At 42.4% G+C, this 72,089-nt stretch overlaps 2 protein-coding genes across 3 annotated transcripts; one reads left to right on the top strand and one right to left on the bottom strand.

The window, feature by feature from the left end:
* Positions 1-15,739: 15,739 nt before the first annotated feature.
* Positions 15,740-21,828, bottom strand: HDDC2 (HD domain containing 2). Its single transcript, XM_078603435.1, has 6 exons — positions 21,550-21,828; positions 18,241-18,362; positions 17,681-17,783; positions 17,236-17,304; positions 16,896-17,034; positions 15,740-16,364 (listed from the first exon to the last, which is right to left on the bottom strand). Exons 1-6 carry the CDS (start codon positions 21,613-21,615, stop codon positions 16,156-16,158), a joined length of 708 nt encoding a protein of 235 aa, XP_078459561.1. The 5' UTR covers positions 21,616-21,828; the 3' UTR covers positions 15,740-16,155.
* Positions 21,829-23,174: 1,346 nt separating this feature from the next.
* LOC144724363 (chloride intracellular channel protein 5-like) lies at positions 23,175-67,602 on the top strand. 2 transcript variants are annotated; one of them, XM_078603434.1, is made up of 6 exons: positions 23,175-23,196; positions 38,889-38,998; positions 45,870-45,995; positions 62,490-62,605; positions 62,810-62,976; positions 66,384-67,602. In XM_078603434.1, the coding sequence occupies exons 2-6, from the start codon at positions 38,943-38,945 to the stop codon at positions 66,540-66,542; spliced, it is 624 nt and encodes a 207-aa protein (XP_078459560.1). In that variant the 5' UTR covers positions 23,175-23,196; positions 38,889-38,942; the 3' UTR covers positions 66,543-67,602. The 2 variants fall into 2 exon arrangements, with proteins under 2 accessions (XP_078459560.1, XP_078459559.1); XM_078603433.1 differs by lacking the exon at positions 23,175-23,196 and adding an exon at positions 31,179-31,464.
* The last annotated feature ends 4,487 nt before the right edge of the window (positions 67,603-72,089 follow it).

Genomic DNA, 72,089 nt, shown 5'->3' with positions numbered 1-72,089 from the left:
TTCTCTGCAGTAATAAAAAAAAAACTCTCTTCCATAATGGCCCACTGGAGCGCTGTGTATTTGGAACATAATAATATCGGCCTTGAGCAGGAAATTTAAGCTGGGATCGCATCTTGCCTTAATTAAATGGGCTGAATTGGTTCAGGAAGTCATTTGAGGTTTGGAAAATTTACAGTCTAATAACTTAGTGGAATATAATGAGGGTAGATTTCCCAAGTAATCAGTGCTGGGGGACGTCTGTGCGAGACAGATTGCCCCGGAACTGCAGATTAATAGCGGGAGATTGGGTTTCTCCGTAAAGGCTCATGCACAATGCAAGAATGGCCTACTCTTCACGTAACTGGAGGGACCGTTCCAAGCTCCATTCTTTACCCCCGAAAAAAAGAAGATATGCGCACTTAACACGTATAATACAAAAAAAAATCAACAATTCTTCACACGGGCAATTCGTGTGATTTACACAGCATTATTGGCTTATGCATCCAGCGGCCACGAGAGGTAGGCATGTCTCTGCGTACGGCCGAAGTGTGGGAGTGTAAATTGGACTGAACGGTTGCGCCCAAGCGCAAGAGCGCAAATCCGATAGGGTTGATGTATGTGTGTGTTTCTGCGGGAGAGTAAACACACTGCATTATACAACTGCGCCTCCGGTACGCACGCTGGCTCAACGAGAATTGCACCGGGGTACGACCGACTCGCAAGCCAAGCGCGTTCCGAGCGAGCCGCGTGAACAACGCCTCGCTGCCGACGACTCCCCATCATCATCATCAGCCGCCGCCGCTGCTGCTTCTGCTAATTATTTTGGCGTCTTCCCCAGTCACCACAAAGCTCTGTGATTTTTTTTTGGGGGGGGGGGGGGTTGAACATAACTGCTTGTATTCTTGGTTATTAAATATGTTTATTTTATTTTATTATTTTAATAAAATAAAATAAACATATTTTTTATTTTATTATGTTACATTTTTATGATTTTATTATTTCCCTTCTACGTGACTTTACCGAAAGAACCAATGATATGAATTCCTGCAGTCACGAAAGCTTTAAATCGAAATATAACTGCTTGTGTTTTGTGTATATATTGGTGTGTGTTGGAATATAATATACGGAGCGGTGGCTCAGTGGTTCACACAGTGCGCTCTGCGCGGAGTTTGTGGATGTTTACCCCCCCCCCTCCCTGTTCTGCACGGTTTCTTCCGGATTCTCCGGTTTCCTGCTGTGGCTAAACAACACACAATGTCAACGGTGTCGACCAAACATCCCAACGCAGGAATGTCCTGATCAAAAGGTGTCTTCAGACTAAGTAATTATTATTGTTCTATAATATGAAGAAGCTAATTGTATTCCTGGGCATGGCTAACATCAGTTCTAAGTGGTATTTAAACCAGTCCAGCCCCTTCACACAGCCCGCACTGACCAGCGTGGTGAAGTATGATCAAATAACTCCCAAGACCTGCATAGAGAGGGATGGCGTTCATCCAGCAGTAGCTTAATAAAGGGCTTTAAGTTATAATTTTTAAACGTTATATATGATGTTGATATTGTGTCTATGTTCAAACTGTATATAAAGTATGAATCTCATGTACCTACAATATGCAACTTCTGAATAAACACACGTGAATAAGTATATTGTAAATGAATAACCTGTAAGTAGTCAAAATATATTGCAGATATTTTCCACTTCTTTTTTTCGTGGTGCACTGCACTCTTAACTGGCACGCTCTATCTGTGGTGCATACATTCCAGACGCTATTAAAAATAAAAACTCTTGAAATACGTACGTGTATTTCTAAACAATAATTATCGCTGTGAACATACACAAACTCAAATGCTTTATCCGCATTGCACAGTGCAACGTTTAGCAATGAAACTTAAGCCTTATTGATGATGAAGAGCTCACGATGCACACGACGAATAAGGGCTAAGCACAAACTGACCACCGTGCCTGGGGGGGGGGGGTAACAAAAAAGACAAAAATATTTATCCTCGCTTGAGCAGTCAAGTAAAGCAATACAGCTGTTCATAAAACTTTCAGTAAACCACTGACATTTGTGGTAAGTCGTACACCATCGTGGCAGCGGTGTGATGTTAAAAAGCGGCGTTTTGAATTTGCAATGTGGCACACATACAAAAAAACTGGCAGTGCGGTAGCAGCTCAATACTTTTAAAATATGTTTTTTTACTAAGTGCATAATGAGACTTGTCATTCAAAGTGTGAGCATAACGATCAGCGCAGTCACAGCAAATTGTTTGCAACTTTCTAATAAGGTGCAGCAAATATGTCCTTGCTGGAATCCATCCATATGAAGGTAAAATGTGGACAGATGGCCAACTGGGGCAAGGGGGTCTTGCCAAGAAGCTGAAACTTGAGCGGCATGAAGTGCAAAGCCCACAAGAGCCTCTCTGTTCACCCTCAACCACCCCCCCCCCCCCCGTGAAGCCACTGACACATCGGGAGAGGCATAAAGTACCAAGCGCGTGGGATGGACCCATCTTCGAACCGGCCACCACTCTTCCTGTGCACATTCAGTCCTCTCTTCTCGACCGACGACGATATGCCCTTTTGGCAAAAAGTGTTTGGAAATATGAAAAAATGGAATGCCAACCAAGCGAGCAAAATATCTGCGTGTGAGCTATTACAGAAAAGTGAACATCAGACCAGTAAACTATCGTAATTAAACGGCATAGTCGTTGTCTCGCAAAACCCAAAATTTGAGATACAACAACCAAAAAAATTGGCCACAACCAAATTTAGAGAGAAAAAAATATGATGACCCCTTCCTTCTGAGGTTCAGTTCATAAAAGTGGATTGCGATGAAGTCACACCTGGCCAAAATTATTAGCACATCAAACTGCTTGAAATAGCATTGCAGTACTTTCCCCTGCTGGCAACGTTCGTGCATACACGAAAGTTACAGACGTCAACAAAATCAAACCGAGAATGGTAATGCATTACGCTCTTAGGGTTTAAAGGACTCTATCTTTGGATTTCATTGTTGGAACGAGCTCAACTGTCCACACCAGATCTTGGTCCATTCATTACCCTATGTACGTTAACAGCTTATTCAAGGAATGTAAATTCCATATCCAGAAAAATCTTATTTTGCAGTGCTGTAGATTTTTTTTAAATGTAGCAGGCGTGCTATTCAAACACCATTTTCATTATTGGTGTCACCTGTATACGCTCTAAAGACATTTAAATTGAGTTTCCCGAGTGAAATATTAGTTCTATGTTACGGCTAAAAAGGAAAAAAAAAGTCTGCGATTCTGGCTTATGTAAATTTAATTGGAAATGACAAGACAAAAAGGAAAATGGTCCTTAGAATTCTAACATTCAATTAATAATGTACTATTACAATCTTTATAATAGAAATAAGATTAAGTTAAATTTATGAAAAGCTTTACCATTGGAACTCAGTTGTGATGGCAGCTGTATAGGTGTTATTCTGGCTCAGAGCTCATCTAGCTTGAGGAAAATTGTGGTCGAGTCAAGGGAATACTCACAGTTGCTCAGCCTTGATCACAAAGCAAGACTTTGCAATACCATAACCATAGACATATGAAAACGGTGATGGTTTTTTTCACCATAAAACCTACAACGACCAACCAGCCAGCGCTTTGAAGGAGGGACTGTTTCTTGTTAAATATATTTGCTGTGAGGAGTGTGTTCTCTTAGAGAGGGCTTTGCCAGGCGTTGGTGCAAATTAAAGCCAGTGACAGATCTGGGGCTATGGGAAATAGAGAAGAACACTTAAGCTCAAGAAATGAGTAAAATATGTCTGGCGGAGCCCACCCCCGCTGCATATGTGTAAATGCGTTATTAGCCGTAGTGGGTGGTAATAAACAACGCCGTAATATGTTGCTTAACTAGTTCACGCTTGGAATTTTTTAATATGAAACTCAAGCCTGATTGACGATCGTTCTCTGCTGGCATTTTGATTTGCATCACACTTTTCTATCACCATGAAAGCCCATTGTTTATTCAAATGCAAAATGCTCGAAAATTGAAATAAGATGGTGTCTGTAAACAGAACTCAACTTCAGATCAGATTCACTTGCATCATGTCTCCTCCATAATGAAATATGAGAGTCTTTCAAAATTGTGTAAACTGCTAGAGTTGCAGGCTTACTTTTTTCCTCTAATGAAACAAAAACATATAAAACATTTCTGAGAAGTATCCGTGGCTGTTGCAAATCCAAATCGTCAATATACCGCTACCTTTTTAACCGAACTTTTGACAAACTCCTCTCCGCACGAATAGACTAAACGCTGCAGTCCACGTACAGTATACGTCTTTAAAACGTAGCCATTATACCGACATTTGCAGGTTACTTTCAATTTAATTTGGAAGGCAATATCCAGTGCATACCACTCTTGGCTTTTCACCTCTCCAACAGAAACTTCGGTAAAACAATCCGAGCGACATTGTTTCAGGGCGCACGAGAATTGGGAGAGTGCAACAGCAGTACAAAGGAAGTGTATCAGCGGAGCAGGGATCTGCAGATGGCCAGAGCCCCCCTGAGACAAAAGGATAATAACAAAGCCCTAACAATGAGTGCAGTGTGTGCGTGCATGCATGGTTGGTGGCAGAATCTCAGCTGGACTGCAGATCTGTGAATATTTTATCAGTCACAGTGGGTGGCAGTAAAAAAAAAACAACTGACATGCAGGAAATGAAATTTTTATTTTGAAAGCACCAGGTGATTTATGGCAAAGATGTTGAATTGGAACCAGAATTGCCCCCAAAACTAATATTGTGAGATTTTCTAAAGGGTATTAAGCAAACTCTTCTGTAATTAAATTCACATTCAGGAGATTATTATGTTTAGGCTTAACTTCTATTCACTTCTATACCACTGTCACATACACTGACTGTAGCTCGCAATGACACGGGTGTCATCAGAGAAAATTACTTCAGTGAATGTAGAAAAAAAAAATTGTTCTGCAAAAACATCAACAAGAGTACGTTTGGCAATATTCGAGGATAGAAGCAAGGCTGCTGCAGTTATTGTTTCTACTCTGGTGCATTGTAACAGAATCAGCACACATTCTGGGCGATTTTATACAACCATTCTTTGTTACTTTAGCTCTGCACATTGCCAAAAATGTGCTCTGCTACTGATACATCACTTATATGTCTTTGAAAAACGCACTCATACAAATATGCAGTAAAACATATGCTGTTCATTTATATGTTCTTTCTTGATAGCTATCAGAATGTATTTCTTTGGACTGACATTTACAATATGCACAGGTGTTACAAAAACGCAACCACGTTCAACCTTTTGTCAATACACTCCCCACACTTTGTCGATTATGGGGTTGTTTGACCATACTTCACCCACGTGGGTCGGTGCGGGCTGGAATAAGAGGTGGCCCAGTATCGGTTTTACGTATCACTCATCACTGCTATTAGCCGTTGCCGGAAATCGAACTCAGGTCACCAGATTAATAGTCCAGTGCACTGACCACTATACCACTGCCCTCAAACACAAAAGTAATACTCATGTACATTATTATTTACATTAATTTCCAATGTTCACCAAAACAGTTGAAAGCTCAGTCGTAATTGCAAGCGGAAAATACAGGTGGTCGCATGGTCATTAGAATGTTAACAAGCTTTACGTGAATGCATTTCAAATGCATGTCTACAAAGTTAGTCCTGTATGTATTATTATTATTAAATATGTGAATTATTATAGGTTCATGTAATCTCAGGAACGTTCAAACATTTAACATTTATTTAAAATTTAAGGAGGAATACAACACTGCATCCTGGGAAGCGTTTAAATGTACCTTTATCTGTACATTTATGAGTATAACTGACGTTTAAATGATTCTGCCTTTCGTACTAAACATTGAAGACATGCATTACAAGTTTTCTGATGTTTATAATAAACAATGCAAATTGCTGTCTGTGAAGATGTGTGTGTGCGTGCGTACATGTTTTGTATACAGAAGCATAACTTAAGACTGCACAACATAAATGCACTTTATTGGGTGCAGTGACATATACTATCACCAATTTTGCTTGCTGAAATAGTTGTGTACGTACATCTCTCATCGTGACTGCACTCACAATTACAACCAATGTATGTCTCAGTTCGCCTTCGCTTGACGCAAGCGGTTTGTTTTCTCACAAAAACATACGATTTATTGAAACCACGAGAAGGCTTATTTATTGAATTGGCTTTGCTGAGCTTGATGAAAACTTGAATTTCCATGGAAAGGGTTATTCCTTATGTTGACGGAGTTGCTAAGCAAGTAGAAAAAATTAAAGGCCACTGCTTGCTGCCTTCAATCCACACAACGGTCTCTTCTACTGTGGGTGTTATGAAACAGAAGGGGAAACCTTAGATCAGGTGCTAAACTTGCAATGCCACACTATAAGCCAGCTGGCCCTTGTTGATACCAAGCACCTGAGGGGACTTCATCTTCACCCGACAAAAAGGCGATGTTTAAAACTCAAAATCCGCCGATGTTGCTGCTATCAGTTTATGAGAAAAAAAATACATTGTTTTAAACGTATCCGGTACTGGAATTGTAATTATTATTTTAACAGATGTAAACATTTAAAAGTGCTTTTTTCTGACATAGATAAGGAATGTCCTCTGTATTTTTTATGCATTTGGAAAAAATCAAGAGGTCAAAGGTTTAATGGTTAGTTAAATAAGAGGAAAATTAAATGTTAATTGTTTAGTCCTAATCTAAACACTGCCTCCTTGCCCCTAACATTTAACCTTCATTACTATGTAATTGCAGTAAGATACCATCCATTATTTACTCTGCCGGAATTAATTACGCGACAAAACCAAGTTCAATTTTCGAGCAAGTTGGACTAGCCATGGGTAAAAGATTGTTGCCTATCCACAGATAACGACGTGCGTTTGTTTACAAATTCAAGTATAATCTGCTCAGTTATCTTGAAAAACATTTTAACAAATGAGCTGGGGCGTTACCAGTTAATGACCTTGAAAGAGCAGTCAACTTCCCTTGTAACTGTACAGGTGGTATCTTTTTTTATTATTGGAACATTAAGCAATCAGCTGAAAATGACACCGTACATTCTGCTCCTGTTAACTAATAGTACTGCATTACCAAAATCATCACAAAGGACTCTGATCAGGAACCACAAGGGGATCCTGATAACCCTCCAGTTAATGTTGTTTTAAATTCGCACATTACACAAATGAAAAGGCAATTATTCTGCACAATATGAATTTTTTAAAGTGCTTTTAAATTGAAGTATTTAAACGTTTTTCTTGGTGGTGGAAAGAAAAACATTATAATCACGTAACTTTGTTTTACATACCATTATTTGGCAGTGTACACTGATGAATTATTGATGATTTAATAAACATATGGTGCTGATTATAATACATGGCACCATGCAAAGGGTAGAATTACTTATGTTCCGACAGAAAGAACAGCAGTGCCCTCAAGTGGATAAAACGGTATTGACTAATCAATCATATACCCAGTGGTCCTCAAAATCCTTGGAATTGTTTCCCCCCTCAATCAAAACCACTGGCCCCTTTGCCCCCCCCCACCTCAATTTCTATGGGCTACAATACAGAGTGATCGCATGTCCACATCTCTAGCCCATGCGCTGTTAGTAAGGCATTTACTTGATCCTGTGTATCGAGTGGTTGTTTTGTCGTCACCGCTACGCGGCTCTGACATTTGACATGCACAGCGGTTTTGAACCTGGGATGCAGACATAATGGTGGCTTTCGCGACCAATACTATCCACAACAGGATGATTCCTCCACAACTCTGGCTGTCGCCTCATGAGGCTGGTTGTTATAATTACCGCTGAAACGTCGTACTCGAATTGAAAATGTTGCAGTGGGTTTACCCTCCAACATACCGGTGTGCTGAACTAGTAACAAATCACCATTGGTACCTCATTTGCCAGTAAAAAATATAATTGTTTTTTTTACCCTTTTATCTGGCAACAAAACTGCTTACCCCGAGCTCTCATACTCTGATGGTGCATTGTCTTTGAGTTGTGCGCCTTTTGGCGTCATCTGGTCCAACCCATGTGAGACTAGGCTCTAAGGAAAGCTGTCTAGGGTGTGGACCAATCAACTTCAAGGACAGTGCACACATTATCAGAGTTATGTTTTTTGTTTGCATTATGACTGCAGGTATTGTGGTCTATGCAAACATGACTCCTCGTAAAAAAAGGTGTCAGTTTTGTTGCCAGATAAAAGGGTAAAAAAACAATTATCATATTTTTTACTGGCAAATGAGGTTCCCATAGTGTAGATGCTTTACCCGAGCTCTCATACTCTGATGGTGCATTGTCTTTGAGTTGTGCGCTTTTTGGCGTCATCTGGTCCAACACCATGTGAGACTAGGTTCTAAGGAAAGCTGTCTCGGGTGTGGACCAATCAACTTCAAGGACAGTGCACACATTATCAGAGTTATTTCTAGATTTGAAGCTTTCGTGACTGCAATGATTCATATTCTCAGGTTTTTTCGGTAAAGTCACGTAGGTAAAACATTAAAAGTAATGAAAGTAAAATAAAACAAAACAAAAATAAAATTCACGACGTTTCGGAGGCAACACAAGTCTCCGTCATCAGGTGGGACCGTCACAGGCTGTGTTGCCTCCGAAACGTCGTGAATTTTATTTTTGTTTTGTTTTATTTTACTTTCATTACTTTTAATGTTTTACCTACGTGACTTTACCGAAAAAACCTGAGAATATCAGAGTTATGTTTTTGTTTGCATTATGACTGCAGGTATTGTGGTCTATGCAAACATGACTCCTCGTAAAAAAGGTGTCAGTTTTGTTGCCAGATAGAAGGGTAAAACAACAATTATTATATTAACAAATCGCCATGTTTTGTGTACGTGACGAAACTTACTAATTGGCTATGTCGGGTGGTGGCGGGTTTAACGACACATTTATATTTACACGATCTAACCCCCCCCCCCCCCGCTATTGTGTACTTATCCTGTAGAACGAGTTAAACATTTAAGGACGGTACAGGCGTGATCACAGCAATCGCTGCTGGTGCTGCAAGCAACATCGGGATACGCTGCACAACAAGAGACCGTCTGATCTGCCCACTGTCCCCTCGAAAACCACGGTGCTTCTCAAAGCTGGAGGAACGATGAAATTGGATTTGGGTAGCGATAGCATCCCGACTGCGAGCGGCCCCCATGGGTTTCCTGGTACGAGTAAGGGGATCTTGTAGTACGTTAAACATTCATCTTGCAGACATCATTGTTCCACGGCTTGTTCTGTTATCCTTAGCCAAGGCTTACAAAGCAATCATTTTTAAAAGCCAAGAATAATAATCCTGCATATATATTTTTAATGAAATGCATTTTTTTTTACACTCTTAACAACGGAAATTAACGTGCTCGTAGTGTACACACGGCGGTGTGGCGTTACATCTTCCTGTGCGTATTGGATCAGAGCGGCGCTACGATACCTTTGGGAAATCGACAAACGCTAATTCTGCTCAAAAATAGACTCTCTCTCTCTCTCTCCCCGGCGTAGCTCGCCCCTGCGTGTGTTGGGACTGCATCTCAACATTGACATTTATACCCGACCGCCAAACCTCTGGTGCCCACTTTGTGCCAATGGAAGGGTCCATCAGGATGGAGTCCCCAGCAGAAGCGGTGTCTGTGATGTTCGTGATCTACCTCTCAGCTGGATGGCGTATCTACGTGTACTGGGCAGTCCTTTCGTGGATCCGCTGTTGGATGAGGCCCTCGTCACACCGGTGAAAAAGAGCATTGCAGCTCATCGGATTCCTCCGGTATAAATATTCTGATTCCGATATTGACCATTCTGCTGTCCACGACATAGGCACGTCACCTATAACACCTGGTATTCATGACGCCCATCCAAGCACTGTCCAGGTTCAACAGTACTGCATGGTGTACATTCGTTCAGAATTATATATGGGAAAATATACTGTATGCATTAAAGTGTAAATCAAAGACCTCTTCATTGTATTATTGTAACGGTATTCTTATAAAGTATCCATCCAAAACTTTAAAAATATTCCACATCTGCCAAAACGCAGCAAGTTAATAACTGGTATCACTGTAAATGTTTTCTGCATAGCTATGATGCGGAAAAACACTCTTTAAAACGCTCAAACACTCCGTGTGCTCCACTGCACGAACAATGCTGAACTCCATACCCTGATCAATAATCGATAGGAATTCTCTCCACACTCTACAGGGTGGTCCAGACGTCCTGTGACCCACATTTAATTCTCTAAAACGTCGTGTTTTTTTAAGTAAGGTTTATTTAAAACAGAAATTAATATGCAAAGGAAAAAATTGTTAGGGGTTAATTAATTGGAGCTCAAGACATCTGGACCACCCTGTAGACCAGTGTCATGTTATTGTGTTGCTAAAGTTGCGTTGGGACACATTTGCATTTTCATTTCGAAATTAGACTTGGAACGTTTTTGCACAATATATTGCAGATTGGTTTGATGCTGTATGATAACAGCGTATAACTCCTTGTGTATTATAATCTTCCGATGAACCAAATACAAAAATAAAAGTTAACAATGTTTTAAAACCACTGCTGGATGGCCCTTCCACACCATGTTCGGTCGGATTACCACCTGTTCCGGTTTTCCGAGGGATCATCCTCTCGAGACAGCTGGGGAAATCTTCTTCCTGTATTTTGAGATATTATTCTTCCCATGCACTTCAGTTGGCAACCCAGCATATCAAGACACAAGGGTTGTTTGACCATACTTTACCACGTTGGTCAGTGCAGGTTGGCGAAGGTGGTGTGGTGGGGAAACAGACTTCAGTTCAGATATCACCACTAATCGCAGGCATGGCCAGACATCGAACTCAGGCGGCCAAAGTGCAGTGGGGGCAACCATTGGACCACGCTGCTCCACTTACAAAATACAACTGTTTAGCGTTGTCCTTCGCCTGCACCTCCGATTAGCAAGGTTGGCTACGTACGGTGCGAAAGAAGTCCAAGATACAACTTGCAGTGGACAGTCAGCTTCGTAAAAAGATGTCAATGCACGAGGTACACGTGTGCAATATTAACGAAACGAAACAATTATACCACACCACGACAATACAACCATGCATGTTTATTCGCAAGCTTTTACAACATGAGAAACCCAACCACATATATTCGCACAACCACTGTTACAAAATCTTAAAAGTTATTTGTCTTTTTAAGATACATCATTGGGCGACGTGTGCGTGCAACACACACTTGAGCCAAGTCTTTACTTAAGAGGAGAACATGCTTGTGCGGTTAAGCAGTTGTACATTTTCTAAAGAAATCAATACAAAGGCACCTTGTTAATAATCATAAGGAGATCCAAGTGATACAATTATACCACAAAGTAGCCTTTTCCCGGTCTGCACAAGATCGATGCAATACCGAACATCACTAACGTTTTAGCCAAAGCAATGCATGCTCTTTTGCACTACCCAGTGGTTATTCGGCTGATTACCATATAATCCATTAACCAACGCTGTTTATTCAAGGGCACACACCCGGGGCAAACCTTCCAAGAGTGAATCACATGCAAATTGCATGCAAATCAGCAGAGAATTGTAAGCAAAAGGAGTTAATTATTTAAATGTTGAAAATCAAGTACAGGACATTTTTTAAAACCTATATTTTCACTTAGAAGTAACTTCGGCAGTTCATGCAGTCCCAATTGTCAACTATAATCAGAACAAGGTTTTACATTTGCTTATTCTCTATTGTACGAACTGTGCATTGAACTTCTTTCGCACCGTACGAAGCCAACCATGCTAATCGGAGGTGTTGATTACCTGGCTTGGCTGACAGTAGCAGCAAGAGGTCAAATCAGGCCTGAATGCTAATACCTGCCAAGTTAAAATGTTGGAAAAACTAAAAATATATCGCCATTCACAGATGAGTTGAGTTTCTACGTTGCCACTGCATGAACTAAAGCTAAACATGTTCTCACATTGTGACCAATCACATCACTGTGAACGAACTGCATATCCCAACTACTGCACACGTGTTTAAAATGTGCAAACGCCACGACTGCTTAAAACGAGCGCTTTGTTAACTTCACTAAATTGAAGCCCACACACATAATTCGATGTTTTAAACCTTATGCACATCGTCTCTAAGTACAACTTATAGTAGCTCAATGCCACACACTTCTCCAACACTTTGTACAGAGTTTGTTGCGAGATTATCAAGTTACAGCCGGAGATGTTTACAAGTCAGTTCGCGTAACCAATACTGACCCATAACAGATCACCCCTATCAAAGCTGCACTACTCGTGTGCGGGACTTGCGTGGTCGTTTGTCAAACGGAGCCCTCCATTGACATACAAGGGATGAGGGAATTAACGTTAAACTGCTGTCCCCTGGTAGGGCCCATGAGCAGCAAAGGAAACACAAGGCAGACCCCCAACTTATACAATGAGGCCGATTCACAAGCAGCTTTTGCCAACACCTGGGAAATGTTTGGCGTTAAAAGATCACGCAGGGTGAGAGTTTGTGGTACATTTTCAAACGCCGACCCAAATTCACCTCATCCCCTCCTCCTCGGTCTAAATCAGACCTCTCGTTACGAAAATACCCCAATTAATTATAAGGTCGAACAGGTGAATAGGAATTTACTGTAAAGCATGCCCAGGTTTATCGTGTAGTATATCAAACAGGCTCCCAAAAGACGTGGTGTTTATGCCGGCCCAATAACTCCACGAAGCCAACGCACGGGAGAGGTACAGGTGCCCATTCATTGTTTTGCTGCAACAAGAAATAATGAAGAAACTCGCACTCCCTTCAGCAGAGACAACACACCGATGCAATTGGTGAAATGTGCCCCACGTCGATTTAACGCTTCCAATTAAATTTTGACACAACAAAAACAGTTCTTCCACATTCAATACAAATTAAAAAGATGAAAAGATTTTGGGATTCTTTTTTTTACTAAACTTTTAAACAGAAAATACAAACGCATGCATTGCAGCAATGTAAATTATACATTGCGCAGAAATGTTAAACTACACCGTTAACTTACTCTGCCATATCATACGTTTCATTAACACAATGTGCACTGTTTAATTAACAATTTGATACCTAACGTTTTACTTCTAATATTTTTTTAAATGCAAGGTTTATTTAAGAATTTGTAATTATATCACCGAGTATGGTCGTGTAAGTAGTGGTTTTAATGCAAAGAGTAAGAACATGTAATTTTAGCAACAAGGAATGTAGACCTTCATACTTTTAATACATAGTTTGTGGATTAATGTCCAAACACCACAATTTACTTATTGCTCCGTTGTTTGGTCACGATTGGCGCACGAATGGATGTATTTACCTAATATAATACGGAGCTATTAAAAACATTGTTGAATACACTTTCCCATTAACTTTACATAAGCGCGCCACACAATTTCCAAAATAAAATTTTCTTAACAATGCTCAATCTTACACGATTAGTTTTCAGCACATTACTTTAAAATACTTGTTTTTTTAAAATAAATATATGAAGGTAACGTTTTAGAAATACAGTAATTTAAGAACTGTGTACGCAATGATAACTGTACTACAAATATTAGTGGGTGGATTATACGTGAACACACTTAATTCAGATTATACACACGAATCTGAAAGAAACAGACGATGAAAAGGTTTTGTTTCTGATAGCGCCCAATACGCTAGTCTGCGAGTAGGGGGTGACAATTTCTGTGTGTAATCCGAATTGAATAATTTGTGGATAAATTTCGAATATGGCAAGCTTTGACTGCCACTGCACATGACTGTCCAAGTCCTGCGAATGGCCTCATGGTATCCTTAACGTCCACTGTGTGAACCAGATGGCGCATTTGTGCGGTTCGTACACCCACAGTATTAATCATGGCAGCATCTGCATTCGAATTGTTAACCTCTGCAGCAAGTGGCGAACGCTGTTCCGCTATCCCACGTGATCACCCCCCCATATAGGTGAAAATGTTGCAGGTCGGGCTGTGGTTTTGTACTCTGGCTACCTGCCAATTGTCTAAATATGTTATTTTAAAAGTAGATTACCTACTTCAGTTAAGTATATTTGTGTTTCAATGGCAGTGGGCACAAGCTGCCAGGAAGAACCTATTAACTATGAATCTTGCAGCGAATCGTGCATGGTTACTTGAATGGCAACACCGGTAAAATAAAAACTAAAACCCGCTGAAAGCAACAACCGACAGAAAATGAATAATCAATACTGTTGCTAAAAGTAACAATGTTTCTTCATGCTCTTTAGTTCCTTCGGTAAAGTCACGTAGGTATAAAATAAAATACAAAACAAAATAAAAATGAATCAAATCACGACGTTTTGGAAGCAACACAAGCTTCCGTCATCAGGTGGGACAGCCACGGCAAGAAACAAATTGCTGTAGTGGGCAAAAGGGCTGCTTGTGACAAGAGATCTCTTGACGGAAGCTTGTGTTGCTTCCGAAATGTCGTGATTTGATTTTTATTTATTTATTTCATTTTATACCTACGTGAATTTACCGAACGAACTAAAACGTATGGATCATTGCAGTCACGAAAACTTAAGATCTAGAATGTTTCTTCATTTAAAAAAATCGTATTGTGTAATCTCAATTAAATTCTTACCACATTCAAACGTATATGTAAATAGCCGGTGTACAACATATATTAGCTCCGCAATTCAATTTATTTACCATTAACTTGTTGTGACAGCATAACTTGTGTATGACACAAAGTGACTTTTGGCATTCTAGATACATATATACAAGCACTGTGTACGAACTACTGCAAAAGGAGTACACTATTCAGGATTGAGAGCTGACGTGTTGCACTTTGCCAAAGCGATTACAGCAGCACTTAAAGCCAAGGCTCTTTTTTATTTTTTTTAAACACTTAGCATTTGCTGGCCACACGTTTTTGTTAAGTTTGCTCGATAAAAGCCTACGGTGAATACAGACCGGACACGAAGCACTAAGTCTCCATTCAGCCAAGAGAAAAAAAAGAATACATCTTGTGTTTTACTACCACGCAAACCAAGTCAAGTGTGGCAAATAGAGTGCAATGAAAGTCACAGTACATCAGTGCAATAAACATTAACTCCATCGACCACACATCAGTGTAGGGGGATATTAGAACACAAGGGGTCGTCTGTTTTCCACAAAACACCTGGCATTAAGTGGCACCGCTTATTGCCAAGTAAAGCTGTGTATATATGTCTACAAAATGAAACCAAAGTTTGTAAGGTGTGAAGTGCAATTCCAATGTTGCTTCATTCTGAATAAAACTGTGAAAATGTTCAACGAATAAACTTAAATACCTCCCATAGCGTTGACATGCATTCTCTTTGGTTTTTTCGATAAAGTCACGTAGGCAAATAAGGCAAATAAATTTAATCACGTTTATTTTCCTCTTTTACCTGCGTGACTTTACCGAAAAAAACAAAGAGTATGGACCCCTGCAGTCACGAAAACTTCAAATCTAGAATTGACATGCATTGTTCACTATTGCAGTGAAAATGGAATGGAGCAGCAGTTTTTCTTCAAGGCATTCACAACAACTGCACAATCCCAAGTGTGCAGAGGGGGGGGGGGTCGTGAAAAAAACGATAAGATAGAGAAGCACTTTTGCATTGTTTAGCTAGCCTCAATAACACAGCAACTGTATACCCACTAGTTATCATAGGATAAAATAAATTAAAATAATGTTCAGTACCACATATTAGCCTTTTTTTGTAAAATAATACATTTTGTGCACCGAAAGAAGTTTAAATGTCTAACTTTAATGAGGATCGTGTATTCTTCAAATTATTTCCTTCAGAAGCCACCTTTAATCCAGCTTTCAATGTCTATTGATCACAAACGTGTGGAACGCCTAACAATATACATATCGACTGAGGTAAATAGCAGACGAGGAATGCTGGAATGGAATGGCATCCGAGCGATAGAGATGTGAGGATCGTTGACCCGAGGCATGTGAACACCGTCCAAAACACATTTCACGAGCCAATCCCGCTGTGATGTCACGCTCTACAGATCAGCCACGAATTGGTTTACAATATCACCGGGGCTGGCTCGCGAATGTGGCATTAACGCAAGCTGCTGCGAATCGGCGAGTTGAAGCGAGCTTGGCGGTGTTGCGCATGCTTCTTAAACGACCGGTGAAAAGCGCCACACGCTCAGTTGCGCGTGGACCGGAACGGAGGGCTAGGCTGGTCGGTCTGTCCCTCGGGTTCTGTCCGCAATCCGAGGCCCGCCCTGGAACACTGCGGTTGGGCGGCTGTCGCTCCTGCCGCCGATTGTCCCTCCGCGCCGCGCTGCTCCCCTGTGCTTCTCAAGGCTCTCAAGGCATCATCCCACTCAACCATCTCCGGGTGCTGAAATTTCCCTGCGGGCGTGGAGATTCGCGCAGACACTCGAATGCAGTGAATTGAAAATATTTTTTTAATTCGAGATGTTATTCTAGACTATTTTACAGCACACTTGCCAAGTCGATTAATGTATATAATGCTTCCAGTCTAGTATGTTTGTAATGTTTAAACATTTAATCATAAACAAATCAACAACTGGTATGCAATTGTAAAGTCGTACTCTTGTTATTTAATTTATTGTCTTTCTACGTGACTTTACCGAAAGAACCAAAGAGTAATTCCTGCAGTCACGAAAGCTTCAAATCAAGTTTGGTATGTCTCTTACCTTTAAAGAAATGGTGAAAACTATAAAACACATTGATATACAAATATACCAAAACGTGTTATCTGTGGTATAATAAATATCCATATATGTTAGAATTAAGTACAGTTCTCATATGCCAGAATATACTTTTTTTTCAAATTATAAGAATCACCTTTGCAAGATCACCTTTGTAACAGAGCTGTTGCTCAATTGCACTTGCGTGTTTGTGTCACGTATACATTACCTTCTGTGGAGTTGTAAAAATCCTGGAGCTCTCCCGGACGATGGTGAGTCTGCTCATACTCGTACGCCTGGAAGATCATCTCAAATCGATCCAGGTCCTTCACGAGCTTGGCCTCCGCAGACCTCTGGTATTCGTACTCCTTTGAGTAAAACAAAAAAATGCAGAAGTAAAAGGATGTGATTTGACAGCGATTCACTCGCAAACCCAAGTGCAGATTTAAACCTTGCTTTGAAGATTCCCCAGAGCAAGTAGCTTTCGCTGTGGAGTGAGTATTGTGTGGACATGTTACCTCATGTATGAAAGCAATGCAATCATCGCCGAAGGTATCCATGGTACATACCTCCCATAAGCTGTAAAGTTCCTTTCCAATTTCTTCATCTACCAAGGTCGAAATGTGTTTCATGGCATCCTACAAATGGTAAAAAAAAAAATTGTATTGCAGTTTAAAGGTACACAGTGTCATTTCAAATGTTAACTCTTTTCAACATCTGTGCAATACCTTCAAATGTACGAGTCTGTTTAAATACTTAACAAAGTGTATACAGAAAATACGCAGGCAGAACATAATTTACACTGAGGATTATTTTAAACTGACACAAATAAAAACATATCTAAATGCCATCAGACTAGAACCCAAAGTCAAATGATTGCTATAAAAAATTGAAAATATTGGAAAAATTAAGGGCCAGACAACAAAAGCCTTCAATGTTACTTTGTGAGCATTAGTTATGTGTACTCTGTTCCAGTGCATCAAACAATCATAGTGCAACAAAATAAGCAGATACCTCTTCTCTGCGATGCTTTTCCTCCTTGCTGACGTTATCAGCTGGTGCAATGTCCCCCACAATCGACTCTGCCATGTCATGCACCAGAGCCAGCTTCATGCATCTACACAATAACTGTCATTATCACATGGGCCATCCCCCACATTTCCTGGGATTCATTTCTACTAAGAAATGAAAAACCATCCCAGCTTTAAAGGAATGTTTACATTTCTCTGCAGCTGTTCTGGACGGATAAAAGACATTTAACAATGTTTTTACTGGAAGATGCATTTTGTCGTGAAATGCTGTGAATGGAAAGGGCTGGTGCCAGGTTTTACATAATAGTTGACACAAAAATATAAAATAACTTCTACATGAATGGAATAATGTGTCTCAATGTCAGTACTTGTTTTTTGCTAAACGCTGCTATAAGGCTTTACGAAAACAACGCGATTCTACGTAAAAGTTCACTGTCCAAAGTTGTTTGTTTTTCACATGTGCAAAACTATGAGGAAAGTGCTCTTATCTACATGCCAATAACTGTTAAACGACAAGTTCACAATCCAATGCAACACACTCACTTGTCCTTGTTAAGACACTCATCCCGAATGAGGAAAGCCAAAATGGCCATCCTGTACATGTGGTCAGCCACACTTTCTGGGTCTGGCACCCTTCTGTAGATCCATCCAGTCCGTTTGACGTTCTGAAATAGAGGTCAAGATATCAGCTTTAGTCAAGCTCAAATAATACGCGAGATGTCCGCATCGGAGCTATGGTTTGCCCTGCGTGCAAGAGGAGACTGTCCAGTCCCGTCATAGTGTAGATGTAAACATGCTGCATTTAAAGTGCAGAGTTCCGAGCAACAATTCCCGCCAAAAGGTGCTTGAAACATTAGCCAAGTTTCTTTAATCCGCTGTATCAGCACGTGCCCATGCAGACACGTGATATAATTGCACTCAGGTCAGTGGCTTTTAACTTCTAGTGCAGTCAAATGTTGGGACGCCCACTTGACTGCCACCAAGACAGGGGAGACATCTTTAAAATAAGGTGGAGGGAGTGAAAACGGCGGCGTGGAGGGCACATACATATTTTACACCACACGCCATTCACTCTGGTGTACTGTAGTTTCCAAGTAATATTCAAACTCTGAATAATTTCTATCATGCAGTTACATGTTATATACATAACAAACCCAAATGGAATAAAGATCAAGTCGCAAATTGAGGCGAGAGAATGCTTAAGGGTAGAGACAACCCATGCACTGCAGAAACCGGTTAAAGACTTTTGTGCATGATAACAGTCCCAGGAGAACGCTGCGTGGCACAGTTCTATGCCATCTCCAGATGCCAGAGGCCATTATAAAAAATGCAAAGAAGATGTCAACCCAGATACATCAAACGCTTTCAGCTAAAACTACAGTAAGACATCAGCTATCAAGGTTAATTTTAATGGCATGTAATAACTTATATTCTTGGTTCTTTTGGGAAAGTCACGTAAATAGAAAACAAAATTAAAAATATTAAAATAAAAATCATAAGAGAAGACCACTTGTGTTGCGATCGAAACGTCTTGGATTTTTTGCCTTTATTTTAAATGAATGTGTATTTATTTATTATTTAGTTTACTACTTATATATATACTTTTGTAGGCTTTTTGCTTTTTATTATTTTCAAACATTTTTTCTATTTACGTGACTTTACCGAAAGAATCAAGAATATGAATTCCTGCAGTCACAAAAGTAATAAGTGAAAATATAATAACTTGGAAAACAGATATTGAAACGTGTTCAATGGTATTCTAGCAAATGTTCAATTCAGCCAAAATGCTTCCAAATTTCAAATCCAAGGCTTTGTATGCATACAAAACATCATTACACTAAACAAATGCCATTTATTTTGCCCAGACATAACTGAAAAGTTAAATCACTCCTCCCCCTAGAATTATTAACCAACAATGATTTACAAGAGGTATCAACCAAATACTCTAAAACGCATGTTTCTAAATGTGGAGGAAAAAACTGGAAGACCCAGAGAAGACTCCACATGACCACAGGGAGAGCATGCAAACTCCAAAAATACAGGCGTCAGGGTTAGGATCGAACCAACGACCTCCTGTATACCAGGTGAGGCAATTAACATCGCCACCGTGGTGCCCCAACATTATGATTGATGCGTGCCATTGGAGAGGAGATGGGGGGTAGCCATGTCAGTGGGCCTAGGAAGGTGATGTCGTGAGAAGGGATGATGAACGGTGGTCAAGACTAACAATTGAGTGGCAGATTAAGGAGGGGAAATGCCCCGGAATATATATATCTACTGCAGAGACGGAGCCATGATATCATCTCTTGTGCAAGACCAAGATGGATGTTGCATCGCAAGACCATGAAATATGTCAACAGCTTGTGGAGGGTTCTTCCCGCAGTAGAGAGATCTGAGCTGATGATTGTGACTAAAATATACCTCGGGTGGTGTCATTTGAAAGTTCTTGCTTTGGCCCACATGTTGCATTCCCAATTAGAAGCAGGAAATGTGACTTGGCAATTAAAAGCAGGAAACTTGCTTTGTCCATTTTATCCAAATTTCTCTCAGTCATAGGTCTATTGGATTTTTAGACCACTAATATCTAGCAGCATTTGGCTAAGCAAGCAATCCCTGGACCGGTTTTGACTTCCTGGGTCTCATCAGTAAAGTCGAGCTTGTTAATATGCTGCTGGGTTACCAGATGTTATTGGCATGTTGAAAGCAAAAAGTTATTTTATGTACAAATTCATTAACCGTTGCTGTGGAACATTAAGGATATTTGTAAGCCGCACAGGGACACCTGCCACGAGGGGGGATCCGTCTAATGGTTGAAATGAGAGATGACAAGGCGCTTTGAGATGCGGAGGAAATCAAACGCCCTATAAATGCAAAATATTGATTACTTAAAAGTTGTGGACGATTCTACCCACCCATCTCATCGTCATTACTGCACTGTGTTCAACCACCCCACTGCAGGTCACAATATTCTGCTTCTGCACTCTCACTTCTAGATTCTTACATTTATTCCCATTGTCTATTTTGCCAAAAACTCCTAAATGAGACCTTGCTCAATTCGTAATCACTCGCATCCATCTCAACTGTTGACAGTGCCGTGTGTTGCTGGCCGTTCGACGTTCCGGGCCTCTGAGCCTATGCCCAGCAACTGTTTAATGGTTCACAGCAACTCGTTACCTGTCTTGTCATTAAACTAACGCAAAGGAAACGGGAAGATGCAATTATAAATAATGTATAATTAATTATAATTGGAGCCAATCGCATGCAGGATTGAAGGTCACGATTCTTATATATCGATCCACGAATCGATTCCCGTTATCTCAATGCGGTTTTGCTGGAGCCTTTTAACCGGCAGAGGCGCTGCGGTTAAACCCCGCGAACCTGCAAATGTTACACAAACTTATCGCGTTTCAATGAACCACCTACAGCACCATACATGTGAACGGGGGCTGTACGCCCCGACTGGGATTCAACTCGATTCCTCTCCACCGTTAATCGGTAACAGGAATCAAAGTACAAATCCTTACTTGCTTACCACAGCACAGTTACAATTGCAAAGAGCAATTAACACAACCGCAATGTTTTTACCGCCACGCCCGTCAAACACACTGCCTTCAAATAAAATGATCGGCGACGTTTCGGGCAACAGCCCTTGTTCGTTTCAAATGTGGAATTAAACTGAAACGCAGCTAGCCGGCGGTGACTAGGCCGGACTGTGGGGCCTCGATTGTTTGGGGGGGGGGGGTGACGTTGGGGCGACGCCAGGTGACGTCGATACAGAAGCAGCAGACAAAGTCCAGCGTGAGGGGGTGGTGAGGAATGGCGCCGCCTCAACAACGCGAAACACACACGAACCTTCAGCTGCCCGACAACTTTGATGAACTCGAAGAGTTTCTGCATCCGCGTGGCTCCTGACGCCATCTCGAGCTGCTGCTGCTGTTGCGACACGAGAGACACGCTCGCGCCCCCGGCCGGCAGTACCAACGAGGCTGGTGCCACGCACGGACGCGAGGTTTTGTTTGTTTCTCCCCCCGCCGAGTTTCGAGCGCAATGAATGGAGGGCGGTGGGATCCGCGTTAGCCGAGGCGGCCTGTCTCCTTACAGTAGTGACGTCATGTCGGGGAGCAACGTGACGTCACTTCCGCGGAGATTTCACGTAACGTCCGCAGCGCCCCCCCCCAACCCCTCGCGCGCCCCCCCCCCACCCCCTCGCGCGCCGCCCCCCACCCCCTCGCGCGCCCCCCCCACCCCCTCGCGCCCCCCCCCCCACCCCCTCGCGCGCCCCCCCCCCCACCCCCTCGCGCGCCGCCCCCCACCCCCTCGCGCGCCCCCCCCCACCCCCTCGCGCGCCCCCCCCCACCCCCTCGCGCCCCCCCCCACCCCCTCGCGCGCCCCCCCCCACCCCCTCGCGCGCCCCCCCCCACCCCCTCGCGCGCCCCCCCCCCACCCCCTCGCGCCCCCCCCCACCCCTCGCGCGCCCCCCCCCACCCCCTCGCGCGCCCCCCCCCCACCCCCTCGCGCGCCCCCCCCCCACCCCCTCGCGCGCGCCCCCCCCCCACCCCCTCGCGCGCCCCCCCCCCCCACCCCCTCGCGCGCCCCCCCCCCACCCCCTCGCGCGCCACACCCCACCCCACGTGACGTCACCCCACAGATAACGGATACAGCGCTACGATGACGTCACGGCCGCGTGATCGAATGCGTCAGGGTGAAACCCTGCCGGGTGACCTCATAGCCAGTTACAAATATTTTCAGTTTCAGTTTCATTTATTAGGTATAACCCTGTGAGCCATGCGGCTCTTGACGCGGGTGCAACCGCAACAAACAAAAACATGAACAAGGAATATCTTAATGTGACTTCACGCAACACAAAAATCCAGGATAAAACAGCAAAGTCTTCCAGAAAAAACACCGTATATCAACACTGTGTGCAAAAATCCCAGTGGGATGCAAGTCAAACAATAACCATAATACAATTTAGATTAAAGTTATCAGGCTAACTCTGTACTCCAACAAACAAACATGGCTAAATCAAAACGTTTTCAAAATGACCTAAAGCTATAAAAACAATGTAACAGTGTAAAGTCACGTAGAATGGAAATAATAAAATAATAAAAATAACATCTTATATATAAAAGTCTCCATGCGCTCGCGCTTGCGGGGGATTTGGCTCTCGGACGGTGGGGTTTAAGACCGAAATAATTTGCCAGGCGGCATGCCCTAAGCCCCGTGGTGGGAATAGGCTATTCCGTTTTCCCAAATATATATTTTAAAATATTCATTTGACGATATAGATGGCGTCTCATATTAATTGACCCTTCACTTTGAAGCTAATCGATGAATTGTCACTATTCAATTGTAAAACTTGTTTTATATACAAATATCTCTCGTTTTTCCGCCTCGTTTTTACGTTGACTCGTGAGGGCGATGACATCATAGCGACTATCAACAGCCAGATGATGTCATAACGACTACAGCCTATTGTGGCAACGTCAAGCGACTGAAGTGGGTGAATGACGCAGCAGAACGAGTCATTCGCTAGCAACGATGACGTTATGTAAACAGCGTCGATGTGCTCGCGCGATGACGTCACACAAAATATACTACTTGTGCATGGTCTTAAATTTGGAGCTACTTGTGCATGAGCTGCCAGTCAGCCAGTGGAGGCCCACTAGAATGGCACCACACGTGCGTTTATATTCAGAACATTGTTGCTAACAGATGAATCCTCAGCTGGTGTTTCATATATATGCCTTTAGATTGCATGAAATGTGAAGCAAGCAGCACTCGACATTTTCCTGCATTTGCAAGTGGCACCAACAGATGGTGCCACTGGCCAAGTTGGGCCCTTGTTTAGAATACAGCTGCATGGTGTCAAGAGGTTTTAATGTCCTTTACATTTCAAAACATCAAATAACTAGTTATTAGCTACATCCCCGTAATGCAGGACTCCAATAATAATCATACACATGCAGGACTCCAGTAATAATCATACACAAGCAAAACTCAGTCTAGTGTTAACACTTCTAAATAAAAAAATATGTGGTTATAGTCTTATCAGCTAAGCTTTTAACTTTCCAGACAAATGTTATCGAGCATATTTTTTTTAAAGCAAGCAAACTCTGGAACGGTTTCAACCCTCTGGGTCTCATTAGCAGAGCCAGGCTTATTTAACAATACCCCTTATCTAGAAATGCCTCGGCGAGTCTTGAGGCTTCTTAAGGAAGGGTTCTGCATTGGGAATTCCTACCTGTCAACCCATTACATCAGTGCCTATCGTTTTACAGACCAATTGAGACATTATTGGTCATGCCGTGCCCTTATAAATCTCAACGTTCATCCTACAAAGTCCCATCACAAGGGAGAAACACAAACAAATAGACAACAATTGTTGCCAGTATTGCAATCGCTGTATGCCATATGGACCTGAAAACTCAATTTCCCTGTTCAAGAATACGGGTAAACCGTATAGGTTGACAGGTTTGGAAATTTGGCCAATTCCATTACAGTATTGAGGATGTGGCAAGAATTGGGGACATCACAAAACATTTATGAAGCTCTCAAAGCAGCTGGGCCAAAACTCGAGGTGGTCAACAAGTGGCAGTGCAGCAAGTGGGTTCATGAACTCGTCGTGTGTAACTTAGGGCCCCTCGTATGCTCGGGATAGTATCTCTGTATATATACCCTACAGTTTCCTCCCACGCGAAGCCAAACACTCATAGAGAGAATTACCCAAACATTCCAATGCAGAACCCTCCCAAAAATACTTGAGGCTCATTAAGGCTTTCTTGAGTAAACTAAAACAGTGCAGTGCAGTGCAATATTTTATATATATAATATATATTTTTATATATATTATCAATAATCGAGAGCAATACCACACTGCATGTTATAAAAAAAAGGCTAACATTCGCAATTTTATGGGATAGTAGTAACTTACACTATAATAAATCAAATAACAAGCACATAAAGACGTTCATTCATAAAACAGAGCTAAATAGCAGAAGTAATGTTGGTACCATACCTCATTAAGAATGCGTGTTGTGTCTTTCATACGAACAGTATTCTCGCAGAAATTGTTTTGACAAGTACTGGTTTTACAAATCAGGTATTCATTCCTCTAAGTGCTGTTTATTCAAACACACATTTGAAAAATCAATAGGATGAATACAAATGATGTGTTCTATCTCTTGTTCAATAAATCAATTTAGGGCACGGTGAATACGTTGTCTTGCTGAAGCACACTTGTATGCTTGCTCTTCCATATAGCATGAAGTTACATATTCTAAAACAGGGATCCCCAATCCCCGGGCCGCTGACCGCTACCGGTCCGTGACCTGTTAGGAACCGGGCCACACAGCATCAGGAGGTGAGCGGTGAGTCCGCACGTGACCCGCCCATTGTTTTATTGACCACTTCCGTCCGCGCCTCTTCCCCGCACTACGCAATCAGTCACAGTTTTGGTAAGCCCACAAGCTCTAACCCTAGCCAAAATGAGTAAAAAACAAACGTCGCTGGAAAGCTTCTTTGAAAAGAGGGAAAGACCCAATGATGAACCCCCCCCCCCCCCCCGGTCCATGAAAAATGTGTTTTCCACGAAACCAGTCCCTGGTGCCAAAAAGGTTGGGGCATCGCTGTTCTAAAAGCATCCAACCTGCTTGCGTCCACCTCTTTATTTAATAGTTTAGAATTTTGATCGTCGTCAGGCATAAAAACATACTCGGATGGGTTTTCCCAGTTGTGTCTCTAACAGATATATTCAATTTCGATTTAAAGCTTTCGTGACTGCAGGGATTCATCTTCTTGGTTCTTTCGGTAAAGTCACGTAGAAGGGAAGTAATAAAATAATACAAATAAAACATAATAAAACAATTCTCACGACGTTTCGGCTACAACGCAAGCAGCCGTCTTCAGGTGAAGAATGAGACACTGCCAAGCTAGGAGCTTATATATAAGCTGAGTTGGAGGTGGAAGAAGAAGAGAGCCTTAACAAAAGAATGTGCATATCAAGAGGAATTTAGCATATTCATGGGAAATGCGTAGGAGGTGGGCGGGGGGGTTTCAAAGTCATATTATGCCCATGCATTATGCAGGATGGATCAACAGCACCAAAGGGAGGGGGGGGTAGCATTAACAAAGGGAGGGCATGTTAATAGTATGTAGAAGCAATTAAACATGTGAATGGGAAAACGGTGGCAGGAGATCCGCAGCGGAGCAAATAATGAATTCCCTGTGGAGAACACAACATACACAGTTAATGCCAGTGAGTGGACTGCGGTCTGAAAGTCACCATAAACGTGAACAACAATCAGTTAAGATCCGAAGTGGTTTATTACGTCCTTCCAATGATTGCTGAGCCAAAATCCATCTTCTCGGTTGAAATTGTCTCTGTGTTTGTATATGTGGATCGCCTCATGAACGAATCTCTCATGGTAGCCAGATGGCTTGCAGAGAACCTCTGTCTTGGAGAAGTCAATGTCATGTGAACCCACTGAATTGTAACAGTGATCTGCCACGGCTGAGGTGTTTGTCCTACCGTGTTTCAGGTCAGCTTTATGTTCACGGATGCGGTCCGAGACATGTCGTTTGGTTTCTCCAATGTAACTGCTACCACAGAGGCAACTTAGTTTGTATACGCCAGGGTACTGTATGTCTGGAACCACGTCTTTTACAGACGGAACCAGATCACGGATTTTATGGTCTGTGTTGAATCGTACCTGAATCTTGTGTTTAATCAGGAATTTGGAGATCTTTTTTTTTTGTGACCCCAGCAATGTAGGGTAAGGTGATGGTTTTGAAAGGTTCCTCAGCAGGATCCTTCTTGACGGTTGGAGTGATGGCCTTGCGGATTATGTAGTCGGAGTAACCATTAGCCTTAAGAGCTTTGCGTACGTGTTTGAGTTCACTGGCAATGTGTTCCTGGTCGGAGATGCATTGGGCTCTATGGTATAGAGTCTTGATGAGGGAGTTCTTCTGGGATGGATGGTGGTGGGAATCCGGTTTTAGGTAGGCATCCGTATGGGTGGCTTTCCTGTAGACAGAATGGCTCATTGAACCATCAGGTCTCCTTTTAATTAGGACATGCAAAAAGGGTAGCTTGCCATCAAATTTGAGACTGACGCCATCCAGACTGCCACTCTACACCCGACCTTATGGAAGAGGTACGTAGATGACACTTTTATCATCTGGCCACATGGCCGGCCTGCTCTAGACCAATTTCTCGACCACATCAATTCCATACACCCAGCCATCAGATTCACCATGGAAGTTGAAAAAGATGGCAAGCTACCCTTTTTGGATGTCCTAATTAAAAGGAGACCTGATGGTTCAATGAGCCATTCTGTCTACAGGAAAGCCACCCATACGGATGCCTACCTAAAACCGGATTCCCACCACCATCCATCCCAGAAGAACTCCCTCATCAAGACTCTATACCATAGAGCCCAATGCATCTCCGACCAGGAACACATTGCCAGTGAACTCAAACACGTACGCCAAGCTCTAATGGTTACTCCGACTACACAATCCGCAAGGCCATCACTCCAACCGTCAAGAAGGATCCTGCTGAGGAGCCTTTCAAAACCATCACCTTACCCTACATTGCTGGGGTCACAAAAAAGATCTCCAAAATCCTGATTAAACACAAGATTCAGGTACGATTCAACACAGTACATAAAATCCGTGATCTGGTTCCGTCTGTAAAAGACGTGGTTCCAGACATACAGTACCCTGGCGTATACAAACTAAGTTGCCTCTGTGGTAGCAGTTACATTGGAGAAACCAAACGACATGTCTCGGACCGCATCCGTGAACATAAAGCTGACCTGAAACACGGTAGGACAAACACCTCAGCCGTGGCAGATCACTGTTACAATTCAGTGGGTTCACATGACATTGACTTCTCCAAGACAGAGGTTCTCTGCAAGCCATCTGGCTACCATGAGAGATTCGTTCATGAGGCGATCCACATATACAAACACAGAGACAATTTCATCCGAGAAGATGGATTCTGGCTCAGCAATCATTGGAAGGACGTAATAAACCACTTTGGATCTTAACTGATTGTTGTTCACGTTTATGGTGACTTTCAGACCACAGTCCACTCACTGGCATTAACTGTGTATCTTGTGTTCTCCACAGGGAATGCATTATTTGCTCCGCTGCGGATCTCCTGCCACCGTTTTCCCATTCACATATTTCATTGCTTCTACATACTATTAACATGCCCTCCCTTTGTTAATGCTACCCCCCCCCTCCCTTTGGTGCTGCTGATCCTGCATAATGCATGGGCATAATATGACTTTGAAACCGCCCCGCCCACCTCCTACGCATTTGCCATGAATATGCAAAATTCCTCTTGATATGCACATTCTTTTGTTAAGGCTCTCTTCTTCTTCCACCTCCAACTCAGCTTATATATAAGCTCCTAGCTTGGCAGTGTCTCATTCTTCACCTGAAGACGGCTGCTTGCGTTGTAGCCGAAACGTCGTGAGAATTGTTTTATTATGTTTTATTTTTATTATTTTATTACTTCCCTTCTACGTGACTTTACCGAAAGAACCAAGAAGAAGATATATTCAACTGCTTATTAAAAAAAAACATGCTCATATTTTGAAATCTTATTCATTAAATGAGTCTATCACTCATCAATGTACATTACCTGCTATGAATTGTGAATCATAAACAAGGACGATGACAAAGAACATTTAACTAAAGCTGAAAAGTGTGCAAAGAAACATGGAGAGGTGCACTTTCGGAAGTGGACCACACGAATGAGAGAACATACGCAAGTTAGAGACAAGATATTGACTGTTAGTCGGTATAGACTAAATGAGGAAACGTGCTTGAGAGAAAGTCCACTGCAGAGACGATTGATAAAATCAGCTTGTGTATAGGTCCCAGATGGATTGTTGTCCCGCTAAAAGCTCGATAGATGGCGATGATATGGGGAGGCCTTCATCAAGCAGTGGACAGATCATGGCTGATGATGATGATCAATATATTTTAAGTAAAAAAAACCTGCACATGACACATTCCGTTCACAGCACACAAGGTTACTTACTCATCGTGCTATAAGTGAGCCAATTCCGTAGGAAAAAATGGTTAACCAAACAATCACAATAAATGTTGTACATTCCAAGGCTGACCTTCCCATTACAAAACCTTCTGAACACATTTAGATTAAATTATCTGAGCTATGTCTCCTACTTTTCAAGGTTAATGTGGCAATCGTGAATGGGCAGAGGCTACATATCTGTACCTGTCAACCCTGTAGCATTACCTTATTTAAGGAGTGAACATACATAGTCGTTCTAAGCAAACTTGAAATAAATGTTCGAGTTAAGAATGGATAAGAGGAGCTGAGAGCCTCCAGATTCAAAAAGGGGCAATTCAGTACGGCAAACCATGGCAACAAATGTAGTTTGTGACGACAATGTTAGCCCTGTTTAAATATTTACACACCAGTCTATTGTTTTAAGGGACGGTATAATGAACCATAAATAGGTACACTGCGTAATATGGTGATGATTCACGACACTGCGATATGACAAGGCTCGCGAACATTCAAAGACGACAGCGATATATGCTGGAGTTAAATACCTTACTGATACAATATAGTGCAATTCTGGTGGGTGTGGTCCTAACACCTTGACAACAGCATCATAATAGTTGCCCTCGGGATCTTATGAGTGGGAATTCTCCAGTGATGTAAAGTGATGCGTAACAGGTATTTTACTTGCATGTTTAATCTATGCGTAGTCAACACAATAGTATTATGCAGGAGTTAACTCCACTTATTCACGGTGATGTGGGACAGAAATATCGCACATCGGATTATCCGCAGGGTAATGGGAAGCTGGTCCACAAACCTCGGTGGGATATACCAAACACAACTATGACGAAACACCCAATGAAGCAAATGGTAAAGTCAGGAATTAGCAGAAGTGTGTAGTTGTTTGCAAATATGATAAGTAGGCAGGTGGGTTATTGGGAGGTTTAAAACTGTAATGGTCATCAAAAAAAGACATTACATCCAAGGTGAGAAGATGTGGCCTTTTTTTGCGTAACAAAATCTGCTATTTTTGAGAAAATCCCACAACTCATTTGGTCTGCGGTAAAAACCCGTAACACTCGAGCACGTTACCTGTTGAGTATGTTTGTGGCAATTTTTAGTGTCCATATTTAATTAAAGCAACGTGAGCAGTGGCATACACGTGTGCAAACAGCTGATAACTGCGTCGCCCCTGCCTTCCATTCTTTACCTTCAGTATTGTGGCATTGTCCAGTGTTTGCTTGTGTATGGATAGCGCACCGTGCTATTTGCCACGGTATCTGAATCTGTCTTGGGACTCTACTCAAGGTCAACGCAGCCTGAAATGAAGCACCTGCTGCTGTATCAACATAAACACTGACGACCCCTGGGGTACGACGCTGGCTGATTTTATTGATTTACAGCCAATTGCCAATCCGATGCTGGATTAAGGTCACGGCTTCACCACATTGGCCAGTGTGGCTTAGGAAAAGGGGAGAGAGGGCTGGTGGTAGAGACACTCGGGCGAGTTCAGATCTCAATCACCACTGAGAGTTCCATGGATTTGAGTCGAATTAAAAATTGCTGGGTTCACAACACAGTGTTCGAATGACTGTGCCACTGCTGAACCTGCGGTGCTGACTGCTCTGGCCATACAGGGCACGTGATTGATAACAATACGGTAAATTTTTATTTAAAGCTTTCGTGACTGCAAGGATTCATATTCTTGGTTCTTTCGGTAAAGCCACGTAGAAGGGAAATAATAAAATAATAAAAATATAAAACAATAAATATTCTCAAGAAGTTTCACACCTGATGATGATTGCTTGTGTTGCAGTCGAAACGTCGTGATAATTTTTATTGTTTTATATTTATATTATTATATTATTTCCCTTCTACTTGACTTTACCGAAAGAACCAAGAATAACAATACGGTAGCCTGCTGGTTTAGACATTATACTGCTGCTACCTTTGTTTGGTTTTAACACTTTGGGTTTCACACTTGCACAGAGTTGTTGGCCTAAGACGCAGCCTTTGGTGTGCTATTGCCATAACAGAGCCATCACCAATCAACGTCATACGCGAAGCGTGACATTCTATATTTTCCCTCCGCCCATATTCAATGCGACGGGATCCCCGGAGCCACAGTCAAAATGCTCAGAATTATCTTCGGACACCGAGAACGGTCACATGCCCACTTAGAGATACGACGTAAGCAATACAAACATTAACCTCGGCGCACGCCAGCTGCGTTTCGTTGCACCAAGCCACAAAGTCCTTGCTCGCTAGCATGCAGGTAACAAAGGGCCAACTTTACTCATTCGCGTCTGGGAGTGGAGTGACGCACGCTCAGCGGGCGTGGAAGGGGGCAGCTCTGCTGATGTTGGGAGGTGGAGCTCGCTCTGCTCCTAATTCGGGTCGCCAATAAAAAGCCTCAAGCTGCGGTCTCTTGCTCGCATCCGCCCTTCCGAGCTCCCCTCTGCGCTTCACTCACTTCGCTCGTCCTGTTGCTGTCATCCTTTTTGGCATTTGCAGTCTGGGGAGAAAATAAAGGGCGTCTCGTCATCTCTCGACATTGGCCCGGTGTTAGGCGAGATTTTTTGTTGTTGTTCTTATTTTACTTATAGGTAGGCTTTTAGTTAAAAAAAATTTGCTCACATTTGTCCGACCACTTTTGGAGTTGTCTCAAAATGTCCAACGGGGTTGATGCCAACGAGCCGTCCATCGAGCTGTTTGTGAAGGTAAGGTCGAATTGTGGACGTGCATTTTTCTTACGGAATGACGACAACGTTTTTTAAAATATCGCTAGCACCAGTGAATGTAAACAGACTCATGTCCATTTACTTCATGTGTACGAAGGTGCTTTCAATACGAGTATACCAGAGTGACTGGTCAATTTCGTTTAGAACCTTATTCTGACACTATTGGAACACCTCCACAAGGTGGTATGATAAAAAAAAGTTTATTTGACCAAAACTCTTCATTAACCCAAAAAAGTGTGTGTTATGTATGAATAAATAATACTTGTTCTATGTCTGAAAATACTGTTTTGTTATTTATGATTAACATGAATGTAATATTTTATGATGTGTTGGCCTATGATATGTTGGTTGGTGTCAATATGCAACAAGCAAATAATTCCTGCTTTGAAATACTTTTGTTAATACTCGTTAGGCAGGTAAAATGTAAATATAGACATTACTTCATCTGTTTGGCCATGAACATATTTTTTATTTACTTATGATAAAATGCACATACAGCATTTTAATCATCTTAACCACCACATCTTAACAGGGCATCATCAAATGTGTGTATTAAAACGCTTGAAGGTGTCTGAAATTCCGATATATAAAATACCCTAACGTGAAACCAAGTTTCACTATTCGGAATTTAAGTGACAGTGAATAGAAATGTACTGTATATATGGATAAAGTTCATTATTTAGAGACGATAGTGACAAACAAAAAATGCCTGGCCAGCAAAGACAATTTCAGTGGACGCGGCTCACATTCCTCAGCTGGACGTGGACATTGGGCTGGGTCAAAATGTTTCGTTCAGGTGTGGCACGAGCAATAAATAAATAAATGTGGCCTTAACTCTGTGCACGACAATAACCTGGGGGCGAGACACACCTGTAACGATTACGCCACTGTAAATAGCATTAGGGATGTTTGGTGTCTTGACAAGCCAAGTGCGTGCGTAAATTGATAAGTGGAGGAAATCGTTCGTGCCTCGAGACACCCACGTGAATGTTTGAGTCAGGAAACGTCTTAATAAAATAGCCGCGCATTACAGAAGTGCTGTACACAATTGTTGCCATAATCATCAGCGCATTTTTGTTCAATTGATTGAAACGTGTTATAATATTAGGTGTCCCAATTTGTGCGCGCGTGTGTTTTATTTGGTATATCGTAAGAAACGGGTGGATATTTCGCAGTGAAATACCGTAATCGTGTAAAGGATGTTCAGACAGCAAGCTGCAGCAATGAATAAACTTCATCAAAGTAAATAAAGCTGTAAGAGGGGCCTATTGTGCCTCGAGAAAGAAGTCAAGTGGCTTGGACATGCATAACACATGAGGTCATGCCTGCTGCCAAGTGTGGCGACTTTTTTTTAAACTTGGTTCTTTCGGTAAAGTCACGTAGAAGGAAAATAATAAAATAATACAAATAAAACATAATAAAATAATAATATTATTTTATTATTTTCCTTCTACGTGACTTTACCGAAAGAACCAAGAAGATGAATCCCTGCAGTCACGAAAGCTTTAAATCGAGACTTTTTTTTACTTGGTGGTAATTCAGTACCACATTTACTTTGCAGGCTTGTTTTACAATGTGAGGGTTCCTGTGTGAGTTGTTTTTTTCTGCGCACCATCTATATATATAGGGTGCTTAAAAAAATGTTAACACTTATTAGCGGACTATCGTTTTTAATGGGAACATGATAACAAATGTAATGTTTCGATTTAAAGCTTTCGTGACTGCAGGGATTCATCTTCTTGGTTCTTTCGGTAAAGTCACGTAGAATGGAAAAAATAAAATAATAAAAATAAACATAAACATAATAAAATTATTCTCACGACGTTTCGGCAGGTCTGTCAGACCTGTTCTTCACCTGAGGACGGCTGCTTGCGTTGTGGCCGAAACGTGAGATTTGTATTTTATTATGTTTTATTGTTATTATTTTATTATTTTCCTTCTACGTGACTTTACCGAAAGAACCAAGAAAATGTAATGATAATAGCCTTAAAAGTCATAGAGTCTACACTTGTTCGCCATCATTGTCAACACACGCCTCGAATCTTCTCCATGTGGTCTCCAGAGCCTGGAGGAACATTTCTTGTGGTGTTGTTGCAAATTCTCAGAAGTGTTAAAACATTTTCGAAGCACCCTGTATATGCTGGCCACAGTTTGTGCAGTGTAATTTAACAACAGTACTGTAGGCTACGATACCGTTCTGAAATAAGCACTATGAAATCGATATTATCCTCGCTACTTTAATTACCGTATCATATGAATAGAGTGTAAGAAGCAGGATGCTGCAGTGGTGTTTATGATTGTTAGCGCCACTGGACTTCGGGAGGATGTTGACATTTCAATCTTCTGGTGTTGGCAGTTAAAATGAATCGGCAAAGGGTGATGATGATTCTTCACTCCAACCAACGCCTCCGTAACATCACGGTCGACTGGCAGGTCACATGTGGTGGAGTCAAGTGTGGGTACCCTCCGCCTCTTTCAAGATTTTCTTGGTTCTTTCGGTAAAGTCACGTAGAAGGGAAATAATAAAATAATAAAAATAAAATACAATTCTCACTACGTTTCGGCCACAACGCAAGCAGCCGTCCTCAGATGTCTGGCCATCGTGGAACAGAATAGTGTTGAGATATTCACTTGTAAAAAATATAAATATGTCTATACTGGATATATCTATAAATTCAAGTGCAAATGAAAACAAGACACTCGTTGAGAATGTCACCATAAATACACGCGCGCTGTGTGGCAAAGGGCTGTTTATAAATGAGGTGTATGCGATGCAAATATTTTCTTCCAATGGTTACACCACTAATGCCTACCCACTCAAACATTTCCAGAGCCTTCTAAAACAAAGAGCACTCACTGTGTGAAGTGGATGAGACAGAACTTGGTTCGGTGCAACAGATAGCGAGCAAGTCATGTTGTAACCTGCTCAGATTCCAGTAAATTGTCCCTCACTACATTTTGTTCTGTAATAATTAACGGAGAGGTTATAGGTTGCAATGTGTTTGTTATCACAAAAAACAACATTGTGGACAAAGGATCGAACGCATTTATGGCTACGCGTTTGCCAATGTTTTGCTAATGTTACATTTCAGTAATTACATCATTTAAATGGCGCTTTAATTTATGTTTGTAATCAGGACAGCGAGGTTACATATTCCAATGCATACATACAATGTAATCCTTATACATATTTGTGTACAGTCCTTGTAAATACTATGCCAAACTGAGTCTCAACACTGTCTTTTATGGGAGGATTCTGTGTCGGAGAGACTGGGTAATTTCAAAAGGAGTGTTTTGCACATTTTCTTACGAATTTATTCAAACTTGCATTCAACCATTTACATCCCACGTTCAAAAAACCACGTAACAATTATGGGAAGTATTTCAGTACTTTGAGTTACAAGGTGTAAACTTTGAATAAATATTGCACGGCCGATGACATAGCCCTGCTACACTTTGGTATAAACACAGAAGTTTTTTTTTAAAATGTGTAAACTTCCCTTTAAGAGTCTGCAAACTTCATATAGCTGCGTGGTGTTACAGAAGTGAGCAACGCTGAGTCGTAAAATGTGGTCAAGGTTCAAACGTGGCGTTGGTGTGCGTTACAAAAAGGTGATTAAAGTGACACAACATCATCAAAAGAAAGGACATCGCCGGTAAAACTGATAGTGGGATGTGAACGGTGTGTTCACTTCCTATTCAAAGGCAAATACTGGGGTCTTTTGACTCACGTATAGTAAAACAAACAGTTTATAAATATACAAATGTTGTGCCCTTAGGACCCCAGGCACCAGATCATAATACACAAAAGAAGAGGCATCACAATAAACATCACGTATTTCGCAGTAATCGCCATCAGCATGATTGCACAGAGGCTCAAACACCCCGCAAATATCGCATATTTCTTTCTCTCCTCTCCCTAAGGCCATCCTTTCCCTACCCTTGACATAAAAGACTCGGCGCAGGCTTTTCTAGTGAGACTGCAGCAGCTGCAGAATGAGGATTTATTGCTAATTTCACAGGAACCTTTCGATTTAAAGCTTTCGTGACTGCAGGGCTTCATCTTCTTGGTTCTTTCGGTAAAGTCACGTAGAATGGAAATAATAGAATAATAAAAATAAAACATAATAAAATAATTCTCACGACGTTTCGGCCACAACGCAAGCAGCCGTCCTCAGGTGAAGAACAGGTCTGTCGGAAAGACATTCAGACGCTGTCTTTCCGACAGACCTGTTCTTCACCTGAGGACGGCTGCTTGCGTTGTGGCCGAAACGTCGTGAGAATTATTTTATGATGTTTTATTTTTATTCTATTATTTCCATTCTACGTGACTTTACCGAAAGAACCAAGAAGATTCACAGGAACCGTTTGCTGTAGTTTGCTACCAAGATAAACGTTGACCACTGGGCATAGCTATAAACCTTGAAAACTCAGCAGGGAGCCAGTGGCTGGGAATGCTGCACACAGGGTGGTCCAGCTGTCTTGTAACCCCCAATTAATTTATTTTCCAACAATTTGTTTTCCTTTGCATGTTAATTTCTGTCGTAAATAAACCGTTAGCAACATTACGTTTTAGAGAATTAAACGCGGGTCACAAGACATCTGTCGAGGACCAGGCTTAACTTCTACTTTAAATTATCATTATGGTGATATGAGATGTTGCTCAAATTGCTCACCAATAGAAGGCCAACTGAAAAATAAGTGTGCACTAAAGTGCCCGTGTTCACAAACAGTGGTTCACAATCACTTTGGAAATATAATACTGCAGAAATCCTCTTGTTCACGGTGATGTGGGATTCAATCATCGCGGGTGTACTGCACTTACCTGCGGGGAGAAAAACACAATGGTGGCTAATCGTGGATAATGGGAAGAAAAGGGCCACAGATAATGGGTTTTGTGGACCCTGCAGCTCCCACAGATAATTATTGGAGTCGTTGGGGTCACAGATAACGCCTCCGATTCGCACGGTTGGCTACGTACGGTGCGAAAGAAGTTCAACTATATGAACAACGTGACACTTGGAATATTCTTGGGTCTTTCGGTAAAGTCATGTAGATAGGTTCAAAGAAAATAATAATAAAACATTACAGAAAACTACGACCGCTTGCATTGCGATGGAAACGTAGTTTTCTGCTATTTTTGATTATTTTCTTTGAACCTAACTACGTAACTTTTCCGAAAGACCCAAGAATATGAATTGCTGCAGTCACGAAAGCTTTAAGTCAAGATTCATGACACTTGGCAGTGGACACCAAATTAATGGCGTGGTATCTGTACCGCCTGGGAAATCTATTGTCTCTTCTATTGAAACAAAAACGTCAGCGAGATGCGTGCGTCTGTTTGTCGGCCACACTCGCTGCTCGCTGTGTGAAGCCAGGAGACAAGTCATGCTACTAAAATGAGCTGTGACTGCAAGCAATGCAATATGAGCCAGCGGCACTGCGATATGAATTCACCATCGCACAGTGCGCCAACTGAAAGCCTATACAATCCAGAGCCTTGTGAATCCCAATGCAATCATTAGCCATTCTTGTCTTTGAAAGTCTGAAAATATTAAAATCCAATACTCATCCCTAGTATAGGCTGTACATAGCTTACTTTGACTTTCGGACAACAAATGTCGTTTGTTACATATCTTTGAAAGCTTTATTCTGGGGGGGGGGGGGGGGCACATAAACAGGCATGTAAATTTAAATTCAGTGTCATGACGATATCGAAAACTGCTTTACAGTTACATTAAGCTCAAAATCAGATGGGATGAGGGTTGTGCCATTTGGCAGACGACTACAGGATAGTCAAATTATTTTACAATGCAACCAACTTATTCCCCCCCCCCTTGCTTCAATGTTGTTTTAGCCCGGTCAAGATACTACACTATATATATAATGCATGAACATTAACGAAAACGCTCACGGCAGTTGCTAAATAAGCTCGTCGATCAACAGCCCATCATTGGGTCTCCCATGCAAGGACACGGCGGTTGGGGGGAGGGGAATAAGAGGCAAGTGTCTGGAGAAAAGGGCCCCAATTCCACAAAGGGGCAAGATTGAACTTTCTTTGAGGAGTCCGGGCCAGGTTCCCCATCCGACCTCATCCCAACCCATGTCACCTTTCTTAACCACCCTGGGTAGGGGGCTGACGACAACAGAAACACGGTCTCATGCCCCAACGGCAGAGCAGTCGCAGAGCAAACTCGCAATTATTTAAAACAACATGTTGGTGTTGTTATTGTTGTTACCCAGGGATAAATGAACAACGTACAAAAAAGTGTGGCAGGAAAAAAGCACACACACGAGCGCGCTTTTGTGTTGTTGTTTGAAACTCATGGCTTCTCTGGCCTGCACTATTTTTCTGTTTTGATGGGGGGGATAGGGAGAGTTTCTCATCATATATAAATTTGAATACATGCGTTTTGAAAAAAAGTTTTTGGAATAGTCATTACCACCCTTTGTGAAGTATATGTGGGTAGTCCAAATTTGTCGTGTTACTTATTAATGTTCTCTGTACATGGGCAACATATAGTTATTATTTTTTACACCGTTGCTGAGCAAAGGCCTCCATGCTCAAAACAAGTGACAAATAAGTGGCCAGCAAACAAACGCATCATATTGACCGATAAATAATACAGTCGTGGGTTTGGGCGCGACGCTTCGCGAGGAGAGAAGATGGGCAGGTGGTCGACGTTCATGAAGACGCGAGAGCTAAAGCAGGCTCAAACACCTGATGGTTTGTCCGCTAGAGAGAATTAAGCGATGAAATCAACTAGACGGGTCATCACAATGCAGGACCGCGAGCGATGGCGACGGCTTGGGAAGGCCTTCATCCAGCAGTGGATTTATCGTGGCTGACGACGATAACCGATGATGATTGACGATGATGTAAAAATAATAATATCCTTTTTTTTTGCAAGCTGTCATCGTCCCCTCTGTGTGGTGGTTGTGGGTAGTCATAATTCGTTGTGCGTGTGTATTTGTGCTGCATTCAGTGCCGAATTAAGCTAGTGCGGGGCCTGTAGCTTATGTTATAAAGGGGCCCGAAATAAATAAATAAACCACATAAATATTAAAACGCAAATTTTAACTTGCGTAGTAAAGTAATTGTATTTTTTCATTTGCTATACGGCCAGATAATACGACAAATCGCTAACCTTAAACACCCAGTCGTTCATCGAAATTGAAGGCAGTATAGTACTATAGTAATAGAGCAAGTGCAGATTCACTAAACAGGAATTGATATCTTGAAAGCATTTAGCGGTGGCCCTTGAAAGTGCGGGGCCCGTAGCATATGTAGCTACTTTTGCTACTAGGATAATCCGGCACTGGCTGCATTGCTGAATTGTTCTTTGTATTCCAGACAAGTGCGTGTGTTGCAATACATTCGAATGCCTTCTGGTGTTTTCCAGGCTGGAAGTGATGGAGAGACAATTGGAAACTGTCCCCTGTGCCAGAGGATCTTCATGGTGCTCTGGCTCAAGGGGGTTACCTTCAACGTCACCACGGTCGACATGACAAAGTAAATGCTCGCACCACCCACCACTGCAAACCGCGCACATGCGCTGCACATTCGCCCATAAGTTAATTACATTGGGTTGGCGTTGGCTGGGGGAGGGTATTTTTACTTACGTTCAGTCAAGCAAAACATATGCAAACGTTATTTTGAAAACATTAACTATTTCTTCACTGTGAGTCATGTTGACCGATGTGACATCAGAATACAAAGTGGGCCTCGACTACATTCCACAAAAATACAAAGATAAAGATCCCCCGTATAGCCCTAATAGACTTTTGGAGCAAGTGTTGTTAGTGAGCACCTATAAAGGCTGCTATGGCACACAAGGGGGTGGGTGGCCAACACCACGCCCGGTCGCCTTTGCCTCCCCAGTGGCGATGTTTTTACACATCGCACCAGGTACTTATTTGCAACCTAGGAGAGGCCCAGGGCCGGTTCAGATAATTGTCACTGGTGTTGTCCATGAGCGGGAATCGAACTCGGCTCGTCGGGTTCATAGCACGGCGTGCTAAGCGCTCCACTCCCGTTCCCCGGTCCTGGACTACATGCCACAAACACTTTCACACACACACATACATCAAACTAAACATATCACTGCCCGTAAAGTATTTCGCTGATAAAATTTGTAACGTGCACAAATTTAATTTAAGAGGGACATTCAGAGGACGCGAAGGACACTCACACAATGAGCTTCACCATCCGAAGCAATTTTCTTACGTTTGAATACCACTGCGTCCGCAGCATTTCAGTTACTTATCGGTAAAGCCATCACGTCCGTTGGATGTCATCCCAGTTCAAGTTTTCGACGGACCATTTCCTTCCCGCTTTTCAAAGGAAAGTTTTCGACTTCATTTTTTTTCTCTCTCCCCGCTGAAAATTCCGGAAAGCCCATCCCATTAAAGCGCTGCAAAAAGGAAAACGATTCGCGTGTATATATATTTTTTTCTAGAGTAAATGTTCCCTTTCTGATGTGCGGCCTTTTTAAGTGCCTCTTAGCATCTGCTTCTGAGTGGACTGCATATCCGCCCCTCTTATTTGCTGTAGGATGCTTTGGTTTGTTAGACAAGGTCCTGTTTGTAAACTGCTAATGTTTTCTGCTGAATTTGTGAAGCGGATTTTGTAAAAATGTAGAACTTGTCTTTTAGCTGCCCTGTTTTATATTTCGTTATATATACACGCTTAGAAAATATAGTCATATACTAAATACATTATATGCAGTGTTAACCATGAGGTGTTTGACACTTTGCTTCCCGTAAGAGTCACTGGGCATGGTTTTACACCTCAGGTTAAATAATGTGAGGTGATACACCTGATCTGTATAAATACCACAGTATTTTTAGCACGACATAAAATATCTCATGCAGAAAAAATGCCATGAAATGTAAAGCCACAGTATATAACATTGATTGCAAGATAAAATATAGGTTACATTCTATATGTGTTTGTTTGTCCAGGTGTGAATCATAGGGTGTCACATTTATTTTAACGCAGTAAATAAACAAAAACATTTGCTTCCGGTACAATTTCGTAAATACATTGTTTAGTTTACCAGTTTACTGTATTTGCAACCCAAACGTGTCTCAACAGGCTAACATTGACCTGTTTTGGGGATGTTTTCCCAATTCCACGTTTTCGGGAATGGAGCAGTGGCGCTGCGGTTAGCATGCTGTGCTTTGAACAAGGCAAACCAGAGTTCGATTCCCAGCCATGGCAAACATCAGAGCAGCTTGTACCTAATACGGTCCTCAACTGCCCCCTCACCAAGACTGCACTGACCAACACTGATGAAGTATGGTCAAACAAACCCCCTTGTCGAGCAATTAATGAAGGGTTGCTGTTTTATTACTTATTAAAGCATATCATAATCTACTGGGCATGGTGTCATATACAGTTCTGTAATATGCAAACACAAAGAGTTAATTAAATATCATGCAGTACAGGGTCATGCGTAATTTCTTTGTGATGTTTATGTCTGGCCAATAGAAGATATTTCTCAACACAAAGTGTGGTCTGCCAACTGAAGGCTCAGCACTCTACTGACGTTCCAAGTTTATTAAATGTTCGTGTTTTAGTAGTGAACGCAGCCACCAGCGCCCTGTGCTGTTGCATTCTTTGGGAACATTATCACAAGCTGTTTACTAACGGTCTTCCGTTTGTGTGCGTGCATTGATTGCGTACCACTGGGATTTTGTCTTCGTGGCCATGAGATTTGGGGGCACACGACGAGGCTTTAACGAGCATCATCCATCTCTACCGCCTTCCCCCGTAATTGCGACGTCTGCGTACAGTAGCAGCTTTTCACTCGAAGTGTCAAATCTAGCACCAGGCTGGACAAAAGTATGAAGAATGACAGGTCGTTAAAGGCAGTGCTGCTCGCATGCCAGAGTCCTTCCCACTGCTCGTGTGTGTGTGTAAACCACTGTGGAATCACCCACTGTTTTAACTTCATACCAACGAATTTCATTATTCTTAGAAGTCTTACTTTAAGGGAAAACCGGTATTATTTCGTGAAGAGGGCTCGGTTTTTGTTTTTACGCAAGCTAGATAAGCAGTTACGTAGAAGGGAAGTAATAAAATAATAAAAATAAAACATAATAAATTAATTCTCACGACGGCTGCTTGCGTTGTGGCCGAAACGCCGTGAGAATTATTTTATTATGTTTTATTTTTATTATTTTATTACTTCCCTTCTACGTGACTTTAACGAAAGAACCAAGAAGATGAATCCCTGCAGTCACGAAAGCTTTAAATCGAAATTTAGATAAGCAGTTTGTATGCTTTTATAAGACGACGAAACAAACTCTTTGCGCTTTACAAATCCAGTATATCATTCCTGTTGACCGTGGACAGCGTTGCCACCCGTACATTATGAGTGTAAAGGTCAAAGTGATGTCCTGCTTAAGTAATCAAGGAGGAAGTGGTCATATCCTGTTTACAGCCCCGAGCCAGCAGTAGACATTCCACATTCCTGCGGCAGGAGTGATGCTATCCATAGGATAACCACTGCTGACTTCCCCAAAAGGTGGTACTCATTTTAATGATCCGTCGAAGGATGATGGGCTAAAGTCAACCCCCAACCAAGATTTGAACTCACGACCTTCCGCTGTGAGTCACTCGTTCTAAGGTTGAACCAGTTGGCTGGGTAGATGATTTTTACTAGGCACTGCACGTATTGCACGTGGGTCTCCTCAGCACTATTTCGACTCTCTTTGACTCTGTGAATAGCCCCTTGTGTGATTTGACGCTTTTATACCCCCGAACACAAATTGGCCAGGATACGAGACTTTGAAGTGCATCACTTTAAACCAGAGGTCGCAACCGGGTACCCGATACCCGTACCCTACCCGATACCTGGCTACCCGTACCCGGCCGGGTACGGGTACAGGTAGCCGTTTGCGACACTGGTGCGGCCGGGTACGGGTAGGCCGTGAGTCACTGGTGAGTAACCGTTTGTCACTCATTTCGGGTAGGGTACGGGTAAGGAACGGGTACCCGTACCCGGCTGGGTACGGGTACCCGTTTGCGACCCTGGTGCGGCCGGGTACGGGTACGGGTACGGGTAAGGAATCAAAACCCGTTTGCGACCTCTGCTTTAAACGCATGTTTCTTGTCCATACTTTTTCTTGTCAAACTCAAAGGCAGTTACCCAAACTGCACACGCATACAATCGCACAGAACGCGGTCAACGATTGCAGTTGTACATTAAACAAGAAAACTGTTGGGAAGGTACGAACTTAAAGGCCGAGGTTTACAGTGGAACATGTGAGTATGAGTAATCACAGCCATGCCCCGGGACAAGTCACGTCCACATGTGACCTCCCAGTAACGACAACAAGGGAACAAAAACAGGAACCACAACTGTTCCATCACCCTCATCATCCCCTCTCCTAACCCGAGTTAGGGGAAATCCACGCATCTGTACATTTTCACACGCCCATGCTGATATGTCTTGACTTGTGTAATGGCAATGAGGACATTTCTTTTAAATATCCGCCCGACTGATAAATATCCTCCCAAATTCCTGGAATGGGATATATGAAAGTATCTTGTTAAGCGACATGCTTTATTGTGTTCTCTGGTATATCTCTTCCGTGGCTTTGCATAATTTAGTTTTTTTAAGCGGACAATGTAAAATGCACAGAATTCATCGGTCACTTATGAGAAACGTTATTTAGATTGTCCACTTTTGTTTTGCCAGTGCTAACCTGAAAGCATAAATGGTTAAACTACAAACAAAATGGACATGTGACCAGAGGCGTAGCGAGGGGGGGGGCAGGGGGGTACACGTGTCCCCGGGCGCCAAGGTAAAGGGGCGCCAAAATGAAGCTTCTTACAACGTTACATTATAACTTATTGCGGCGGGCGCGGCAGCCTGAAACTACTGCACAAATCTACACCTCAACCTAAAAGTTGATATATCCCGCCACACACAGCCTACATGTCATGTAATTACATTTTGGTATGTGATTAAACGGGTGGGGATTGCCAATTTTATATCCTAGCTACGCCACTGCATGTGACTTGGAACCAGCTTGCAAAGAGCTGGCTTAATATTTGTTTTAAAAATAACCAGTAATGAGCAGGTTTGCTTTAATGGCTGTAGTCTACCTTTATTCTTCCTCCTCGTGTGGCGCATATGACATGAGGGCATATGACATGAGGACGTGTCACCACATTGCGCACACGTTTATGCATGATAGCCACACATGCAGCAGTACAACCCGTGCCTCCTGTATTGGCATTCTATTACCATATTAATATATCTAACAACACACATATAGCCTTAACAGACTGTAGGGCTAAATTATTTTAGCGAGCAGCACCTATTAAGGCTGCCACGGCACGCCAGAGAGTGGTTGGCCAGCACCACGCCCAGCTGCCTGGCTTTGTCTGCCCAACACTGATGCTTACACACCACACCAGGTACTCATTTGAAGCTGAGTCGACCTAGGGGAGACCCAGGATGGGGTCACAAACACCAGTAAGGCACAACTCTCTTAATTCCTTGCATGCTTGTCATGTGACTGCCACATCGCACGTGCAGTACAATGCGCTCAACATTGAGTCAGTCAGTAGCTCAAGAGCTGAACGGTTTGGTCGTTATTCCCACCAACTCAAGAAGATCTTCTTGGTTCTTTCGGTAAAGTCACGTAGAAGGGAAATAATAAAATAATATTATAATAAAATAATATTATTTCCCTTCTACGTGACTTTACCGAAAGAACCAAGAAGATGAATCCCTGCAGTCACGAAAGCTTTAAATCGAAATTTAACTCAAGAAGAGTTTAATATGGTAATGTGACCATCTCAACAAGCAGTAGGGCAAACAAAGAGGCAACTGTGGGTTTTCTCATCGTTTACATAAAGTGTTTTATTTGAATCACCTAAAGCGTCCTAATGTGAGATACACTGGGCCTCAGCCGCCTTGAGTATCACCGATGTTGGAGCACCATGACATTTAATTTAAATGAAGGAAATATGTTCTAGTTGTTAGGAATACAGTACTGTATTACATTAATTCTAGACCAGGGGTCAGCAACCTACGGCTCCGGAGCCGCATGCGGCTCTTTACGGGCTGCTTCTTGACGATATGTACGTATGTACAGTATGTACTCAGATGCACTGCGGCTCTTGAAATACTGAATTTTGTACCGAATTGGAAAGAAATGGCTCTTCTTGTTATTTTGGTTGCCGACCCCTGTTTTAGACACAGCATATTACGTGTACTCTAAATGACAATAAGAACGTGTAGCCCCTTATCAAGCCACTGCTGGATGAAGGCCTCCTCCCTAGGCCGTGTTGGCCATGGGGAATGTTTTCGCCATACTTCTCCATGCTGGTCAGTGTGGGTTGATGAAGGGGGCAGCCAAGGACTGTGCCAGATATCACTGACCATCGATGTGCGTCGTGGCTGGGGACTGGCCTTGGTCTCCAGTTCCAGAGCGCAGTGTGCTAATCACGATGCCATCCTGCAACTGCCACTCTAAATGATGTATTGGTTCATTCCCTAAAGCACATGTATAATCTATTTAAAACAAAAATTAGTTCATATGTTCCCGTTATTACCTGACTTTGGCATCAATAGCCTCCTCAATATATATGTAATGTCATAGGATATTCAATGTCAGTTTAGAAGCTTCATAGACTGGACAGCCTCAGCACTTTTGTGAACTTTGAAATGGAGTGCTTTTATCAATAGAGGTTGAAATCAGTGACCCCTAGCCCTTAACATGAACACACAAGCCGTGGTCCACCTAGCAACCTCAGTCATTAACAAGACTCAGATCACTGAACCAAACGTTTTGTTGTCTCTGCAGTTAATAATTATTAAAGAAAGATAGGTTTGCATTTGTTTATGAAGTTTTAAGATCCATATTGCCATTTCTTGTTAATTGTGGATGGCCCCAGCCTGGTTACCGTGCAAAATAATAACATAAAATTAAATTTGGATCTTAATTTGGCTGATTTTGAACTCTGAGAATTAAAAATATTGGTTTGACTGTCATAGGGCAGGTAAACAGCACTCTGATATGGCAGAGCTGGTGGGAATTTACTGCCCCCCCCCCCAATATCCACATCCCTGAGCCGCTCTATAGCACCACGGCTCTACAAGATATCCGAATGGACTCTTTATTTCATCACATAACGCAATTGGGATGAAATAGGGTGCAAGAGAAAACGACAATGAATATATACACATTAAAATATGTATAGATCGAGAAAAAGCATTTTATTGATGCAATTACACAAAAACACCTTGTGGAAACAACTCAATCAACAGACCAGGCTCCACAGCTGCAAACGCATCGCTTCTCCAGAGTGTTCCCTAAATTCCATACAAATGCCTTCTTGCCCAAAACCTGTGCACCTGCAGGAAGCCAGCGATCCTGCGCTCCCTGGCACCTGGATCCCAGCCTCCCTTCCTGACCTTCAACGGGGACGTCCGCACCGACTTCATCAAGATCGAGGAGTTCCTGGAGGAGACCCTCTGCCCCCCGAGGTGAGCATTCACACACGAGCTGATGATCCACTGCTGGATGAAGGCCCCCCCCCCCCTCCCCCACGCCGTCAGTGTGGGTTGGTGAAGGTGGGTAGGATAGATTTAAACTACTAAACATTTTTTTTTTACCAGGTAATGCCCACTGAGCTATATAGCTCTTTTTTAGAAGTGCCCTGGCTACAAATGATAGTTCAACGACGTGGCTTATCGCGTGGAAATTTATAGCAGCCAAATACTCTAAAGGCATGTTTCTAAATGTGGAGGGAAAAACCAGAGGATCCTGAGAAAAATCCACGCGACAATGGGAAGAATATGCAAACTCCAAATATACAGGCGTCAGGATCGAACGCATAACCTCCTGTATACCAGGCAAGATAGTTAACATCCCACCGATGTTGAGAGCATAAAGGTACAATTACATTATCTTATGCTACCCACCATGTAGCCTCTTAGCATATGGATGGTCACCCATCCTAGCTTTGTCAAGGCTCAAACCTGCTTGGTTTCTCAGATTTCATGAGATTGGGCACGTTCTGATTTTAGGCCAACTGATGAAGATATCCATTCACAATGATCGTATCTTGTAAGGCATTCAAAGTTTACCCTTATATTTCCATTATGTTGCCCCACATTTACGAATTTTACGTAATATTATATGTATAATAGGTAAATATGGGACTAACACCAAGGCAGCGTAGTTTATTTCGCATCTTGTTCTGACAGCCTCTGCCCAGCCCTATGTGTGGGTACAGCTCTGACCCGGTTACTTTTTGAGCTTTGCGTTGTCTTTCTTAGGCCCTAAATGCAAGATCATACATCGAAGTTGCGCAGCCACGTCAATTATGGACCTGTTAAGACACGATGTGGCTCAGAATTTCATGTTGAAACAAAACCCTTTGCAAATATTCCAAAGTAATAAAAGGGCCCACCAAGAAAATAATTCATTCATCTTGTGTAGATGTCGCTGGCTGTTTCAGAGTCCAGAGCAATGAGCCAGAACCGCTGAGGCACTGGGTTAACATCTGGGCAGCCGCCCACGATTAAACTGGCTACCCACGTGCAGTGAGCTCATCGCCCTCAACCTAGTCACCAATTGGCAAAACAAATTTAGCCTTGCGGCTTGTTTGGCTAGATTCCCAGCTCTTAAAATAAAAGTAAAATATTGGTATGACTCCCATGTGAAAGTCTCATTACAAAGAGCATGAGAAAATGCAACTATTACTGTGTAAAGGATAACTAATCCACTTTATTCATTTCTTTGTGATAGGTCCAGTGCAAAATCTCTTTTGCAGGCCATTCTCTGACACGAGGCAAGCTTCTGTGTGCGTTTTCCAAATGGATTATGTTGTCTCATGATGTGATTCCGACACAGCAATCGGAATACATTGGAGGGAAAAAATACAATGACATATTTCTTTCATGTACATTTTGAATCTTCCCACTTAAAACATGTAACAATAATTTTTCAAAAGTACTTATTCAAAAATGTCATTTCTGACTCAGCCATGCAGTTACTAATTAAAGTATACCCACTGTGTATTCAAGTTACCATACATGAACTTCCGCTTCTTGACGAACCAAGACTGCGGTTCTGTCAATGTCTGCAGCCCACCAAACCATGTCCTAATGGCTTCGTCACTTCCCGTTTCCTTTGTGTTCCTTTTGACTCAACACAGACCAGCTGTAATATCGGATATGTGTTATTGTGATTCACCAAAATGGAACATTTTTAGTGCAAGCCACACGTAAAAGGAAAACCACATTTATCAAATCGCTATTTGCTTTGATTACTAAATAATGTGTTCAGTGGAACTGTGTACTATAAACATATTTTACAGCATAACACATGATTTAGTTATGAACATGTACATCATTATCAGCACAAAAAATAATCCTAAGTCAAAAGCATCTGTCCAAATGAAAATGTGACAATGTGGAATCTGGGTGACACTGGAAAACGTGCATTTGCAATATCGCAGAATTCTGTAATCTGAAAAGGAATAGCTGACCGTATATTTCACAGTCAATTGATGCAGAAAATAGTAAGTCCACTGTGCTCAGAATTTCAATATAAAGTATGAAAGTAACCCCCTTACATTACTAAACATATATTGGCAGTTTAGGTAGTTGGATTCCCAGCCATGGCCACTTACATCAGAGCGAGTCATATATAAACCGGTCTTGGGCTCTTACTCGCCGACCCACACTGTAACCAGCTTGGTGGTGTATGGCCAAATGAACCCAATGAGCGGCACAGCTTGGAGAGGTATACACATAGCAGTGGGACTGACAAAAATGTGTAACATCAAGAGTATAATTAAAAAGTATTGTTCAGAATGCTGCTGAGTGCTATGCGAAATTTGTATTACCCAGGCATGAAAATTATTTATTCATGGTTAGCTCTGCACTGATACCTCCATTGCTGTCAATCCACCACTGGATGAAGACCTCCCCAGACCGTGTGGATCGTGGGAGTTATTTGACAATACTTCACCACACTTGGATAACAATGTAGTCATTTTAAACTATCACTTTCACCACGCGTATATGTTCAGCATATTGAACTGTGCCCTCACGATTTCCTAGCATCATTCATGGTTAAGCAGTGTACACTTATATTTGCGTGACCTTTAATTTAATTATAGGTGTTATTTTAGTGCACAAAATAGCCAGCACAGTTCAATCGTAACATCAAAGTGAAGGTTCAATGGCTTTTGTTGCCAATGTTGCCAGTGAGAACAATCGTCTACAGCAACAGCAATAATTCAGTAGCTGTAACTGACAAGACTCGGGCCAAATTTAAAGGTCACCTGTGAAACCACCCTTGAGATGGAGAATCTCATTTGCGACGGTGTCTATGGTGTAGACACGTAATAGTGCACGCATACAAACAGTTTAAACATGCAAACACGTCTTACATAAACAAACATACATACACGTGTCTACTTGCTAAAGGCAATAGCCTTGTTCACTGCATTTAGCACGCACACTATTCTGCAGTATATTTGTTTTTACACTGCCTGCAAGTTAAATGCTTTTGAGTTAACACAACATTGGAAGCCACCACCCAAAGATCAACAGTGGATAGAACATGTCTAATGATGAACGATGGTAATATCCAGCAGTAGATTGACAAAGCACTGTAACATATATTCCTTACAATGACTAGCTATAGAACCCGTTGCACTGTAATGGAATATACGAGTATTTGGCTGCTATAAATTTACACGTAATAAGCCACTTCGTTGAGCTATCATTTGTGGCCAGATCACTTTCGAAAAAAATCTACATAGCTCAGTGGGCCTTACCTGGTAAAATAAAACATCGTTTTGACAAAGTTTCGTTTAAGGCGACGACTCTTATCACAATCTTGTAATCGGAGCACGAGACAATGTTTATTGTGATGTTTTTCTTTCTATTCTCCATGAATTAAAAAAAATATTCTGGTGAAAGAATTACATTAATAGGCGCACAAATGGCAAATTTAGATAACTCTTAAACGCACCGTGCCAGCCTTCTGCATTTCTTACTTCCACCTTATTATTTCCCTTCTACGTGACTTTACCGAAAGAACCAAGAAGATTAATCCCTGCAGTCACGAAAGCTTTAAATCGAAATATAGTGGCGCTATCTGTTGTCTTTAAAACTGCTTCTTCCACCGTTTCAATTCAAGTCAATGTTCATTTGTTACACGGACAATTCCGTTTAGCCAGTTACCTGGCTAGCTCTGGTGGCTATGGCCGACAGCAGCCAATCGCAACAGAGTTACTGTTGGGGTGTAGAGTAGCCCATCTGTTATTGCAGTCAAACGAAAACCTCACAACATTCCTCAAACAGCCACTACCTGACAACAGACACACACAGTGCGATGCATTTGTAGATAGAAACTGGAGAAAACAACACCTCAATTGAAAGCTTCTGCACGTGTGTTACTCACCAATCTCAATCCACCAATTAAATCTCGTAACGCTCTGCTTCCTACAGCTATGTGAGATACGGACCCGTCGCTTTCACTCTGTTCGACGACCCGTTGAGGAAATGGATGGTCATTAGAGAGCACTGGGGTATCGATAAAAGTGAAGTATCGGAAATGACGGCAGGAAACTTCTTGACGGGTAACACACTTTTTATTAAATCTTGACTTGTCACAATACAACGTGTGGTCTCTATTCTTCCGACGACCCACTTTACTTAACTCGTGTAGACTCTCTCTCTCTGGCTACACTCGGTACTTAACTCGTGTAGACTCTAGGCCTCTGGCTACACACATCACTCGTCTCGTGTAGACCCTATGCCTCTGGCTACACACTCCACTCGTCTCGTGTAGACTCTAGCTCTCTGGCTACACACGTCACTCGTCTCGTGTAGACTCTAGCTCTCTGGCTACACACATCACTCGTCTCGTGTAGACTCTAGCTCTCTGGCTACACACATCACTCGTCTCGTGTAGACTCTAGCTCTCTGGCTACACACATCACTCGTCTCGTGTAGACTCTAGCTCTCTGGCTACACACGTCACTCGTCTCGTGTAGACTCTAGCTCTCTGGCTACACACATCACTCGTCTCGTGTAGACTCTAGCTCTCTGGCTACACACTCCGCATGCTGACACTGCATGCTCCCCCTACACTCCGCCTCTGGGTTACACCGAGTCCGGGTCCTCACAGGACAGCGGGACTGGGTACCGCAGGGCCCTGTCTCTTCCTCTCCGTCTTCAGTCTTCGCTGGATACACTCTCCCCGTGCGCCTGTGCGCATCACCTTATATAGTCCCTCCTCTCGGGAGACGGAGCGGATGCGGACCTCGATGCGAGCATCGCTCCTTAGTGAACCAATCACGACGCGCTATCTCTACGATCCGCTTTCCCCCAGCGCGTGTTTCCACTCATCACCCAATCACGCCGCGCTGCCACCCGATCACTCCCACACCAGCGCGTCACCGGCACCCAGCCAATCAGCACCACACAACACACGATCCCGCGCTGACCCCTGATCCCTCACCGTCAGCGCGCGTCACCACACACACATCCAATCCCGACGCGCTGGCACCTGATCGCTACCCCAGCGCGTATCGCCACTACAAAAGCATGAAGGAATCACCCCCTGTTGCAGTGCGAATGATTTGGCGATGCCGCTGCATTGGAAGTGTGGTGCAACCAAGCACAATTAACAACAACAACAACACAAAATCAACAATCTTAATTTTAGAACTTTCGTGACTGCAGGAATTATTATTTGGTTCTTTCGGTTAAGTCACGTCTAAAGATAAAATAATAAATTAAATTAAATAATAGAATACGACGTTTCGATTGCAACACAAGCAATCATCATCAGGTATAATGAAATAGCGACATAAAATCTAACCAGAAAACTATAGACAGACATATTACCAGACAGATATCACCAAGATACATAGCGGGAGCAACACAGGTAACAGAGAGGGGTGATCGTCTCTGTGGGGTGGCCTTAAATAGACAGGGGGGGGCGGAGGCAGAGAGAAGGAAGGGGGGTTAGAGAAAAAATTTGCATATCAATGAGTGGTCAACAGACGTGGTGCTGCACGGCAAGTAAGCCTGAAATTAGCCGTGCAGCACCACGTCTGTTGACCACTCATTGATATGCAAATTTTTTCTCTAACCCCCCTTCCTTCTCTCTGCCTCTGCCCCCCCCCCCTGTCTATTTAAGGCCACCCCACAGAGACGATCACCCCTCTCTGTTACCTGTGTTGCTCCCGCTATGTATCTTGGTGATATCTGTCTGCTAATATGTCTGTCTATAGTTTTCTGGTTAGATTTTATGTCGCTATTTCATTATACCTGATGATGATTGTTTGTGTTGCAATCGAAACGTCGTATTCTATTATTTAATTTAATTTATTATTTTATCTTTAGACTTGACTTAACCGAAAGAACCAAATAACAAAATCAACACATTCGTCAGCGACAATGTCACCTTACAATGGAAACATGTGATAGGCGACGTTTCGGGCGATGTCCTTTCTTCGTAAGCACGTGAGAATATACACAGCTGTGCCGAGGTCTGGCTCAATAAACACTCGTGTAGATTGCAGCCTGAGCATGACAGGCGTGCCACTCGGAACGATCAATAACGGCGATGCAAGCGGCGATATCGGCTCCCGTTCGTGGACATACCACTCGTGTTTACCTTGGTGCAGAAAGAATTGGGTGAATTTGAGTTGAGGTGGTTGAGAAAGTAGCGTCTTTTATTCCAGATTCGGGGCTTCATATTTACTGGTCAATGCTGGTTGTGAAATGTTGGGGTGTGCAGGTGGAGTTCAGATATCGCTCGCCACTGATGTTAGTTAGCCTTGGCTGGGAATCCAAACAACTGTATCACCACTACCCTCATTAAATGCCTCGATTATATCTGTCAAATATGTGATACATTGGTTATACCTCAATAGGCAATTTTGGCAACGAAAGCATGTTGATACGTGCATTCACCACATCACATACTTACATTAATTTTAACTTAATTCTGCTGTTTAGAATGGATTAGCATTCTTTTGAGACTTTAAGACTTTATCATGCAAAAGCATGCAAACGCGCGATCAACGATCAGTGTAAACATTCGAGGGACTTTAAACATCAGAATTATTTGTTTTATTTTTCATACGTAAAAAGTATGATAAAGGTCATAATCACATTAGCATTTTAATATGGCACATTATCCATTACGAGCGTGAACCAGAAGTTAAACATGGCAACAAAAAAATATGTATATTTGATTTGTTACAAAAAATATATTTCCTAAATTATAAACGGCATGTACAAAAATAGACCGCGAACAACATTTGCGTCCTGCCCACTGCGAAACCGCAGCGTGGCTGAGCAAAAAAAAAACTGGCTTTGCACGTTCGTCCCCCTCGTGCGAGTGGCACAACATCGGGGGAGCAATGTGATGTTGGGTGGGGGTGCAGCAGCACGTGCAGCGATTACTCATTGTGTGTTATGTACATTGGCGAGGTGTTGTCCCACAGTATTGCCTACCCGGCAAGTGACGTTCCAAATGTATCCGCGGCTTTTAACGAAACGGCGCAAAGACTGAGACAGAAGCATGGGCGGGGGGGAGCGTGAGCTGGGGGGGGGCATGTGGCGGTGGGGGGGCATTTGCGGGGGGGGGGGAGCGTGAGCGGGGGGGGCATGGGCGGAGGGGAGCATGGGCGGGGGGACCCGGGAGGGGGGGTAAGGGGGCACGGGGGGTAAGGGGGAGGGGGGGACGCCTCGCCCAAACTGGACACCTTTAACACGCTGCTGTGTGCGCCTGATGATGCTCGTTGTAATTACTGCCGAAACGTCAGACTCGAATTGTAAACGTTCTGGGTTTTACTCTCCAACAGAACCGGCGCGTGCTGTCCTAGTAGCGAATTGCCACGTTGTGTTTATGTGACAAACCTTTACTAATTGACTGTGTCGGTGGTGGCGGGTTTAACGACACATTTATGTTCTATTATGGACACCTTCATAAACAAAATTCAGTAGTTTACAAATAAGATGAAAAAAATAACTCAATTATATGCAACCGCGATTCCTTATGCGAGCGACAAAGCGAACCCTTGCACAGATCCTCCAAATACAGAAGTCAAACTTTGCCTACGGACAGAAGTAACCCAATGCGGAGCGGCTGAATGGAAACAATTCATGTTGATATTGTACAGGCTGCTCCAATGTCTAAACAAATTGTAATTCAAACACACGGACTGCGCGCGCACACACACACACTGGAATGGCCACGTATCTCGGATTTCAGTGCAAACGGGGCTGCCGAGCTCGCAAAGCGCCAACCCGCGGGACATCGCGGGTCGCCGGTGTTTCACTCAGGTTGGCCACGTTACGGCACCAAAGAATCTTCTTGGTTCTTTCGGTAAAGTCACGTAGAAGGGAAGTAATAAAATAATAAAAATAAAACATAAAATAAAATTATTGTATTATATTACTTTATTATATTATTTTATTTTATTATATTATTTTATTACGTTTTATTTTTATTATTGTATTACTTCCCTTCTACGTGACTTTACCGAAAGAACCAAGAAGATGAATCCCTGCAGTCACGAAAGCTTTAAATCGAAATTTAGGCACCAAAGAAGTTCAGCGTACAGCATGTACACGAACGTACGTGCATCGTACGTAGGTGCATCGCAGCGTTCGTGCCCGCGACCAGATGAGACTCGATCACGCGCACCCCACCTCAACTGCTTTCTGTTGTAGTCGTTGTACACATTTGGGCAAAGGCCATCAACGACGCGCTCACGTGCAAGGATAATAAACCAGACAGAGGATGAACTTCACGATCAAACAGGAGCGGAGGGCAGTGATGGTTAAATTGCCGTGAAAGAAGCCCCCAAGCTCAGTATCTTAATTGCATCCAGGGAAAGAGGGATGTTACGGCAGAAGGCTCCTTTTAAGTCTCAGACAGGCTTGTCATTTCACGTGAGTTTTGCCTCCACCTCCCTTCTATTGCGGAGACAATTATAGCCCTGGTTGTTGTAGGCTATGCGAGGAGGAGAAGAAATGGACTCAAAAAAGCGTGCCCTGTCATTGAAAAAGTTCCCCAACAAACAAAAAAACTGCGCTGTTCGCAAGGGGCAATTGCATCTGGTTCCCTGAAGGTCTGTTAAATATTTTCATGACATGTTAACTAACGTTCCGCTCCCCGTTGAAGACATCACAATTATGTTCAAAGCGAACGGTGAAATTAATCATGGTGTCTGCTAATACTTAAGTGGAGTCTAACAGGATTTCTGATTTTGCCAAATTTCCCTACTTGATAAGTAAAATGTGTTTTTCAGCCGCGGACGCTGTCTGGATACCACTGTTGATGAGATGTAACCTTCTTCTTCTTGGTTCTTTCGGTAAAGTCACGTAGAATGGAAATAATAAAATAATAAAAATAAAACATATTAAATTATATATAATATACTTCTTTTATTATGTTTTATTTTGCAGGGATTCATCTTCTTGGTTCTTTCAGTAAAGTCACGTAGAATGGAAATAATAAAATAATAAAACATAATAAAATAAATATATTATATATATTTTTTATCATGCTTTCTTTTAAATTTCCATTCTAATAATAAAATAAATATATTAAATATATATATATATTTTCCCATTCTACGTGACTTTACCGAAAGAACCAAGAAGATGAATCCCTGCAAAATAAAACATAATAAAAGAAGTATATTATATATAATTTAATGTTTTATTTTTATTATTTTATTATTTCCATTCTACGTGACTTTACCGAAAGAACCAATAAGATGAATCCCTGCAGTCACGAAAGCTTCAAATCGAAATGTAACCTTCTATCAGCTTCTATGGCTTATTTCCCCCCTTCCTTTGCTATTCTCTCCTCATCTATTTCCCTCCATCACAGCCAGGGATCATTTAGAAAAAAACTACCAACTTGTACTTTATTACTCACTAGCGGTGAATACCCGGTGTTGCCCGGGCGAAAAAGGCAGACACACACATGTAGTTACACACACAAATCGACTGACACACACACATAGAGCTACACACACATATTGACTCACACATACATACATAAAGAGGCCAGTGACTTTTTAATTGGATGTGTCCGGTACGTTCCAAATTTAGACACAATATGCCACATACTTAATCCAAACGCCACCACACCCTTCCATCACTAAGGCGACTCCGACATTTTAAAACGTGGCTATTCTGAACCCTGTGAGTAACCAGCTATCATCGATAAAGCAACTTTGGCTTCTCTGACGTAAATCAATGCTGAAATAAACTAAGGGAGAAACAATGTGGCCCTGCCCTGCCTTGCCCAGCCCCTGCCTATCCCCTGCCCCTCCCATAGGCTACAGAGTTTCTTACTACGATTGACTCTTTTTATATTACCAATGAAAGCCCATCGAGCTATAGCAGCTCTTTTTCAGTAGCGACCCGGACAAAAATGAAAGCTCAATGAAGTGGCTTATCGCATTTTTTCGAAATGCGGAGGGAAAAACCGGAGGACCCGGTGAAAAATCCAAATATACAGCAGGCATCAGGGTCGGGAACGAACCCACGACCTCCTGTACATCAGGCGAGGTAGTTAACATGTTACCATCATGGGCCATGTAAGTAGGAAAGCAATCACGAGTTATCATAAGTCATAACAAATCATGATCAAGAAGCAACACTATTTCCTAATAATACAGTATCTACATGTAATATCACAAGTTATTTGGTGACTAAAAAGTTGTAGCTATAATGAGAAGAAATGCTGAATCATGTAAAAAAATATATATTGTATGAATACTTTACATAAGTGTCCTATTGTGGTGGATAAGCTGAGGATCAAACCTTGTGGACTCGGAACATTGCCAGGTGGCTAAGACGTCTACCGATTGGCCAATTACCTTGGGCAGCACTTTTGATGTCGACGTTCACTTCATTGGAATCCAGTACAACCGGTGTGGGGACATTGGCCTGACAATTAACTCCATCACAGAGCCTCAAATACATACAGAGATTCATATACTGTACGTACAGATATTCAAGTTTCGTAGTTTTGTCATTTTCTTATTGGCGCAGCAATCCGCGTGCTGCACTATGAACCCGGCGTGCCGAGTTTTTGATTCGCAGCCACGGCTAACATCATTGGCAAGTGATGTCTAAAGCGGTTTTGGGATCCCACTTGACCAATCCGCACTGGTCAGCCGAGGGAAGTATGATCATATAACCCCATTACTGATACGGCATGTGGAGGGAGCCCTTTATCCAGCAGTGGATTAGTAGAAGGTTTGAAAATTACTATTATTTCCTCGTGAAAAAATGTGAATGGATGACTAATGACTAAAACGCCTCTTGATATTTACGGGAAATGAACATTATATGCAGTGCTGAACAACAGCTTATTCCACTTTGGTAGTATCAACACTTCAGTTAGTGTCAGTGGGCATGCCCCAAACTTTACATTAATGAACCACTTGGTACTTAATGATGAATTGATTCTTTAATTAAAAATAGGTTTATTATACTCTTTGGGTCTTTCGGTAAAGTCACTTTCATTAATTAATTTTGCCTTTGACATTTTTATGCAAATTATGGTGATAACAATTATTTACTACGTGTGCAATTCATATTCAAATTTATACAGCAAAGTTAAGTTAATGGGCCTGTGAAACTGTAAAAACTGTAAAAACAAGGCTAAAAATAGAAATCGTATTAACCACACCACTGGCATCTCTTAGTTTCCATCATATATAAGCCCTGTGAGCAGTAGTTCTGTTCACACTCTAACACACTAACTAGTGTGCCGAACTCGTAACTAATTGGCATGTTCTGTTTACGTGACAAACCTTACGAATCTGCTGTGTCGGGTGGCGGCTTTAACGAGACATTTATATTGACGTGATCTAACCCCCCAAAAAAACCTCTATCGAATAATATTGGTCACGTGTTGAACAGTAGTCTTGCGCTTAGTACAGATCAGGAGCCAAAATTAAAGGGGTGCTCCAGAACTCCCTCTAGTGAAGGCCCTTTGGCCAGCAGTGCCGTGAGCGAGCAATTTCAGGGCTGCACCTTTACCCATTCATGAGCAAGAGCAACAGGAGAAGTTGGCGCTTAGGGTGAAGATAGGCAGATGGCTCGCCGGCACGGGGCAGGCCCTCGCCGCAGCTCTGAGATAGTGTCCAAGCGTGTGCGGTTGCACAACCGACCCCGCCACACGCGCACTTCTCACATTGGCGCTTCAAAACCATTTGCCCAAAAATGGGACTATTGGTACCACCAACGGTGGCACATGCTAAGGATTTTTTTCTGGAAAAATGCTATCTCTCGATCACGTGTTTGTTCGATTGCAAGGCCACTGTGGTAGCTTTTCGTGAGAAATATGTTGTTTCAGAAGAGTGTTCGGCTGCTATAAATGTCCATGATAAGCCACATAATTAAAGCTATCATTTTTGGCCAGGTTGCTACTTAAAAAGACCCTTACTTGGTAAAATAAAAATAGTTTCTAGTCTTTTTCATCGGTATAGCAGTACATTCTTTTTTATTTAATATATAGAGCATAATGTTTAGGGGAAATAAAAAAACATTAAACATCCGTGGAATATGAAAATATATAGGAAGTGTGTCCATAAAGCAGGTGGTATATTTTTGACACACTCTCTGCCCACATTGGGTGGATACTGCTGATGGTGGGTATGAGCAACAATCGCCACGCCAGGTGGTACTGACCAATCACCCTTGGTTCGTGGGCTAAACTGAGCTGTTGGCCCTGGTAACAGAGGCTGTCACTCTGGGTGTGGCTCACTAGAGCCCTTCAAAGCGTTCTTGAGTCACACTCTGATGCCCGACAGTCGCACAGCTGACGCCAAGTGCGCCCAATACTTTGTAGTTTTCACGTCTCGGCAGCACGGGAACACAACAAACCCCATCTCGTGGTGCCATGTAAAACCACAATTTACAACGCCGTCGTTATTATGACAAATAATGCGTGCAAATTTGTTGCCACGGCCACAGACGTGATCACAATAGAACTCTCGCATCACGTGTGCTGCATGCTTCAACTTACTTGACCTCTGATTCTGAAAGGGGTGCAATATATAAAGGTCAAGGATCAAACGTTTCACTTCGTTTTATTTCAAGAAGTCAACAAGCAGCAAGTGGGAGTGGTTCTTAAATTCAGGGGTGACTCGTTTTAGCGGAACGTGGGTTAGAAAGTAGCCTCTAACTAGCTACGCTTTATGCTATGAGGTTAGTTCAGAAAAATAAAACAGTTATTTTCATAATGCCAATTGTTTATCTGGCAAAGACTCAAGGCTGCCTTTCACGAGCGTCCTCCTGCATTGGAATGTTTGTCGAATACGACGAATGAGTGTTTTGATTTCGTGAGGAAGAAGCCACAAAGGGGTGCAACTCAACGCCTGCCACCCCCTGGCCACCCCACAGCCCTATGCCATGCCAACAAAACTTGCCAAACGCCAGTGGTGATCCACACACATACTGTAGGTGCACAAACCCTTGCTTGGCTTCTGAGATCTGATGAGATCGGGCAGATTCTAGGGGGTGAATGGGCCACGGACAAAGTTGAAGCACTGTTTATACAAGCTATAATATAAGACAAAACTAAGTAAAGGCCATGTGTTGGGCAAATGAAATCGTGTGTATATTTCAAAGCCACATTATAATCAGAAAATGTGGTTACATTTTCCTTAATTTTTTTAACTAAAACACAGTTAACCGGCGGTCAAGTAACTTCACTTACTCTACTTTTGTGCGACAAGAGAGAGTCGTGGGAACAGGAGAAAGTGACGGTCTTGAGACTGGACTTAGAAACACGGGCAGAAAGGCAGCAGTGCAGATGGTCAGCGGGAGGGAGTTCCAGAGCTGGAGGTACCAGATGGGAAGAAGCAACGTCCCACAGGATGAAGGCTGACTCGGGGATTCAACAAACGGCCTTGATCGGTGGTGAGGAGGGCATGTGAAGCAGCCTAGAGTGAGGTAAGAGGGGAGAGAATTTGAATATCCACAGATGATCAAATAACAAGCACTACAACTACATCGAGATCAAACTAAGAGTGAAAAATGCATAATTTAAACATACAAAGTTGCATTTGTTACAATAAAGGGGTGGATTAAACGACTTATATATGGACACATTGTATGTCTGAGAGCTGCAAGTATGAGTGTAGCGCTTAGCGCACTGCGCTATGGACCCGAATACCCCAAGTTCAATTCCCACTTACGACCAATGTACAGTGGGGAATATTTGAATTGCTCATGGGCCTCCCCCTAGGTAGACTCAGCCTCATAGTGAGTGAGTCTGTGGTGCAGTGGGTTCAACGTTAACACGGGGGGGGGGGTAGGTGAGGCGGCTAGGGGTGGTTCCGTGGCAAACATCCCCATTGTGTGTCGTCCCGGCCTGCATAGGTGCTCGCTAACAGCACTTGCCCCAACAGCCTTTTAAATCCATAATAGAGGTTTTTTTGTTTGGGTTAGATCGCGTAAATCTATAAATGTGTCGTTAAAACCCGCCACCACCTGACACAGCCAACTAGTAAGGGTCGTCACGTAAACAGAACGTGCCAATTCGTCACTAGTACAGCACACCGGTGTGTTGGAGAGCCAAGCCACAACATTTACATTTTAAATGATATACTGGGGGTCTTGGTGTGTAGCATAACATGCAATGCATATTGCTATCTGTTTATTTAATCTCATGTTTTATTAAAGTGATGATAGGCAGCTATAGGACAGTAATGTATTATCCTGTACTCTTTACCGAAAAGGGAATTTTTAATGCGTTCGGTCAATTTCAGTGCACTAGAATTTTGACACATCGCGCCTCGCCCGTCGCCCCCACTGATGTCCTCTTCACCCCCCCCTCCCCCAATTTGTGCCAGGTACTACTGACTCTATTGTATGTAGGGTGTGTAGGCATATATTTCTTGTGGTACAAGAAATGTCTTTTTTGCGGGGAATTAAGAACGAATTTGGGGGGGTCGACAATTTTTGTAAACCTGTTGGATAAACTTTTAACCCCCACATCTCGGGGGGAGGGGGTGGGGTCCACTTTCTATAACTTTTTTTGTTTCAGGCTTTCTGAAAGGCTCTTTCAATGCAGTTGACGGACAAACGGAACGCCAGGATTTTATAATGGATAATGAGTATTGGGCTGTTTTCAAGAATATGCCCCTGTTTCTAGGCTGGGCACATTTTTTTGTATATAAAACCCCAAAAATGTGTTTGTGAATAACGTTGAAGCAGCTTACACAACAAGTTGCGCCACAAATACAGTAAGGGCAGTATAGTGCCCACCCTTTCTCACAACGACCCTCTCATGGTGCGGCACATTCTAGCGTATGGATGGATTCATGATTGTCATTTAACATTATCTACATTTTACCTTTAAGGCAATACTTTGATAGCCATGGGTTTCAAAAGCCGGGGACAGTATCCTCTGCATTATCCTTTATAATGCCCCCCCACCCACCCAGTCTAGCAGATGATGCAGCAGCCACACAATAGGCATTAGATGGACCAGCTTTTGACGATGTCACAAAGCCATGCACAATGGCTTTGTGACAACAAAGGACAAATAAGAGGAAATGTAACGATTCATGTTCCACGGATGTGCATTAGCGGCCACGCTCCGTCAGACCAAATGCTGCACGTGCTTGCTCCAAATTGGTCACTTAGCTGATTGCGTACTTGCTGTCATCACACATATTATTTGCAACATTCTAAATGGGAATGTTTTCAGCAGATGCAAGATGTAGTTATAACAGATATATTTCTGAATACTGCAGCAGTAATGTGGCATTTGTACGTGATTAATATATTATGATTGGCAATTACATGAAGCACTGTATACTCATTTTTCAAAACTACTGCCATTGCAAAAACAAACAAAACGACGTGTTTTTGTGATGCCATTAGTTTTAACAATGAATGTAGAATTTTATATTATACATCTTTTGTTTTACTTGCCAGCACAACAACAGCAAACAAAAAACATCAAAAACAAACAGCTTTTAGTTTAGAGGAGAGCATCTATGAAAAAAAGAATAAACCGGGCAAACGTGTTGGCATCGCACGGTACTTCGCAGTTGCAATGCCCCGTGGAGATGACACAGATAATCCGTCTTGACTAAAAGCTCCGTAGAGTGAAAATGAAATTGTTCACAAGGTCCTGAATCAGCCGCTCAGTGTCCTCGTCGGGATTACTGCCTCGAAGGGTTAAAATGCTGCCCTTGGCATCTTGTAATTGAAAATGCAACACTGTACACCATATGAAATGTGCTCATCCATTAATCACATCTCGCGAAAGCTTTTGATTATTTATTAAACAAGCCGCCAAATAGCGCATATGTGCGTCATTTTTATGGCACGCAAGGGGCACAAATGGCTGGAAAAACGCATTACACGTGGCATCAAACATTTATAAAAGGGACTTACAATAAGGGAGCAATTCCCATGGTGCAATGTGTATTCCTTGCATGATATAGAGTAGTTGTGTTGTTTTAGTACAAGACCCAAGGGGATTTTAAAAAATATTGTGTTGCATTTGTTTTTTTTCAAATGGCTAAATTATTCAAAGGTAAGATATATTCGTAATGAAAACCAGGGGTGTAATGGTTCCCTACTCGGCAGTTCAATGCAATGTTCAGATTAAGGTGCAACAATTCCATGCAAGAACAGACACTTTTTTGCATCTCTTTTTTACCATCATATTTTTATTGTTTCTCGTTGGTCTCATTTATACAATTTTGTTCTCTCCATTTGCCTAAATGTAAGAGATTCGCATATCATCCACGTGTAAATATCATACATTGAAAAATGCCGATTACTCAAGTGTGATTCGGTATATTGTGAGCCTTGAGAAATTAATTTTAATCAATACATCAAAGGATCTTTACGCCTTTAATGAAAGCCTTTATTAGGCCACGGAATTCGAATGTCTTATTTTTTGCATTCACACCAATCTAATGCAATGCGTCGTTTACTCTACAGGTACCCAAGCCTGGGCGTCAAATATCAGTCGTCCTACAAGGCAGGGGCTGATGTATTCTCCAGGTTCTCGGCGTACATCAAAAACTCCAGCGCCACGGACAACGGCTCTGACAACTGTGAGTGCCCAGGGCTCAGTTTCACTTCTTAAACATTAATGGAGTTTATTTTTTATTTTTATATAACAGTCGACACTTGTCTTACTCACTCGAGACAACAGAATGTGTTTTTTGTTGTTGTTGGCGCATTCATCGCTGAATTATTGATACCGCACGACAACATAACACGAATGTCCCCCCGATACGGAAACGCTTTCTGCGCAGACCTGATGAAGAACCTCCTGAAGGCGATGAAGCGGCTCGACGATTACTTGAAGGAGCCGCTGCCGTACGAGGAAAACAGCAGCGACGTGACCGAGCGAAAGTTCCTGGACGGGAACCAGCTGACGCTCGCCGACTGTGACCTCCTGCCCAAACTCCACATCGTCAAGGTGAGCCGCCGGGCGGTGTTCGCTTTGCTAACGAAACCAGCGATGGAAATGTTCACCGATAATTATTATATATATTTTATTTGAGCCGACGTTGACTATTGAGTGGATGATAAGCATCAAGAATGACGGCTATTGTACAGCGTGGTCCAGATGTCTTGTGATCACCCCTATTTAATTCTCTAAAACGTAATATTTTTGCATGCATACCAATGGGTGTGTCATGCAATGGAAGCAATTTAAAATAAGTAATATTTTTAAATACTTTTTTTAAAAACACGCTTTAATGAAATGTACCGTACTAGTAATGGCAGAACTCCACGACTCCAGGAAGTGGCCCCGAAGCTTGCCATAACGTAAGGGACCGTAGTGATTTACAGCCAACGTCAGTTGAGCGTGGACAATTAGACCCAAGCCGAAACATGACATATAAAAAACAATTTATTAAAATATATGTTTTTTCTTTTTTATGATAGAATATAGTATTGTCATCAGTATGACATAAGTATACCAAGTTTACAGTCGATACTACATTGGGAAGTGGGTAAAAATTGAGTTACAAGATTTGAGGATACGACAACAACAACAGACAGAGTGAATTGATAAAAAGCGTGTAATAAATAAAAATGTTAGGAGGCAATTAATTGCGTGTCACAAGACATCTGGACCACCCTTTGTAGATGGTTGCCCACCATAGGCCAAAGCCTTACTGCACTGTGATGAGACAAACATTTACGAGGCTGAATGAAGGTGCAGACGAAGATAATTTATCAACTATATGAGAGACTCTGGTGCAATGAGGAAGATCAAATGTTTTTTTTATTTGTAAATGAATATCAAATAGATTTACTAAGTTCACTGATTGGACAACCTGCTCGATGTGGTTGGGAGAGGGAAAATTTCGTGGCTCCCACACCAACCTTTATATAACTGAAGGTGAACTACATTCTTGACTGCTTTAGTCGACTAGATAAATAGAATGACTAAATAACGTTAACCTGACAACAGCCACAGGCCGTTGTCAAGTAGACGAAGGCTATGACTAAACAAACAGATGCTGTCTTCATCTTCTTGTTTCTTTCGGTAAAGTCACGTAGAAGGGATATAATAAAATAATAAAAATAAAACATAATAAAATACAGATGCTGACTAAAGTCACACCGGAGCCAGGGACCTTTGGTTGAGTCTGGCAGAACTCAACCCGTATCGTTTGTGGAGGTAGCTTGGCATCTCGGATGTCAGAGCACTGAGCCGGAACTGCTGAGATCCTGAGTTTGTATCCAGGTAACCACCTGTGAATCAAACAGGGTTCTCAATTGTAATGCGTTGCTGGTCTCATTCCCATCACCAATGAATTTGGCTGGACTCCAGCTCTGAGCTCTTTCCCTACACAATGCATGGCCTAGCAGTGAGAACTCAAAAAAAGCTAAATGAATACCACACACTAATATACAAAATAATGTTCACGATTGATTTACACGTCTTGTATATCTAGACAACCGTGATTGACTGGCTAAACATCAATTAGAATGACGTTCGAGAACTGATAGGAAGCTGAAAGTTTTGCATAAGTACAATTGAGTGCTTATAAATAGAAACATCCAAACTCCACAATGTTTGGATTTTCCCTGCCAACAACTATGGCCAGGAGGATGGTTAATTCAGAGCACAGGTTCAGCATTGAGTTAGACATCGCTTTAGGTCGCGTGCTAAACACTTACAAATGTGTAGTGGGTTCCACGGAGGCACACACTTGAACTTGGAGGCAACATGTTTATTCTCACACCCCAACAGGGTGACTACATAAACATACACTCGTTAACTAGACCACAACGGGGTAGCTACATAACCGGGGACCGAGGATCGAAAAGACGTAGCATCGATGGGTTCCATTCCAACAGACAGCCCCGATTGCTCTTGGGACCTCCCTTTTATGCCCCTGAGCGTGGCCTGCCTCCGCCCTCGGCCACGCCGCCTTCTAGATCCTACTAGAAGGTTCTGGGCGAAACATCACGTGTCCCTCTCGCCACCTTTTGGCCCCCCTCATTATCCTGTCCTGGTCACGTGCCCTCTCGGGCTCACCTAGACCAGGGGTCGGCAACCTACGGCTCCGGAGCCGCATGCGGCTCTTTACGAGCTGCTTCTTGACGATGAGTACGTATGTACTCAGATGCATTGCGGCTCTTGAAATACTGAATTTTGTACCGAATTGGAAAGAAATGGCTCTTCTTGTTATTTTGGTTGCCGACCCCTGACCTAGACTGTCACGTCCTCAACTGCTCTCTCTCTCTGACTGTCACCAGAACCATGCCCCCTAGGGCCCCCTTCCATGCCATACGTACTCTGGTGCCAGAGAGAGGCTATAACACGCACAGTTGCACTCTTCTCTCAGTAGCTGGCGCTGAACGCCGTAGTGACCCAATATATGTCACTACAAATGTACAATCCTATTATTACTGAAGCAACTAATTTGTCTCCCGTGGAGTGTGACGTGAACTGAGATAGAATGCAGGAGAATATCCCATTACAGATTACTATTGAATAATATTCGTGGTTTCCTATTTTAGAAAATGGGAGGGCCTTCGGATGCAATTCATAAAATGTTTTGTGGTAACATTGAAAATAATATATAAGAATACAAGGTTCTGGTTATATTTGGTTTAGAGAGTCTACATTTCATGGATTCCCTGACTTCACCACTCACGCAGACCTATCAATAATGCACTCAGTAATTCACACCAATATTTGGTGACCAGTCCTAAGTGCTTTTGCTAAACGCCATAAACTGTATTATAGCAGCTTCTGAAATATTCTAGAATATATTCCCAAATCCAGTCGATATGTAAAAAACCTGTAAAATTTTACTAAACGTGATGTAAGAATATAAAACAACGTATAACCTAACAGAAGTGGTTGCTTGACTATATTATGGATGAAGCCTTGGTGTCATGGTTAGCACACTGAACATGTAATCTAGAGGTCACCGGTTAAGTCTCCTGGCGCAGCAGTTGAAACGATGGGCGAGTTTCTTAAGACTCGCACCTCTGTCCACTCAGCAGTATAAACGTCACGTGTGATGGGGTAAAATCTGGGAGCTCCCACCTCCTCCGGCATAAAAGAGGACAAATATTCTCGAGAGAAGCTCTCCAGAGCTCCCTCGAGTGGAGGCCCTTCCACCAGGAGTGGCGTTAGCAAGTAATTGCAGGGCTGCACCTTTACGATCAAGATAACCAGAATGACAAGACACCCATTTTCTGAACAGTTAATCTTTTCTTTCAGCAACAAACAAAAAAACTGCCAGAAGGCACCAAGTCTCATTCAGCCGTTCAGTTAACGACTGGGCAAGTGCAACGAGCGGGTCTTGTCCAATTTCCTTCACACCCAACAATTCCGCATGCCGCTCTTCACAGGTGGTGTGCAAGCGCTACAGAGGCTTTGACTTTCCGGAGCAGCTGACGGGCATCTGGCGCTACCTGAAGAACGCGTACGCCCAGGACGAGTTCATGCGCACCTGCCCGGCGGACCGCGAGATCGAGCTCGCTTACGCCGAGGTGTGCCGCAGGAAGTGAGGCCAGGGCCCTGTCCAGTGGCTAAACCCCAACACCGCCCCCCCTCCCCTCATCTGCCGCACAGCCACCAAAGCACTTGGGATTGATACCCGTCCTGGCATTCCCAGCATCGTCCTCTATTTTGAGGTGCACCATCTTAGGGAAGTCTTCCCGGAATATGAAAAGTCCCAGCTTTTTTGTAAGTTGTGTAGGAATTATAATAACAATACTATTACTACTACACCACCGAAGACAATGCATTTACACGTCGTATTGTAGTTCTCACATCGTCCGGTATTGTGAGACATTCTTCTGCTTCCCATGACATGCAAGTGGTGGCAACCGCGCCCAGTGCCAGTGTCCCATCTGGGGCGAGTGCTTCTCGCAAGCTGTGGACAGTAAAGGCAAACTTGCATCCCTCTCTATGTCAGCGGCTCGGAGGGTTCAGCAGAGTTACTTTTGGTACCCCCCTCCTGCTAATGCCCGTTGCTGAAGATGATGGTCTGTATTTCGATTTAAAGCTTTCGTGACTGCAGGGATTCATCTTCTTGGTTCTTTCGGTAAAGTCACGTAGAATGGAAATAATAAAATAATAAAAATAAAACATAATAAAATAATTCTCACGACGTTTCGGCTGCTTGCGTTGTGGCCGAAATGTCATGAGAATTATTTTATTATTTTTATTTTTATTATTTTATTATTTCCATTCTACATGACTTTACCGAAAGAACCTAGAAGATGATGGTCTGTGTTGTCTCTTGCTTAGCACCGGCTGTAGCTGTGGGAATCGAAGCAGACCCTAAAGATCGCAAACAGTATTTTTCTGAAAAATGACTTTCAAACGTTCTCTTTTAATATAAGCTTTAACATGAATCACCTGTACATATGTTATACCTCCTACACATATAAATTATATAGATATATATTGTGCTTACAAGATGAGTTTTAATGCATCTTTTTACATAAGTACTTCAATGGTCATAAGGTGAATCTGAGGTTGTGTAATGTGGCATGCACAGGTTTATTCGGAATGACCGCATTATTAGTTCTAGCACTAATGAATAAATACATTTTAAATGTTCATGTGACATCATTGATTTTGTACATCTAATTATTTGATTGTAATTTAGTAGTTGGCAAAAAACACTTTGTATCTATTTAGGTACGGCAAATTAATGTCCATACAGATTCCAGGTATGACCTTGCATTCTTTAGGGATGCACAGCAAATCCGATTAGGTAACGGTAATGAACTCATTCCAGGTTTAGAATGAAGATTCCTCTACCAGACAAAAGGCAAGACCTTCAATAACCTACACCGTACAATCGCCTTATCGGCTTCAACAATTTAAACGTATGTGTAATTTGCTTAATTACTTACTTAATGGAGGAACTTGCAAAAACTACACCAACTTTCTCCTGAAGCCCTCTCGTGGCCAGCAGACCTCGACATTGGCATTCAGCTCTTGAACATATTGCCACACGCAAAAATAGAATAGAATTTACTTATTTATGAAAGTAAGTGAAACATATGTGTTTGGGGCATCGCATAAGCGCATATTCCTGTCATATGTTACGAGTGATTTTATTGTACAGTTTAATATGAATTGTTTTTAAAAGCTTTATGGAAAAACACTCCACAAGTGCTAAAGACTGTTTAACATCATCTTATATAATGTCGTACTCTGGAGATGATATCTTCAACCAGTTATAGATGCCTCACATGCATGCAGATAGATACTTTCTAGCCCATTGATATTGATAATGGTTAAATTGGTAATTAATGGTAAAAAAAAACAAATTCATATTACCACATGTATGACATCCTTATACTTGTTTTTTTAGAAGTGCTCACACACTCAAAACTTTGTATTACAATACTGCTCTTCACAACTATCTTCAAATAAGACTTGCAACAATGAAACATCAAGCTGTGATTCACAATTGGTTTTTGGGCCAAAGTGTGTCACACTCACGCGATCTGACCAACAAATCTATGATGAATCGAACATTAGTCGCAGAAGTCTGCGTCTTAAAGGAAACACGGCCGTTGATGATAATGTTATTGAGTCCTCGTTTTTTTCTTGTTAAGTCTTGGATGTGTGTTTATTATATGCTTAACTAAAAGGTGTCTGTTTTGATGGCTCTTTTTTCTATGTTACCTAGTTCGTTATCGAATGTCACAGCAAGACTACAATTGAATGTCTTCCTTTGTAGCACATTAGGGGCCGCAGTGGCACATTTGTACACCAAGCCATACATAATAAGTGGAGGCCCCAAAGTGGTGGTTAAAGAACTCCTCTTATCCGTGATCAGACGTGGTCGACGAAAGTTGTGGATCCTATTATCCGCGGAGTCATCTGCGAATTTACTTCACGAATTATATGAGTTTCCGTGGATCCTACAGTCCCATGAATAATAGGAGTTGCGGACAATACAGTCGCGGCTAATAGGAGTTCTGTAAATGTAATGGTGCTACTAAAGCAATTACAAGAGTTGTGAATTCAGTCCGTTATTCCTAAACACTTTAGAGAAAAAAAAATGTCATATGCTCAGGAGCACATGCATTAAGTTGATGCGCTCATTAGAAACTATACCAACTCAACATGGTGATGAACATCGTCCGCATGCATACACTTTAGGGGAAAAAAGCTAAACTTCTTGAAAATGCTTGCACTCCACAAAACCTTTGTGTGGAAAGTGCAAGCAAAAGCTGCCATCGTGGAATCGACCAGTGGCTGCCAGCCTGTGGTCTGTGGACCACTGAAGATCTCCAAGTCCATGGGAGGTGTTACCCGGAACCGTAGCCGATACGGTGTTTGGGAGTAATTTTGTTGTTGGTGCACGGTGGGTCCGCAAACACATGTTTTGAGGATTGACAGTGGTGGCGTTCGCATTTAGAAATGTTGGGAATGGACTAATCGCATCGATCCATGTGAATTGCTGCTTGTGTTTTTTTATTTCTGGAACACCGCACGACCCTTTGTTTCTCAGCCAATATCGGGAAAGCGTGCATTGGAGGGCCTTATTCTCTTTCGGTCATATTCATGAGATGTCGTTCAAGAATGTACAGGCACAAACCAAAATGAAAACTTTGTCACGATCGGTGTGACTTCATTGTTAGAGACCAGTCAGGTGTCGTTAAAGTTGTTCTCTTGAACTAATTGGCGACAATCTGAACTGCATTTCTGAACACATTCAATCAGCATCGGACCAAATCCCGCAGCGCATGTGCCCAATCTCATCCTATCTCAGAATTTATAAGCAGGGTTGAGCCTGGATAGTGCTTGGATGGGTGACCACCACACATTACAAAAATATGGTGTGGGCTGTTGTCAGCAGAGGACAGTACAGAAAAATCCATGGTATTGTGCTATCCTCACAAAGTCTATCCTCTCCTACTGCACCAACCCGAACTGACCAGCGTGGTGAAGTATGGTCAAGCAACCCTAACGTTACAAATGACATATGGGGACTATGTACGCAGACAAAAAAATATAGTCTTCAAAAAATGGCTCAGAAGTGGTTGTACATTATGGTGTCAGATCGTTATACTTTTTTATTAAAACGTTTCACCTGGATGATCCCTTGAGATGGAATATCTCGTTTTCAAAGGTGCCCATGGTGTTAAATGACACATATATAGCAAACAAGTAAACACGTAATATATACCTTAAGCAGAGTACATCCACCCACCCCACACTGCCCCCGTATAAAAATTATATTTCATTGTCTATTTATTTATTTTTATATACCATTGACTTCACAAATGGGCTTTACACAAAATGCTTCTCAGCTGCCAATGATATCTCTCCCTCCAGGTGTTCCTTTACTCAAGGAAAGGTTGTTTTTTGTGCAAAGCCATTGGAACTGAAAGGTCCATTGATCACACTGAAGTCTATTAATCATTACGGTTTGTTATTAATGTTTTATTTAATGTTTATATTCGCACTTTTAAAATTAAACGATAAGATGTTTTATTATTATTATTCATAAGAGAATGGCCGGTTTACCGTCCAGTTTACGTGAGCTCAGCAGTGACGTAACATCAACTCTAACAGTTGATTGATACTTTACAGTTAATGTCCATGCATATATTACAATACACAAAGTTGTTACGTCATCTGTCAGGCTTGTGCAAATTGGGACTCGTAAAAGCGTGCCATGGTTAATGCATGTAGTCTCTGAGAAAACAAATATATAGTTCATCATCCTTCACTACCCTCACGGACTGTCGCTTAGTTTTCAGACATTTCTTGCACGTTTACAGAAATAACCTGGTTTTACATCATGGTGGAAGAATGCTGCCCTGGTCTAATGGTTAGGAGCACACCGTGTGTACGTAGGTATGTTGAACTTCTTTCGCACCTGTCGAAAGCCAACCATGCTAATCGGATGTGCGCGGGGGGAGGGGTCAACTAACCACGCTGGACTTCCAACCCAAAGATCGCCGGTTCGATTTGATCTCCCGGCGACGCAGTTGTAACGACAGAGACATTTTCTTAAATCCCCCCCCCCAGCCTCTGTCCACCACCCATCAGTATAAATGAGTCGGCAGATGTTGTGTGGTAGGGTTAAGTGTGTGGGTGCTCACACCTCCTCCAGCGTAGAAGGGGAGGCCACACATCGTGACGTTCCCACTACTAGGAGGATGCCCTTTCCACCAGCAGTGACATGACCCAAGACATTGCAGGGCTGCACCTTTATACAAAGCATGCGTGGTTCTGATTGGTCCTTTTCCCCACATGACCGAGGGGGGGGGAGGTTTGCATTTGGCATACAAACTGAACACAATAATTAATTTGAGGCAGTAGTTCTCTCGGAATGGTAATAGCCAGGTTGCGTTTGCGTGGTTTCATTGTTGTGTCCTTGTGTGCTAAATGTAAATATAGATTTTCACGTACATATTCTTATTTTGTGGAAATTTTAATTGCGTGTGTATAATGTATACCAGGGCTGAAAGTAAGACCGCATTGTAATGCGATGACAACAGGAGAAAGAAAACTATGCTTTTTTTGAAGTTACGTAACGCCGTTAAGAGTTCTACTAACATCACTGTAATTTCTTTGTAATGCTACGGGTTTATTTCACCATTTGCTCAATAAACATAATCAAAGCATTCACTGACATTGCACATCCCTGGACTGTCTTCAATTTGGGAGCCGCAAGGTTGCATAATTTACGTGCGTAAAATGCGCACTCGGCATTTGACGTGGAAATAAAACACGTTCTTGTCACGTTCCTCCGCCCTCTTCCCCCAACAAACCCTCACCACCATCCTCAATAATAATGGGCGACCGCCTATTATTAATGTGACAGCTCCCATCTGTTCTGCTGCTCGTAAAAAAACACACACACAAACTGCATGGTGCGGCATGGCGAGCAGAAGCAGACTGCATGACCGAGACATAATAAGCTCGTCGAGAGACGGAGAGGGGGGCAAGGCAGTTCGTCAAGCCGCATGGTAAATCACTGAATTAGCTCGCTTTGAAGAGTGCTCCCATGTCATGTCACGTTATTTTATGTTCAACTAATCTATTAAACTATTTTTTTTATGTTGCCGCGTAAG

The sequence above is a fragment of the Lampetra planeri genome, chromosome 20 (genome assembly GCF_965212315.1).
Source record: "Lampetra planeri chromosome 20, kcLamPlan1.2.h2, whole genome shotgun sequence".
NCBI lineage: Eukaryota > Metazoa > Chordata > Hyperoartia > Petromyzontiformes > Petromyzontidae > Lampetra > Lampetra planeri.
This window is presented reverse-complemented; position numbering and strand designations above follow the sequence as displayed.

Excerpts from the sequence above, each read along its gene's own strand:
- LOC144724363 (XM_078603433.1), top strand. The coding sequence starts at position 31,414 with ATGTCCAACGGGGTTGATGCCAACGAGCCGTCCATCGAGCTGTTTGTG. Across the intron at positions 45,996-62,489 it reads GAGACCCTCTGCCCCCCGAG|GTACCCAAGCCTGGGCGTCA; the intron begins GTGAGCATTCAC and ends TTTACTCTACAG. Across the intron at positions 62,606-62,809 it reads GGACAACGGCTCTGACAACT|ACCTGATGAAGAACCTCCTG; the intron begins GTGAGTGCCCAG and ends CTTTCTGCGCAG.
- HDDC2 (XM_078603435.1), bottom strand. The coding sequence starts at position 21,615 with ATGGCGTCAGGAGCCACGCGGATGCAGAAACTCTTCGAGTTCATCAAA. Across the intron at positions 18,363-21,549 it reads AAGTTGTCGGGCAGCTGAAG|AACGTCAAACGGACTGGATG; the intron begins GTTCGTGTGTGT and ends CCTCTATTTCAG. Across the intron at positions 17,035-17,235 it reads AACTTTACAGCTTATGGGAG|GAGTACGAATACCAGAGGTC; the intron begins GTATGTACCATG and ends TTTTACTCAAAG.